Raw genomic sequence first — 70,348 nt, forward strand, 5'->3', positions numbered from 1 at the left:
AAACTCCGCCTCCTCTTCCTCCCCCCACCTGGTAGGAGATGGGCTCTGGACGTGCTGCTGCTGGCACTGGCTGATGAGAAGAGAGCATCTTAAAATGCAGGTTCTCTCCAGGGCCAGATTCCGGGGTGGCCCGGCCACGGGCCCCTTGGGACCCGCCAGGCCCTACGCGTTCGCCTAGGTTGCCTAGCGGTAAATCCGGCCCTGGTTGTGTCCCAATCTCTCGCATCCCACCCACTTCCTAGTGAAGTGGGCATGATGGGGAGATAATTTCCAGGCTTCTCCCGAAGAGGACAAATAAAAGTCAGCAAGTATGAACTTACGCCAATGAAAAAGGTCCAGCAGAGGTTAGGAGAATGCATCTCAAACTTTTGGAACTCAACAAATAAATTCCTAGATGGCAGCAGGATCAAAAGGGGAAGGGGGAGGTGATCCAGTGGGTGGGTATGGGATGCTGGTGCTCGGGATCCCGGCAGTCAGAATCCCGACGCCGGCATACCGACAGTGTTTGGATACCGACACCTGTCCCCCCTCTCCCTACCCCTAACCCTCCCTCTCCACTGCCTAAACTTAACTTCCCCCCTAGTGCCTAACCTGCCCCCTAGTGCCTAACCCTAACCCTTGAGCCTATTCTATCCCTCCCCCTAAACCCAGTACTTACCACCAAGATGCCGGCGGTTGGGATGCCGGTGCCGGGATTCTGAAAGATGTCGGGATTCCGACAACAGCATTCTAAGTGCCGGCATCCTGACTATTGGGCTTATAACTACATCCCATTCCAGTGCTTCTCCAACCTTTAGTCTCAAGATGTGTGGGTTATTTAATTACATCCCATTCCAGCGCTTCTCCAACCTTTAGTCTCAAGATGTGTGGGTTATTTTACAAAAAAAGAGGAAAACAAATATAGTGTACACTATGTGAGTCCAAAAACATACACTCTATATGATATATGCTCACCGATTCTTGAATGTAATCGAGTCTTGGGTAATATAGCACCACTACCTGACTGTGTTTGCAGATTGCACTGGAGGCCAGGGGCGCTGAGAAGGGGGGAACAGGTATTAATTACCCAGGCTTGCTGAAGGGGCCTGGGCAGTGGTGTAGCAACAATAGGTGCAAGGTGTGCAATTCACACGGGCTCCTGGGTCCAGCGAGGCTCCGCGCCACACACCCTACACCCATAACATAATCCGTGCTGTAGAACTCCATGTAAGTGCTCCTGATGGTACCATCTTCCCATAATGTGTTTCGGCACCCAGAGCCGGCCCGACCTATAGGCCTGGTATGCGGCTGCGTAGAGCGCCAGACTGAAGAGGGCGCCGCAGCAGTCACGGACAGTGAGTTACTCACTTGGTCCCGATGGGCGCCCTCACTGCCATTGATTTTAGTCAGAGGGCAGCTGGTAGAAAATGAAGGGTGTTTGTGGTGTTGTTGGGGTGCTTTGGGCCAGCGGCGGGTGGAGGGGATGTTGCATCCGGTAACATCTTCAGCGTCTCCAGTCATCATGCCCCCAACCAATCACTGAGACCGACAGCATTTCCTTATCCAATGGCCACCTGAAACCTCTGCCTCTTGGTCAGGTGATGCTGCCAGGCTAGCTTGGCCCTCTCCTCAGGATCTCTGGTTGGAGTATGGTCGGCCCCCACTGCCATGAGGAAGGCAGGGCTGCCATTTATCCCCGGGCCTGCAGACGGCCCCTGCTTCTCTCTCCCACACTTCCACCACTCCTCTGTGCTCCAAAGGGGAGGGTAGCGCTGCTGATACTATGAGGGGATCACACTGCCACCTTCTTCAATCGGGATGCCGCACACAACTCTGGCGCTGAGGAAGATGTAGATCTCGGTTAGTAGAAGACCCGGGTGTGAGCATGACAGAGAGGAGGGGGGAGGTGTTTGTGTGTGTTTCTGCAGGGGGTGAGGGGCACTGTGCAGCCCCTGGGTGTAGGGGCACTGTGCTGCTCCTGGGTTTAGGAGCACTGTGATGCTCAGTTACAGAGGCCCTGTCAGGGGGTGGAAAGTGCCCTAGTAGGCCTTAGGTCCACTGCACACATACTGTGACAGAGTTGGGATAGAGGTCCCCCTCCAGGGATAGATGGACTCCCTCTTTACACACAGCAGCCGTAGAAAGAGGAGACAAGTCTGGGAATCTTGTACAAACTGGCCGGCGCCAGTCTTTATTGTGCCACACACAAAAATATAAACAAAAGTATAAACATAAATCCTAGCCAGGCTGGGCACTAACTACACAGCAGATTCCCTTGCTATAACAATGGTAAAGCCTATTGCCCTCACCATCAACAAAACACGTGCACAGCACTTACAGGGTTTTAGTGTCTCTGAACAGGCTAGACTGCCAGCTCCCCCAGGTATGAGACCCTCAGCCACAAACAAACCCAGCTTAAATCAGCCAGTTCCAGGTGGAAGCCCTAATGAGCCTGCTACCAGGCTGAAAGGCCCAAAATCTGGAGTGGCCTGTGGATGGAGCCCTCCCTCACATCCACACTCCCAGGACCCAAACCGGCTTTTCCAAAAACCGACACTCTGGTCTGTTTACAAAACAGACTTCTCCTGGGGTTTTTTAGAACACATAGGCCAAAAACCTAGGACAAACGTACCTGCCATTAACCACTTTACCAGTGCTTCTATCACAATACATACTGAACACATACCCACTGCACACATACATACTGAACACATACCCACTGTACACATGCATACTGCAGATGCCCACTGCACACATACTGCCATCTACCCTTGCCCTCTCTCTACACTCTACCCCCAGCTCTGCCTGCCCTTACTCCCTTCTAACCCCAGATCTCCAACTTATTCCTGCCTTTATTCCCTGCTTTACCCCAACTGATGCTTGACCTTAACCCCCTTTACCCCAGCTGTTACCTGTCCCCAGCACTGTCCCAACTGATGCCAACCCTTACCCCCATAATATGTGATAATGTAAGAGGTGTGCAGTGCAGTGCCTGCTGCAGTGCAGGTGTAACCTTGTGGCTTACCTGGCATCGCACCCTCTCACCTTCCGGCCGTATGGTGATCAGACGGTCCTGGAATTCCAAACAGGACACGGACACGATGACCTAGGAGGAAGGAGATGACGTGAGAACCATCCTTCCTCAACGCTGACCGATACGCCCTACCAGACCGAGGACTAAGCAAAAAAACAGATTTGGGTTTTAAGTGAAGATCATCACTGGCACTTTTGGCCTCAAATCCCGAGTTTCACCTATATGTATTTGCGCACCAGGTGAAAACTCGACCTTGCACCGGGGTGCAAGGTCCGCTGTCCACCCAGAAGGAAGATAGAGAGAAAGGGACAAAAAGACAGTGAGAGACAGTACACACAGATATTGCTCACCGTGTCCACTCTTGTTCTTTGTCTGCTCACTCACCTACAGGTCCCTGTAAGGAGATAATCAAACACCACAGCCGTGCAGGGCCTAAATCTGTTTCACACTACTACACATACTATGACAACATAGCCCTCAACCTACAGTGGGTGTAGTGCAGCATGTACAACAATAAACCATTAAACTTTTGCCCTGCATGGAAAAACAATCACAGACGGTAATCACATAAGAGTAAAACATTGTGCTGTCCCTTTAAATGTTTGCTACCTGCCTAACTAGAGCTGGCCAACTCCTCTTCTAGTTGACTGGGAAAACACTACATTTTGGTGGGAGCCTGACAGCTCTCCATGGGGTACTTTGCGGGTTAAAGTTATTTTCGGTGGGAGCCTGACAGCTCTCCACTAGGTACTTTGAGGGTTAAAGTTATTACTGGTGGGAGCCTGAGAGCCCTCCACTGGGTACTTTGACGGGGGGGGGGGCTGCCTACTTACTATACCAGTGGTCTGGGCCTAGTACCCAGAGCCACTCTCAATGGGCTCAGCGCCCTGGGCCTAATGCCCAGGGTCTTACCAGTGTCTCAGGCTTCTAGCCTGCCTACTATAGGGCACAAAAAGGACTTGGGCCTAATGTCCAGTGTCCCTTTCTGTAATGTGGCCTCAGGCCTATGGCCTGCCTAATGGAGGGGCTTAGCTAGTGTCCTGGGCCTAATGTGCAGGGACATTTTTCACAGGGCTCAGGCCTATGGACCTGCCTAACAGTGGGGCTTAATCAATTGGGCCTGGTGCCCTCCTGTATGTGTACAGGCCTAAGGCCTGGCTGATGGCCACGGGCCTAAAGCCTGGCTGATGGCCACGGGCCTAAAGCCTGGCTGATGGCCACGGGCCTAGTGCCCGCCTACTTTCTTGATTAGTGACCTGGGTCTTGCACCTAATTGGGACAAGTAATCTCTATAGGGCCTAATGCCTGTTTACAGTGCTCGGGCCTAGCTCCTGCCTATATGCCCACAGGCCTAATGCCTGACTGTGTCCCACGGGCCTAGTGCCCGACAACCCTGGTGGTCTAGGGAGGGGTTAATGATAGGCCTCACAGAGGGCCTATCTGTTATGGTGGAAGAGGCTGCGGGGGGGGGGGCTTCGTTTGCTCTTTTACTTTCCACCCCCACAGTCCTCTCCGGTCCTCAGCCGCATTCTTCTGCCGGTGGCCCGTCTAGCGTTGTCTAATCTTAGATACCTCAAGTGGCTGGTCCTATTGTCTGCTGGACCGCAAACCGTGTTTGGCTCGCAGCCAGAGCCAAACACCCACCGCCGCTTCAAGGCTAACGGGCTTGACCGGCGCTGGGAACAGATACTCTGTCCAAGGGCCAGCTTCCATCTGCTTTTGCTTACCCGGTGCTAAGGATAAACACACTGTCCCAGCGCTGGCCACGGATGTGTCCCGCAGGGTACACATCTCCTTTACCTGCTCCTGCAGCTGTGCCGATGCTGGGATCAGACACTTGATCCCAGCACGGCTTTCCACAATGGGACCCAGAAATGGTGGACCCCAATTTTTTAAAGTGAGGAGTCCTTGGAATTCACAAATATAACAGTGCGATCACTGGTGCTGTCAAACTGGAGTGTTCAGTCCTAACACAGGCCCTGATTCAGACCCACTCGCGAGCGGCTGTCCGCTCGCAAGTGGGTCGATGTTCTGCACTGAGCATGCGCACGACGGAGGGAGCTCCGTCGTGCGCATGCGCCAGACGCGACGAGCGAAGGACTTTCCTTCGCTCGTTATGTCTGATCAAAGGGGGCGTGCTGTTGATGTTGATTGACAGCACGCCCCCTTTGGTGGGAGTGCCGGGGGCGTGCCTCCCTGCCGGGGGCGTTCCTAAGGGAACGCCTCCCGTCAGAAGCCGCCCACTGACATCACTAGTGATGTCAGTGGGAGTGATTTTGGCTCTGATAGAGCCAAAATCACTCCGGGCCTTGCGGTTGAAAACCTCAACTGCAGGCTCCGGCTCGCAGTTTCGATGGTCGCGATGGTCAAGACCATCGCGGCCATCAAACTGCACGCTCGTATAGGCTGTGGGTGGTGACCCACAGCTATACGAGCATCCAGGAGGACGCTCCATAGTTATGGAGGCCGGCCCTCATTCAGCGCGTGCGCTCTGCTCAGAGCGTACGGTTCTGAATGAGGGCCACAGTCACAACTCTACTGAGGTGCTGGCCAGAGAAAGCATGACTGGGAGGGAGATGATATCGCACTCTGGGCCTGATTCAGACCCACTCACTAGGCTGCGTTCCCACGCAGCCAGACGAGTTTTCCAATCTGCGCATGCATACACATCGCAGTGCACAAACTAGTCCATGTAATCGGGAAGCGTTCGCTCGCAGGACAAGCAGTTTGTGGGATGGTCCATGAAAACGGGGGAGTGGTGGTGCTAACACAAGTGTGCCTGACCATCCTAACGCCGTTTAAGAGGTGTGAATAATTAAGACGCAGCGTCAAAGTACACGTCATTTGGTTGTATTTCACACTGAAGCACTCGCAGGGCTTGCGGTAGGGTATGGTCAACCATAAGTGCTGTGATCGCATCTGATGGTACTCAATGCTACCGATGGTTGCATACACTTCCTGAACATGATGTGGGAAAGTGGGCGTCTTAAGACAGGCTGGTGGGCGTCTGTATACACATAGCGATAGCACGCTAAGACATAGTGGGCGTGCTAATACCTTGCCGTGCGATCGCCTGCCTTTGCCAGATTTACATAAGCTGGGTGCGTGTGAACGCATCTAGCGACCGGGTCTGAATCGAGCCCTCTGCACAAAGTAATCTGTCCCAATTAATGCCCGTATTCAATTTGAGGCAAAATGACGTCATTTTCGCCTATTTGAAATATCCCCGTATTCAACTACATTGACTTTTCACCGGTGCGAAAAGTCAATGTAAAAAAACGGGGATCATTTTTCGCCAGCCTTTAGCATGCGGAAAAAAAATACAGAATTGGGGTTTAGGGTTGTAGGCTTAAAAAAAGTAGCCTGCACCCTTGGGAATGCCCCCTTAAAATGAAATGTGCAAAAAAAAGTAACAAAAAATCGGGACATTCCAAAAAAATAATTTACAATTTTTGGGAGAAAAAAAAATGGGGCAACGGTGTTTAAAAATATCGAAATATGTTCAGGGGTACTCTGTAAGTATGCGGCAGGTGTATTCTAGAATAGATTATTAGCGGCAGGTGCATTTTAAAAATTAGTTTAGGGACTTAAAAATATGCTAGTACCCATTTTCATGTACCCCAAATTTGATGGCACCACTTTTAAAAATGATTAAAAAAAAGCTAAGTGCTCTGCTGCATCACTTCTTCAATGTCGGGAAAAAAAACACCTGCCGAGGCTGTTTAAAAACCCGACTTTTTTCTGCAAACAAAAACGGGGGTACCCATAGTGATCCCCCAGGTCTGCACATCTTTAGTGGTGTCCAACAATTATTTCCCGAAAATTCCCGTATTTTTTTGCCGATCAAAATTTTGCCGGTTCTCGAATTCGCATACTTTGGAATTGAATACGGGGAATAGCGGGCACGCGCGCGATACTTTTCCACCTGGAAAACAGGCGAAGGAGGCGAAAAGTCCAGTAGGCGAAAAGTTTGGACTTTTCGGCTCAAATTTAATACTGGCCTTAATGTGGTTCCGTGTGAACCCTGGGCCTGAATCAGACCCGCTCGCGAGCGCTATGCGCTCGCAAGCGGGTCGATGGTGGCCCAGTGCGCATGCGCGCAACGGAGCCGGCTCCATCGTGCGCATGCGCGAGACCCGGATAGCAACGGGCAATCCGTCGCTCCGGGTCTCATACCAAAGGGGGCGTGTTGTCGATGTTGAGTGGGAACGCCTACCGTCTGGGGCCGGCCCCACTGACATCACAAGTGATGTCAGTGGGCGTGCTTCCGGCTCTGTTAGAGCCGAAAGCACTCTGGGGCTTGTGGCAATGAGACCCTACCACAAGGGTCTCGTCGCAAGCCCGATGGTCGCGATGGTCTTGACCATCGCGACCATCCTCCTGGCCGCTAGCTATAGCTGTGGGTGGTCACCCACAGCTATGCGAGCGGCCAGGAGGCCACTTTGAAAAACAAGAAGGATGGCCGTGATGCAGAGCGAGTGCTCTGTCAGAGCGTCCGGCTCTGAATCAGGGCCCCTGTCCCTAATGCCTTCACTGCACTCCTATGCTCTTGTAATCTATACTTGCCCCCCTCGTTCACGGTGGTCATAATAAACCTATAACAGACTGTTAGATTAGTGTCTGTATGTGTATATACTGTACATATTAGACATAGAGTAATTATTTATACATTTGTGTGGATATGTAGTTGCATAGTTATATACATATGTGAACATGCTTTAGGTATGTGTACGGTTTTTCCCACAAGACCACGCCCCCTTAATTTTTTTTTGTTTCGGCGCATGCACCAGGACCTCTGTGGGCGCCAAAAGAAATATTACCTAAAAAATAGGGTTTGGGCACCATGGAGCATTCCAGGAAATGAGGGCTTGTCGGGCCTGTTTTCTGGGCAGACTAAAGCCAGGAGCTGCATTTATAGACGCAGTTTCACTGGTCCAGGCAGTGTGATTTTCCCAGACATACTGAGTAACCTGAGAGTTACTCAGATGTCCGATGTGCACGCAATTGAATCAATGGCTGCATCTTCAGACACAGCATCAGATCAGAGGAGCCGGCAGTGGGCGTCTTTTTATTTAAGATGCCTCCTGCTGCTTTTGCATATTTTATTTGCCTTGGATATTCAACTATAATCCTGACGTCCGTCTGTTTAATAGTAATGGAATAAAGGCCCTCATTCAGAGCCACTCGCTAGCGGCAGTACGCTCGTTCCAAGCGATGTTCGCACATCTGCGCATGCGTACGGTTTTTAGTACGCATGAGCGACCCAGTCAGTGCGGCCGAAAATCGTTTCTACGCAATATAGCGAGTGCCTGCTATTTTGAGTGACAGAATGAGGCGTATGTGGGTGGTAACAGGGGAAGGTGCTTGAAAACGGGGAGTGGAGATCAGAACGCAGGCATGCTTAAAGGTCAAAACGGGCGTTTTATGGGTGTGCATAATTAAAATAGCAGCGTCAATGACCACGTCATTTGGTTTTTTTAAACTCAGAACTGCTCGCAAAATAGCGGTTGAAAAAACCAACCACAAGAATAGCGAGCAGTTCATATCCTGTTCGATGTAATCGATTAATCTAATAAATAGCGGACATGACGTATGGTGCGAGCGGCCAGGGGGCGTTTTTAAGAAATAAAAGAGCGTATGTTTTGCTCGCTCGTTCAGACTTAGAGGTGTGAACAGACTGCAATGTGCGAACGGATCATTTGAATAGCCACCCCTTGTTTTTGAACGAACGAACGCAAATAGCGAACGGCTCTGAATGAGGGCCAAAGTCCTGATAATTCATTACAGAGAGGTATAAGGACTTAGGGGCTGATTGAGAGTTGTTGCGAACAACTCCGATGTTTGAAGATCTGCGCATGTGCAGGATCTGTACTGCACATGTGCAGATCTCTTACTGCCTGAAGGTTGACAGGCTTTAGCCTGGGGCAGTGTTGGGCAGCATCCCAGAAAACGGGGGTGGGTCAGCCTCATTTTCTGGGTGTGCTAAAGCCAGTGTCTGCATCCATGTACAGTATATGCAGCTTCACTGGCTTCAGCTGTGTGAAAACACCGGCCATCCTGAGTAACAGGCCTCAACACCTGTCACTGTACCTTCAGGTCCCAGTGCTTTGGCCACTCAGAGACAGGTGCACAGAGATAAATATAATATTGACCCTGTGGGCAAAAAAATAATTACAAAAATAAATAAAGGTTTTTCTATTTCATTTTCCATAGCTTACTATTTTCTTGTTGGAATTTGCACAATTTTGGATTGAAAATTAATAAAAAAAAAAAACAACAACAACAAATAAACAATTCATTTGTGAATAAAATTATTTATTTGGCAAACATTATTCTGCTTTGGTTCTTAACATAGAAATAGATGTACAGTATGTGCGTAATTTACCAGTTGTACACAGCTATGGGGGATTCTGCCAACTCTAGTGCTGTCTGGGTTTTACTGGTGATCTTCATGGGTTTCATTTACGTGAACCATACTTACCAACTGCAGTAGCGCACGCAGGGGGGGTTTCTGAGTACCTAGAAACCCCCCCTGCCAGGCCGAGCAATCGCAGCAGCACACCAATTATTATTATTATTTTTTTTTTGTAGTGAGATGGAGAGCTTGTCTCCATCTCATTAGGCCAGTCCTGGAGCTCCGAATGGGCTGCGATCAGAGCTGCCGGTCATGCGCGGCAGCCTCCTTGTAGCCATGGAGATGGGCGAGCGTTACAGGGAAGCTGCTGCGGTACGCAACTCCTCCCTGACAGCTCCTATGGGCCTTTGAGTGTCAGTGAATCCCTCACTGCACTCCTCCTCAGCTCAAGACAAGTCCAGACAGCAGGTAATTTACCACTGCTACAAATAACGGTCATCACAGGTACGTGCCTGCTCCTTTTGGGTGTGGGGGAGAAGGGTCTGCAGTCCGAGCGTGTGTGTGTGGCGGAGGGGGCAGTCTGCAATCTGTGTGTGGGGGGAAGGGGGGGGGAGTCTCAAATCCGAGTGTCTGTGTGTGTAATCTGCAGTCTGAGTGTCTGTGTGTGGGAGGGGGGCAGTCCAAATTGGGAATAGACCTATACTTACTCAATACAATGTAAAAATTTAATTTTTCAAAGTAAAAAAAACATGTGCGAGAGTCACGTGGGTGGTTTTATATATATATATATATATATATATATATACACACACACACATACATATGCAGAAACCCCCCCTTATAAATCCTGCGTTTGCCCTTGAACTACCTGACTGCCCCCTCTGGGATTGGGCAGCCAGTCGGCTAAGCAGGGGACGTGACGCAGGATAGTGGACAGGCCCATGTGCGTGACGTGATTGCGTGAAGAGCAGTATTGATAAATAAACCCTAATTTAGTTTTCATTTTGTGACTTTTCTATTTACAATCTGTTTGTGTAGCTAATAAATCTCTTAATTGTCTAGATTTTTTTTTTATATCACTACCTTTATGCTAATTATCCTGTTCATTTTATTGCAATATTTGCCTCCAGTGACCTCATCCTTAAAAAGATACATCCAGTCAGAGTGATGTGCTTATAACGCAGGTATGAGGTCCTGGGATTAAGGGCCTGATTCAGACCCACTCGCGAGCGGCTGTCCGCTCGCAAGTGGGTCGATGGTGTGCACTGAGCCTGCGCACGACGGAGGGAGCTCCGTCGTGCGCATGCGCGAGACCCAACAAGCGAAGGACTTTCCTTCGCTCGTTGTGTCTGATCAAAGGGGGCGTGCTGTCGATGTTGATTGACAGCACGTCCCCTTTGGTGGGCGTGCCGGGAGCGTGCCTCCCAGACGGGGGCGTTCCCAAGGGAACGCCTACCGTCAGAAGCCGGCCCACTGACATGTCAGTGGGAGTGATTTTGGCTCTGATAGAGCCAAAATCACTCCAGGGCTTGTGGTCGAAAACCCCGACCACAGGCTTCTGGTCGCACTGGCGATGGTCGCGATGGTCAAGACCATCGCGACCATCATCCTGCACGCTCGTATGTGCTGTGGGTGGTGACCCACAGCTATACGAGCGTCCAGGAGGACGCTCCATTTTTATGGAGGACGGCCCTCATTCAGAGCGAGCGCTCTGCTCAGAGCATCCGGCTCTGAATGAGGGCCTAAATTCATAATATCAGTATGTTCATTTACCAAGGTACTGTAAGGGTCTTTCACTGTTTTAATGGGAACCTGATTTGGGGGGAGATTTATCAGAGCTTGGAGAGAAACAATCAGCTTCTGTCATTTTAAAAACAGCCTGTAAAATGACAGAAGCTGATTGGTTAGTACAGTACTTTATCTCTCTCCAAGCTTTGATAACTCTCCACCAAAGTATACCCAGCTCTGTTATCGGTTTGTAACCTCATTACGTACTCATGCCTGTGTAAGTGTGTGTAGACTAGGTGAATTGCTAACAAGTATACTATATATATTAGGGATGGCCATCCACTATAGTTAACCACCGATAGTTGATGGTTTCGCCATCGATGGCAGAGATTCAGTTGTTCTGTTCTCCGCTATCGATGGCACAGAACTCCGCGATGTGGTTTTCTTTTTATTATTATTATTTAGGTCCCCCTGGCGCCGGGGCTCGGAGCCTAGCACAGTGGCATATTCTGCTCTGACGTCACTGGTCTCTCTCTCTCCTGCGCCAGGAACTCTATGGTGCTGTTGCCATGACTCCGCTCAGCTCCGTGGGAGAAAACCTGACGTCACAGTACTTCCGGTTTCTGAAGTTCAGGACGAAGCTGTGAGATGATATCACTGGGGACTTGTTGTCAGGTTTCTGGTGTGTGAGGAAAGTGCTGCTGGCTGGATCAGATGGTGGCTGAGGGACGAGCCTGCAGGTGAGGCCCGTTCCTAACCCAGGTCACATATAGTACTGGTGACACTGATATACCGGCGGCACTGCTCAGGAATTCACTGCACAAGTTTGTGTATGCTGTGATCCCTATAGTGCTCTGACACACATATAGGAAGCCCAGAGTGGTGTCATTGTATGTTAGGTGATGGGTTGTCCAATTACTTTGTATTCATGACTGGTACTGTAGTTTTGCTGGAAATGTCATTGGATTAGGCTCTAGTATTAATCAGTTGTGATGTATAATAAATGTAGACGAGAATGTAAATGTAAACGAGAGACCCTGCCTTCTGTAACTGGCCGCCACCACAAAAGTAGTAAACACTAACGGCAGAAGCCTAGAACATCACTGGCTATAAACATGCAATTATTAAGCTATTTGTATAGCTCAGACATATTTACACAACATTCATATAATCACATCGGTCCCTGCTGCAGTGGAGCTTACAATCTATATACAGTATCCCCTACTTCATGTCTCATGCACGCACCCACTAATAAATATATACACTACCAATTTCTTGTTAGAATCCAGTTGACCTACCATAATGTTTTTGAATTGTGGGAGGAAACCCACGCAAACATGAGGCTTACTTACAAACTCCACACAGATATTGCCTTGGTGAGAACCATACCCAAGACCTCAGTGTTGTGAGGAATTAATGCTAATCACTACGCCAACTGTGCCATCCAGTTAAAACCAAGAAACATGGAGTACTCATTTGGAGAGTTTCCTGTGTTCGGCTTGTACGTTTAAGGTGTGCTGACTGAGGTTTCACTGGTAAAATGCACCCTAAGGCTGGTTACCCATGGGTGCTGTGAAAAAATGCCAATGAGATCTCATTTAATATTAGGTGTTAATGGACATAAGCACTTATTATGTTTGGGAGTTTAGTCAATGGAGAACAAGTAAATTGATTGGCTAATATATCTGTGTGTACCCAGCATAAGCGTTCTTAACTGAAGTCTTCATACTCTGTTCAGTGTTTAGTGATCTTTTTCAGCAATATGTTTATTGATGACCAATACATAATACAAATGTTAAATCTGTCACAAATAGAGGGCCTGATTCAGACCCGATCGCTGAGCGCTCGCAAGCGGGTCGATGGTGCCCAAGTGCGCATGCGCACGACGGAGGCGGCTCCGTCGTGCGCATGCGCGAGACCCGAATAACGACGGCAAAGCCGTCGTTAAGGGTCTCGCACCAAAGGGGGCGTGCTGTCGATGGTGATTGACAGCACGCCCCCTTTGGTGGGCATGCCGGGGGCATGGCTGCCCAGACGGAGACGTTCCTATGGGAACGCCTACTGTCTGGGTCCGGCCCCACTGACATCACTAGTGATGTCAGTGGGTGTGCTTTTGGTTCTGATAGAGCCAAAAGCACTCCTGGGCTTGCGCAAGTGAGACCCTACCGCAGGGTCTCGTCACAAGCCCGATGGTCGCGATGGTCTTGACCATCGCGACCATTATTTTGGCTGCTCGCTATAGCTGTGGGTGGTCACCCACAGCTATGCGAGTGGCCAGGAGGCCGCTCCAAAAAGTAGCAGGGATGGCCCTGATTCAGAGCGAGCGCTCTGTCAGAGCGTCCGACTCTAAATCAGGGCCAGAATCCAATAAAGTATGGGACAATTGACTTCGCATTTTGGTGGAAGTAATACATAATAGGTCACATTTTATAAAAAGTCAAAGTATAACATTGGTAACAAAAGAAGTACAACAGCAGTGATCGCGCAAAACCCAATGTTTTGTGGGTCACTAAAAAATTGGGGTCCTACTCTACTGTTTTTGGGTCCCATCGCATATTGTGGGGGGTGAGAGCAGGCAGCAGTTGGGACAGTACTGGGGGTAGAGGGGATTAAGGGCAAGCAGCAATTGGGGTAAAGTCGGAGAAGTTGGGGAAGAACTTGGGGTAGAGGGGGGTAAGGGCAGGCAGAGCTGGGGTTAGGGAAGAGGTAAGTGCAGACAGCAGTTGTGACAGTACTGGAGGGCAAGGAGGAGGCTAGGGGCAGGCAGTGCTGGGGGTAGGGAGAGGGCAAGGGTAGATGGCAATATGTGTACATGTGCAGTATGTATGTGAACAGTGGGTAAGTGTGCAATATGTATGTCTGCAGTGGTTATGTGTTCAGTATGAAAGTGTGCTGTATGCATGTGTGCAGTACGTATGGAAGAGCTCTGACAGTGAGACTAGTACTGCAGCAGAGAGCACTCGCTGTCAGGGTGTCACAGGGGAAGAGATATGGTGCTGATACAGTCTATTTAGATGGCTCTACAGGCTTTCCGCAGACAGCAGGATAGTGGGCTTGGGACTTAGGCAAAGATGTTCTACAGGTGAGAGTTGGGAGTAAAGACTGTTACTGAGGTTAGGGGAGGGAGAAGTGTGTTAAGTAAAGGATCATTTGTGTTACAGAGGAGAGTGAGAGGGAAATGTGTTCTCAATGAAGAAGACCTAATGCGCTAAAGGGGTGGAGCATAACATGCCCATGTATGATCTGACCATATGCCCAACGTGACATGGCAACACTTCCTCGTCTGACTCCTTGGGGCAAATGCTTTTACGTGCACAGAACTTTAGCAATGTTGGGATATATGGTGTAACTGCAGAACTTCCCGTTTTCCTATAGTAAGCAACCAGTTTCAAGAATGTTAATGTGGGTCATCATCAAACAAGTACAATCTCAGTCACAGTGATGGGAGCAAATTAAACATAAACCAGCAGGTGTCCTGCCCATGTCACTAGACTTTTAGGGAGCAGACTTCTCTCACAAGACACTCACATGGACAGGAGTGGGAATTACACTTGCTATTTTCAATCCAATCAGTGCAGGAACAAAGATCCTCGAGGTCACCAATCTCCTGCTGAGTATGTGACTTCCTGTAATGCATTCCCTGGTAACAGTGTAGCTGCATCCCTGCCCTCCTTGATCCGGTGCTCAGAGGAGCAGCGGTAGCGTGGGAAGAGAGGGGCAGGCTTCAGGTACGGTATGGACACTCTGCAGCAGCGGACACCTTAGTCCCACCTCAGCTTCATGGGGCCAGACCACATCATCCGTCAATATGGATGGAGCTGAACACTCGATCTGTGAGGTGACAGGAGAGAGCCCGGCGGCATCATGTGATGGAGGTGGAGGAGGTCTCAGGCTGTGATTGGATGAGGGGACGCCGCCGCTCGCGTTGATTAGTTGGGGACTCGGAGATGCTGTGGAGGTTTTTGACCCAGCTGCTACACAGCGCCTTCCACAGGATCCGCTTTTAAAAAAAAAAAAAAAAAAAAAAGAAGTGAATCCCTCACTGCCTATAGCGGTTAAATATGCGTGTTAGTGCTTATTTTGCGATCACTGAATAGGTAGAGGGAAGAAGAGAAGAATAAGGAAAACTATAAAGGAAAAGGGAGCTTCGCTACCAAAAGACAAAGCTATACATCAGAGCAATCATCCCGAGAGATCAGTGGGATATCAGCCAAGTTCTGCTACTTCTATCCCTAGCCATGACAAGCGCCTTATAATGGTCTGATTCTTTGTAAAGTAACCATGGGTACCAGATCACTGTAAAATTCTGGCAATTATCTGAATGAGGTAACAGATCATCCACAGACCTATAATGATTAAGATGTGCACACCATTTAGTCATGGAGGGGGCAAAGGTAGATCTCCAGTGGACAGGGATGACTTCCTTGGAGGTATTTAGTATATGTCATAATAAAGTATTTTTTTAAATGTGCCTGAGGTTTCCGTACGAGATTCAATAGCCAGAGACCAGGGCTTGAAGGGAAGTCTTCTTGAAGGATGATACTAGCCGTCTAAATTACCTTATCCCAAAATGGTCTGGGGGAGAGAGCACTCCCACCAAATATCAATGTTTAGTGATCTATTTATCAAATGGGAGCAGATCCTTAAATAGGCTCTTCCCTATTTATCAAGCACCGCAGACATCACTGGGTCTCTTTTGCGACTGCATTGGAAAGCTAGTTATTGCATATTTAACAAAGTCGATCTTTGATTCAAGTACTGCAGCTGTTCTCCAGTAGCTTCTTTTTTTTAATAGATCTTGTAAAATCTGCAACTGGAAACCCAAGTCCATTGCAGTATGCATGTGCTGCCAGGTCACCCATGCACAAAAGCGTACTACACTGCCCTGGCTGGTGGCAAGAAATCTTAAAAATAGAATAGGCGTTTTCGGAAATGTGTTCGTATAACAAATTGGTGCTAAGTGTTACTTATGTGCACCGATTTTGGTCTCATCAGTGACTGCATTATCACCTGTTCTGCAATGTGTGTGTTAGTGATATGAGCAGCTGCATTTAAGTACACCAGTAGCATACCTGCCCCTTAACCGACAATTTTTTTACTAAAAACCGCTCAGAAATTGTCGGCTATTTTTTATGGGTGAATTAGGTGAAGTACATCTATTTCAACTTATCCAAAATGATTTCATTATAAAAAAAAAAAAAAAAAAACATCTGTCAGCAAATTATATTTGCCTGATAATTACATTTCTTCGAGATACTTCATGGCAGCCATTACTTGTGGGTTTAGATCCCATCCTCTTAATATTAGACAGGAAGTTTTTTTTCCCCCCCTTAAGACAGCTCACTCCTCCCCTTCCTCCTTAAGGTGCCCATCGACTTGTAGATGAGGGACGACGGCACGATTACGACACATCGTAATCGTGCCGTCGTCTCCTTGGGGGTGAAGTGCATACACCTGAACGTTCAGACATTCAGTGTATGCACATCAATCATCCCCGAACATGGGCAACCTGACAATAGTAGTCAGGTTGACCGTCATGTTCGGGCGATAATAGATGTCAGAAACGACCCGATGTGCAGCCGATGACTGAGTTATTGCACGATTACGATGTCGTAATCGTGCAATCGCTCAGTATTATCGGCAAGTGGATGGGCACCTTTTAGTCTTTTGAGTGTCTCCTCACATTCTGTACCTGGGGAAAAAACAAACTTACGGAGGGTATATTATAGGCTGCCATGAAGTATCTCGAAGAAACGAAATTATCAGCTAAATATAATTTACTGTTTTCTTCTTCCTACTTAATGGCAGCTATTACCAAAGCATAATATAAGGAGGCATAATAAAATAGTCCATCAAAAATTCTTATGCTTAATGAATATATTTATTTATGCCAATGCCCCCTTTAAGGACACGACTTCCAAAATGTGCATCTGAAACATCCAAAGCATAATGCTTAGAAAAAGTATGAACAGACGACCAAGTAGCTGATGCGCAAATGTCTTTCACAGACGCTTGAACCTTCCTAGCCCACAAAGTCACCATTGCCCTGGTTGTGTGCCTTCAGATTATCTGGAACTTTACGACCACTCTCCTCGTAAAATAAACGTGTTTTAGCTGTTTAATCCAATTTGCTATTGTCTGTTTCGTCGGTGCCCCACCTTTCCTTGCACCTAAATGTAGGATAAACAGAAATTGCTCACAATAAGTCCAACCTATTCAAACTTTCCTCCTTCTCATCCTTCATTTGTTGAAAAAAATGAAGGCAAAATAATTACTTGATTTAAATTGAATGTTGGTATTACGTTTGGCAAAAAGCTTGGGTTTGTTCTGTGAACGACTTTCTGCCAATATATTTAAATAGGCCTCTTCTGCCCATAACACTTGTATTTAACTAATTCGCGTTGCTGAACTAATAGCGTAGCGTTCCCACTGGGCTATTTTAGCGAGGCGCAGCACCCTGCCCTATTTCGAAAGGGCAAAAACCACCCTGCCCTCCAGCACGGTGGCCAGCTAAAATAGCATGCGGGTGCCGTCCCTATCCGCAGGTCGCAGTGTCTGCGGATGGGGAAAACTGCGGTGTAGAGGTCACTGCCGGAGAATGGATGACAGGCGCCTGCGCCCGGCATCTATTCACATGCACAGCAGCGCTGGGGGGCAGCCCGGCATGTTCGTAAGTGCCGGGCACGCCCCCAAGAGTGACGTAAAGGCATGCCGCCTTTCCGGGCTCACGCACAATAGGCACGCGCAGATGTGCCCCTTCTCTAGGTCTGGCGCCAGTCCTAGAGTAACACATTAGCAATTAAATTTAAAACCATCACACAGGAACTGCAAAACTTGTGGCGTGTCAGCCTTCATATTGTCAAATCTTGAACCTGCCCAGAGTGCAAAGATTTTCCAGATTCTGTAATAGATACCTGAAGATACTTTCTTGAGAAATTGTACCATTTGTTCAGATAGTCCTTTCTGCCTTAGTAGTTTCCGTTCAATTTCCACACCATCAAACAAAGGTTTTGGAGATTCGGATGGAACAATGGACCCTGATGCAACAGACATAGGGCCAAATGTAATAGGGGGAGAGTTTAGAAAATGTGAAAGTTTAGCTGTAAACTCTCACATTCGGTTGAGTTTTATCTTCAAAATGGGAAAACATCTGGATGAGATTTTATATCGTGAGTTTTCTGATTCTGAAAAACATGAAAATTTTCTCTGTTGCTTTATTCTTGGACTCCATTACATTGGCCGAGTTTAAAAAGTGTGAGAAAACTCAGATTTTCTAAACTCTCACCCTATTACAATTGGCCCCTGGTGTCCAATTCCCACTCTCCCAGTAGTGTCCTTCCCTGGTACCTGAAGGGCTGACAAGGAGTTGAGGTATTCTTCTGCACATTCCAAAATTCTTGATACTACCTCCATTAAAGGTTGACTGCTGGTGCCACCTTGATAGTTCAGATAGGCCACCACCGATATGTTATCTGAAAATATCTTTAAGTGTTTCCTCTTAACTGATCTTGGGAAAAATGTATCGCTTTCAAAACTGTGCTCATCTCTCTGGTTTGAGGACATCAACTTTTCTTGAATAGTTTGTTCTAACAGCTGCACTCCCCACCCTACTGAGCTTCCATTGGTGGTTAAGACTAAACCTGGAGTCTCTGATAATGGTGTTGTCCTTGAGTTAAGCTCTGTATTTTTCCACCAATATAGAGAATACCTTGTTTCTTGGTGTATGCTTACTTGATAGGACAGAGGAAGTACCATTTCCTCTGTATTGGAGTAGGTTCCACTGTAACCGTCTCATCCTGTCTTGCTCAAGGAATTCTGTCTATTGCGGAATACCTCATTCCCAGTAGGGGTGATCCAAGGTGTAACGGTATTGTGTCGCATACCTGAACAAAAGAGGCTAAGCTCTGAATCTTTTCGCATCTTTCTTCTTATAGTGTGATTTACATATTTTAGGGTATCTATCCATACGCCCAGAAATTGTATTTGCTGTCTTGGATTTAACTGGCTTTTCTCCCAGTTTTATAATCCAACCATGACCTTGAAGGAAATTTATCGTTCTGTCTACTGTGTATAGTACGATTTCTTTTGAACTTCCAGCAATTAACAGTGAACTATAAGAGTCACCAGGACCTTTGTAAATGTTCTCCGGGTAGTTGCCAGTCCAAACGAAAGATGGGTAAATTGTAGATGTTTTCCCAGAGCACAGAATCTTAGAAACTTTCGATGTCCACTGGAACATGGAAATAGGCATCGATCTATTGACACCAAGAAATCCTCTCGTCCTATACCAGTCAGAATGGATTTCAGTGTTTCCCTACGGATTTTGTTTAGTTTCACAAACTTGTTCAGTTGTCTGAGGTCCAGAGTATTGTTCTGAAACCCCCTGAAGGTTTTTCCACCAGACATATTGGGGAATAGAAACCTTTCTGTCTTAGAATCACAAATCAAACTTTTTGGCGCCTGAGCTGATCATTTTCTCCAAACTGTCTTCCTGACTTCCAAAGCCACTACCGGAACTCTTGACACTAAACAATTGTTCTTTTTTGGCATCTCTAAAAACCCTGGGCCTGATTCAGACCCGTTTGCAAGGCTGCATTTGCACGTAGCCTGCTGATGTTTGCAATCTGCGCATGCGTACAAGACGCAATTTCCGTGCGCGAAGTAGTCCATGCGATCTGGAAGCGTTTGTAGCCTGTACACAGATGCACCGCAAGCATGAGTGACAGGATGTGCTGTTTGTGGGTGGTGACGGGGGGTGGTCAATGGTAACAGGCGTGTCTGCGTTGGAACACCATTTTAGGGGTGTGCATAATTAATATGCATCATCAGCGTACATGTCACATGGTTGAATTACAGCACTCGCAGTGCTTGCGGTAAGGTATGGTCAGCCACTAGTGGTGCGTATAGGTCCGATGTTACCGATTGTTCAATACTTCCTGGAGATGACGTATGTTACTAAAAGAAAGTGGGCGTCTTGTGTCAGGCTGGTCGGCGTCTAAATACATATCGTGATCGCACGGCAAGACATAGTGGGCGTGTTAATGGCTTGCTAGCGATCGCGGGTTTTGCATACTTTGGCTGCCGATGGTTGCGTGTGAACGCAGCCTAGCAAACGAGTCTGAATTGGGCCCACAGTCCAATGGGCAGACGGAACGTGCTATTCAAACCTTGGATCAATATCTACGTTACTATGTCTCGAAGTGTAAGAACGATTGGGTGTCCCATCTGCCCATGGCTGAATTTGCGTTCAACAACTCCTGCCACTCAGCATCTTCAGTCTCCCCGTACTTTTGTGTGACTGGGCCCAGGCTCTATTCGATATCCCGAGAGGTTGGGTATGAAATACTAGATACTCGTAATGCCGGGTAAGTATACTAACCCTCCCCGTTAGTGCCTAAATCTAACTGCCCCCCCTTATTGCCTAACCCTGCCCTGGTGCCTAAACCTCCGTCCCCCACCCCTGTGGCTAACAGTTAAGACGCCCCGGTGTACCTTCGATCAGAATGGTGTCTATCGAGATACCGGTGTCGGGATATAGATAGGTGTTGGGATTTCCACGCCTATCTTTAGTGCCGGGTTGGACTTAGAAGTCTGCCCCCTCCTGACACCTGTGTCAGGGACCCTGGATAATCATTGTTTCTTCCATAGGACTGACGAAAGGACCTCCAAGTCATCCATGCAGAATATATGACACTATATTTTCACCCAGGCCTATAACTTCTTGCTTTTTTTAAACTGTTGTTTAGGAGATGGCAGAGGATACCTGCTCCTTCTATCCTGAGGTAACGTTACAGATTTATCTGCCGTCGACTTTAGTATGATTGGTGATAAATTGGAAACAAAGAGCAGTGAACCTTAATAAGGTAACAGAACTAGCCTATTTTTTGAATGTATATCTGCTGCCCAAGAATGCAACCATAGAGCCCTTCTTGCCATCACTCCTGCAGATATAGATTTTGCACAAAATTCCAACACCTTAAGTGAAGCTTCTTACAGGATCTATAGCTTTACTCATTATAAAGAGGCTTATTTGTAAATAATGCATGGAAATTTTCTCTTCCAAGTCTGTGTTGATAACATGCTCAAAGTTCTAGAGACCGAGGCAATCGCCACACCAGATTTCAACGAGACTCACTGCTGCAGAGCTATGCAATTTCTTAAAGGAGCTTTATATCCTCGTATCCATACTATCTCTGAAAACTGCTAAATTTTCCAGAGCAATGGTAGTTTGACACATGATGCAGCAGTTTTAGAAACCGCTGCATCAATTTTAGGCACCGCACACCAAGCTAAAAACTGTTATGGTGGGTACACACTACACGATATGCTCCCTGAGCGATATCGTGTAGTGTTGTCCCAGGCAGGCTGTGCTCAATGTCGTTACTGATATTGAGCACAGCCGCTGAACGATATCATTAACGATATTGTTCAGCGCCGGGCTCTCTCCCCCATTCCCTGACATGCAGCAACCTGACGAGATCGTCAGGTTGGCCTGCATGTCAGCCCGATGAACGATAATGACGAACGACCCGTGGGAACGCGCGTCGTCATCGTTCATCTTTTTGGGGTTAAAAATGGACGATAAAGTGGACGACTGAACGATAACTATATCGTTATCGTTCAGTCGTCCACTTTATCGCCCAGTGTGTACGCACCTTTAGTCATTAATAGTGTACATGCGATCAATTGTCTTGACATTACCCAGACGTTTATCAACATTTTGCCACTCTTGACGCATGATTTCCTTCATAATTTTATGCACTGAAAAATATCTGCTTTTCTTAGATCTGTCTTCAAAAGGTAAATCCTGCACATCTTCCACATTCTCTTTATAATTCATAGATTTACATATATTTTTTTAACAGACTATCCACAAGATCCAAGTTAAATATTCTAGCATCAATTCTGGTGGAAAAGCATCACCGTCAAAATCCAAACTAATTTGTGACCTAGACCTTTTAGATCCTTGTGACTCCATAAATTCTTCCTTTTATACCAATTTCAGACGAAAATCTTCAAAAAACCCGTCTTTTACCTGGCATTTGCTTGCCAGGTTGTTTTGCTGGTTCCTGCCTGCACCCCCCTTCAGACAGAAGTGCAAATTACCGTGTCATACATTTCTACCCGGTAATTTGCTGATTAATAATCCCTTTCAGACAGAAATCCAAATTACCAGGTTAAACAGTTCAACCTGTTAATTTGGTGATTTACATGGGACCTTTTTCTGCCTGAAAGGGTCATCCCGGGTCTAAATTCCCGGGACTTCGACCCTGGAATTTACCAGGGTCGGAGACCTGGGAATTTAGTCCCGGGTTGACCCTTTCAGACAGAAGAAATACACGTGTAAAACAGCAAATTACCAGGTTGAATTTTTTGACCCGGTAATTTGCTCTTCTGTCTGAAGTGGGGTTTAGACAGAGAATGGCAAAACAACCCGGTACGCAAAAGTCGGGAAAAATACATTTTTTTTGTTGTTGCCATTTTCTGTCTAAAAGTGGTATAACACAGGTATTTACTTATTTATTTTAACGTCACCACACTGCAACACTGTTTCCCCAGTATCCAAAATTAAACTAAGGGCCTGATTCAGCACGGATCGCAAATGCGACTATGCACACAGAAGGACGATTGTTGCGTTCTGCGCATGCGTATACTTTGCAATGTGCGTGCGCAAGGCATCACAATCGCAGTCACCACGCAGATCCATCGCAGTGTGATTGACAGGCAGTGACCGTTTGGGGGTGCTGGTCGGCGAAACACAGGCGTGCCAGTGCGTTTTAACGATACTGCCTTTGAACCTCTATACACCAGTGCCTATACCTTCTGATATCCTGCCTATAAACCTCTAAGGATGACGCTATTTTGCGTACGCAGTCATACCGTAAATAAAGACTCCAGACCTAGAACCTGTGGTTCCAAAGCACAAAGTATTATTCAAGTAAAAGTACAGTCAGTTACACACTATGATCTTAAATACAATTTTAGCGCAAAGGAATTATACAGACCCAAGTACAGTTATACATACGCAGCGCTTTCTGGACCAGATGTAGGCATCAGCAAGAAACCCCCGTCAATCAGCATTCAGCACGAAGACCAGAAACCCAGGGTCAGAGCACACATATTTATACCCCCCAGAAATAGACAACACAATAGAGAAGTTTGTTGCTAATACCATTGGTCCTAAAGGAGAGGGCATATGTTACAAGGCATCTAACAGGTTGGTTCAAATAGACACAGTCCAGCCTCTAACAACTGGTGGTCTCTGGTTTCCCACCTCATGCAAATCCTAACAGTTGGTCATATAATGTACATTTTGTTGCTTGAAGTCTCTGCGGTCCATAAGTTGAGAATGCCTGTTGCGATCTCTACATCGATGTTACCGGAATACTGTTGAGAGAGTACACATCAGTATAATACCAAACATGGCTTACTTATCACATGTAAAACCTTAGTTACAAAATAATCTTTATTTCATAGCAATTATAGTAACTGTGCATACTTGAATCTTATACCTTAAAGCTTATGGAACCTTGTATGTGAACATATAATGTGTGATTATGTGGGGGTTTGATGTAAAGACGCTAGTTAACTTGGGGCAGATGCGTGTGCATGAAGCTAATAATCAGCGTTTTCATACAGGATCTTATGCATTCACTAATATGCGACTAGTTAACAGTGCAATTGTGCGTATTAATGTGTGTATGAGAAATGGTGTAAGATGCAATCGCATGATGCTAATAGTAATATCGCTACATGTACTAAAGTGTCAGTTTATCTAAAATGGCGCTTGGGCGGCCATTCGCAAAATGGCATCTTGCGATCTCATTTTCAAGATGGCGTCTTGCGGCCAGTCGCAAGATGGCGTCACTGCGATCCATTTTTAAACTGATCTTGTCTCACCCAATTATCCAGCTTCGACAGTCCACCCTTTGATAGCAAACAACATGCTATCACAATCTGATGTTAAAATATAATTTAGGCTTACATTTATATACTATTTAGTGTTATTATGGGATGGCACAAGGTGGTTCTTAATCCATCAATAATGTGTCTCTCAGTGGGGACATAAAACTACTATTATACGCACACCGCAGATCTTGGAAGTTCATGTGAAATGTGTGGGGATACACCAGTCCTATAAATACAGTCTTGAAGGGGAAATTTGAGACTTACATTGTCTGAGGTGTTTTTAAAAATAATATTTCAATAATACACTCTATGCAGGTCTAAATATAATACATTAAATGATGGTATTTCCTAGTTCAGGGTTGTAATGCAGTTCTGTATTTACCTCGGTATTCATACTGACCACCATCATAATTTCGTTCTTTTGTTTTACTCTACTTTTACATTTTCCACACTTCAACACAATAGGAACACACCGGACACATATTCCAATTATTATGATGACAATCAGTATAAGGATTAAGAATTTGCCTATGCTGTCGATCACTTCCTGGACCCATTCCCCTAGACCTGAGAACCATTTCTCTGGGTTCAGCCATGAAACCCATCCTTCTATCTTCTCCCCTACTTCAGCCACTGAAGCATTATGGTTCTTACGAAATTCCCATTTTAGCTGCAGAATTTCATCCATCTTTCAGTCTATCACCTCCTTGGGGTCGCTGGTATCATTGGTGACATAGGCGTAACATTTTACTCCGAATTGGGTGGCCAACGTTACGCAATACCCTCCAGTAACAGCAGTTAAATAATTTAACACTAGCCTGTGTTGCACCAGTTCTTTCTTGTACGCTTGCAATTCTTTCCCTGTATACCTGAATGTGTCATCGTACATCTCGGTGATATTATCTATCAATTTAGCAAGTTCCTGAATATATCTGAAGTTTAATGTACCCCGTGCGATCCTGGTGGGATCCAATGCGACTAAAACTTGAAAGCCAGTTGTCTCACTAATTGAGTGGCTTTATGCACTTCACCAGGTATCATATTTTGTTTGCCTCTGTGTTCATATTGCGTGTGAAGATATGGTGATGGTGTGTTTTTATGTATACCAAGCATTTCAACATGTGAGGATCATAACTTCTGGGACTACTCTTCCCAGGTAACACAAACCTTCGGAACTCGGGGAGAGCCACTTATACGCTTTTCTTCCACATATAAAATATACATTATCAGGGAGAACATAAGGAATGGTATGCATCATTATAATTAAGCACATTTCCCTTGCAAACAATCCTATTTCTGGGTCTTCCATCTGGTACATGCAAGTCTCTGGCTGTATTATTTTAGCACAATAACCATCTGGCACCTTACCAATAATTTCTTTGGTGGAACTCAATGTATACCGGTACCTAAAATGTCTCCCACTGGATTTAATTGAGCGTAGCAGATCATGGTTTATGGACTCATTATCAACTCTTTGTGAGAAAGTCATCGTCTGATTATTCCCTGTCACTTCCAAACTCCCTGGTTTACCGGGTTTATTGGGGTTGGTTATGTTTAAACACAAAAGTGATCTATCTACTTGGAATTGATGGAGTTTGAAATGAGGAGGTTTGGATGAGAGGAATTTTCCATCCAATGTCTTCCCTTTCTGTAATTCTAAAATTTCCGTGATATTCAGCGGAAATGGCACCAACCCTACATTATGCTGTCCCTGTGGCACATGTGAACACACCCAGCAATCAGTTTGATTTAACACTTTGCCTACCATGCTATGATAATCCTCTAAAGGATACCCACCCCAGTACGTGTTATATTTAGGCTGGCACTGTTGGATACAATTCTCAACAACTAGGGACCCACAAAGCTCAAAAATACAGGAATCTTCAGACGATAAACCTCCACACTGTCCCTGAGTATCCAGAATATCAGCTCTCTTAACAATAACAGTACTAAGATTGGTCAGACACTCCCCCTGATTGGCATTGCACTCCTTCTGACTCCACTCCATCAGCACTGCCATCAACTCCCCTCTCCACAATCGGTCCCCCTTCACAGAAACCGGACATTCCCGAACCGACCAGGATGGTGAACACTCTAAAAGAGAACATGAAAATGAACACAGCAGGCCCGTCCATTGCTACAACAAGACCTGCAGATTTCTTTTAGTTCAGGTATCTCACTACGACCTTTTCAATCCTCCCGGAACAAGCTCACGAGTGACAGGTCCACGTTATCAGCCTTGTCTCCGACTCGTTTCTCCACCGGTTGGTTGACCTTTTTACAGTGAGTGGAATGGACCCAGGTATCTCTCTCAGCCACCTTCAAAGATGTAGCACTTGTCAGCAGTACCTGGTACGGACCTTCCCACTGATCAAACAACCTGAACGCAAGAAATTTCTGATCATAACATATTCTCCTGGTTCAACATCTTGACAGTTTGTTTCAGGCATATCATTGGACAACAATTTCAGTTTCTGCTGCTGTTGTATTAACTGCTTACTCATTGATATAAGATACTTTACAGTTACCTCGTTGTTACCCTTCAAGTCTTCCTGTGGACTTATAATCAAATGAGGTTGTCTACCGAAAAGTATTTCAAATGGGGACAGATTTAGAGGGGGGTCTAGGAGTGGTCCTTATGCTATGTAGGACCAAAGGTAACGCTTCTGGCCATCCTAGTCCAGTCTCTGCCATGATTTTACTTAGCTTATTTTTAATAGTCCCGTTCATCCTCTCTACCTTGGCACTGGCTTGCGGTCAGTAGGGGGTGTGAAGTCGACTATTAATACCAATCAGCTTACACATATTTTGAAAAACATCACCTGTGAAATGAGTACCCCTGTCACTCTCAATGATTTTAGGGATATCTTACCTGCATACAAATTCCTGAACTATTTTCTTGGCAGTAAACGCAGCAGTATTAGTGGCCGCTGGGTAGGCCTCAACCGAATTAGAAAATACGTCAGTGCACACCAATACATACGTATGATTCCTGCAGGGTGGTAATTGGATGAAATCAATTTGTATCACGTGGAAAGGTCCATCAGTCGGTGGAATGTGGGAGGTTCGGTAGGGTTCGCTTTCCCTATGTTCTTCCTCAAGCAGGTCAGACAGGACATTGCTATCTTTTCTGCTTGTGAAGAAAATCTGGTGCGCCACCAGTATGCTCTCACCAACTTGCACATACCTTGCTTTCCCAGATGAGTCAGACCGTGTTCTGCCTCAGCCAGGCTGGGGTAATATGCCTTGGGGGCTACTGGCTTACCTTGTCCATCCCTCCAGAGCCCGGAGGACTCTTGCCCACATCCCTTGGACTTCCAAATGGACTTTTCCTGGATTGAACACAAATTTTGCATCTCAATTAATTTCAGCATTTCAGTTGTTTGAAATGACATAATTTTTTCAGTTGGAGAAAACATTTTTAACCCTGCTGCCCATTTTGCAGCTTCATCGGCTCTGTTGTTGCCCAATGACACCGGATCATCCTCACATGTATGGGCTTCACACTTGATTACTGCCACCACTTTGGGCAGTTGGATTGCTTCTAAAAGGTGTTTTATGTGTCGGGAATGTGCAACTGGTGTGCCTGCTGCTGTCATAAAATTTCTCAGACGCCATAGAGCCCCGAAATCGTGCACCACCCCGAACACGTACCTCGAGTCAGTGTAAATGTTAGCAGATTTGCCTGCTGCCAGTTCACACGCTCTAGTTAGTGCTACTAACTCTGCCACCTGGGCTGAGTGAGGAGGACCAAGAGGTTTAGCTTCTATGATGTCTGTGTCATTTACAACAGCATAACCTGTACATAATTCACCTGTGTCTGTTTGTCTATGACATCTCCCATCCGTGTAAAAAGTCACATCTCCCTTCTATAAAGGTGTGTCGTGTATGTCAGGTCTAGCTGAACTCACCCCCCGCCAGCAACTAGTCTCCTTCCACCCTTTGTACATCATGTTGTACATATGGTAAATACAGCACGCTGAATCCAGCAATGTATTGTTTAACAGTGATGTTTGCAGGTGCGATTAGAGCTAGTTCCCATTTGGTGAACCTAGCTGAAGAGACGTGTCTGGTTTGAGCAGAATTCAGCAGAGCAGATACAGCGTGTGGAGTGTATACAATCATATCATGACCCAATACTACGTTCTCACTTTTACTCACCAATAGAGCGGTAGCTGCTACACTTCTCAAACAGGTGGGGAGTGATCTTGCCACAGTGTCCAATTGGGCACTCTAGTATGCTACGGGCCTACTGGCATCACCATGTTTTTGTGTAAGGACACCTGCAGCATAACCATTGGCTTCCGTACAATACAAATCACAAGGTTTTTCATAATCGGGTATTCCCAATGCAGGTGCTCTTGTCAGACTATCCTTAAGATTAAGGAAAGCCTGCTCTGATTCCTCTGTGTGTATGACACGATCGGGATTTGAGGAAGAGATTAATGGCCTGATTCAGAGCCGCTCGTAAGCGGCCGCTCGTTCGCTCCGAGCGATGTTTGCCCAACTGCGCATGCGTACGGATAGTTATACGCATGCGCGAACCAGTCAGTGCGGTCGAAATTCATGTGCTCGCAAAATAGCGAATGCCTGATAATTTGAGTGACAGAAAGAGGCGTATGTGGGTGGTAACAGGGGTAGGTGCTTGAAAACAGGGAGTGGAGATCCGATCGCAGGCGTGCTTAAAGGTCAAAACGGGCGTTTTATGGGTGTGCATAATTAAAACAACAGCGTCATTGACCACGTCACTGGGTTATTTTATAGCCAGAACTGCTCGCAAAATTGTGGTAGCAAAAACCAACCACAAGAATAGCGAGCAGCTCATACCCTGGTCGATGTACTCGATTAATCTAATAAATAGCGGACATATGACGTAGGATGCGAGCGGCCAGGGGGCATAGTTTCCCAAAAAATGACCGCAAGTTTTGTTCGCTCGTTCAGACCTAGAGGCGTGAACAGACCGCAAACAGCGAACGGTTCATTTGAATAGCCACCCCTATTTTCTGGACGAGCGAGCGCTAATTGCATCTGGCTCTGAATCAGGCCCTAATTCCTGTAAAGGCAAGGCCAAAATAGAAAAACCTGGGATCCACATTCTACAGTATCCACACATTCCCAAGGTACGAATTTGCTGTTGATTCTGCGGCAGTGTCATGTTCTGTATGGCCTAGATTCTATCATTTGTGAGATGTCGTAACCCCTGGGTTAGGCAGTGTCCCAAATATTTTACTCTGGATTGGCACGGCTGTAGTTTGTCCTTAACCACCTTGTGTCCTGTATGCGAGAGATGAAGCAACAAAAGTTTAGTATCATTCAAACATGACATAAATTAATCAGAACACAGCAATAAATCATCCACATATTGAATTAGAACAGATCCATTTGTAGGTTGAAAAGATTGTAAACAGTCGTGCATTGCCTGGGAAAAGATACTGGGGCTGTCTATGAAGCCTTGGGGAAACCGTGTCCATGTATATTGCACACCTCTGTATGTAAATGCGAATAGATACTGACAGTCAGGGTGGAGAGGCACATAGAAGAAAGCAGAACAGAGGTCAATGACAGTGAAATGGGTTGCATTTGGTGGGATCTGCATTAGGATGTCAGCTGGATTTGGCACTTCGGGGAATTGGCTCTCTACGACCTTATTAACACCTCTAAGGTCTTGTACCAGCCTATAACCCCTCCCACCACTCTTTTTCACCGGAAAGATGGGACTGTTGGCTAGACTAGCTGTACGGACTAAAATTCCCTGTTGCAATAGTTGCTCAATTATTGGAAAAACCCCTAATTCTACCTCCTGTTTTAGTGGGTACTGGGGAATTTTTGGAGCTTGCCTACCGCTTTTTAAATTTACCATTACGGGGCTTACGTTTGCCATTGATCCAGTGTCCTGTCCATCCTTAGTCCAAAGGGAAACTGGAATTTGGGACAACATTTGATCTACCTGGGACAGATTTTCATTTAAACTGGTAGAGTGATACATTATCCTTTGGGGAGTGTCCAACATATCCTGCACCTCGTGCGCAATTCTCTCAGGGATATCTAAAAATATACCATCAGGGGTGCAAAATATAACACACCCCATCTTACATAACAAGTCTCTGCCCAGCAGGTTAGTAGGAGCTGCAGCAGCCAAAATAAAAGAATGCCTGGTATGAAACGGCCCAATAGGAACCTCTGTGGACTTTGTTAAAGGATAATGTTCCACTTTACCTGTTACACCCATTGTTGGTACTGTCTCGTTGGTCACTTGTAAATTAACGGGAGATTTTATCACTGACCTGGTCGCCCCTGTGTCTACAAGAAAAGGATATTCAGTACCAGCTACATCAACCATCATGACCGGTTTCATTCCTAGTACTTCCCCTTAACCTGACTATCTGTAAACTACAGGTATGATCTGACCCCTAGCGTTGGCTACCATTCTCCAATAAAGCATTAACGGCCACAATTGGAGCTGGTGCCTGCTGGACATTTGCTGTTCTCTGTGCATATGCCTTATGGGGATATCCAGGTACTCTCTGGTTTGGGGGTCCTACACTTTTTACTCTGCAGGTTCTACTTAAATGTCCTGGCTGGTTCCAATTAAAACATATTCGTGGATCGGATGAAGAAACGGGTTGTTGTGAGGTTTGAGCAGGGGGAAAAGGTGATGGATATGGAGGATAAGGGTATTGTGGGGGATATGAAGTTTGTGAGTAGTGTGGGACCTGTGGTTGTGTAGGGTTAGTAGAATAGAGCTGTGTTTGCCGTTGTGTGGGATTAGTGATGGCATATAACTGTTTAAGTGTAGGTGTGTGTGTAGATGCAAGTGTGTCTGTTGGCTGTGATGTTACCGTCATTCCTTCCAGAGCTTGAATACTGACAGCTATTAGTTTTTCGCTCTGGATCTCTCTCTTCTTTGAGATGTTCTTATCATGTTCTATGGCAGATTCTATGAGTGTATCTATTGTGACTCCCCTCCAGCCAGGTTGTGAGGTCTGAACCCGAGTCTTTAAGTTTTCCTTAAGACCGTCCATGAGTACAGTGACTATCATTCCCCTGTGGTGAGTGCTATCTTTAATATCTTCTATCCCAGTGTACTGGGTGATAGCCTGCAGAGCCCGGTCGCAATACTCTTCTGCAGATTCACTCTCCTTTTGCTTTATGGTGAAAATTTTGTTCCAGTTAACTACTACCGGAAAGTATATACCCAATTGAGTTACAATGCGGGAAATGTTATCTTGGTTTACTTGCTCTGTTAAGCGAACGTCACCATCCAGTACACAATCCGTGATAAATTTTGTCACGTCAGTATTGCGTGGTAGACAGGCCCTTAACACCACCCGCCAATCTTTATTAGTTGTCTCATGAGAACTACCCAAGTTCCTCAAAAATCTTTGACATTTGGCTAGTTCCTTTTTGGGATCGGGGAAATCATTTATGATGGAATTTAGTTCTGCTCTTGTCCAAGGACAATGCATTACCACTTCCCTCGTGGGCACTACACCGTTCGCATCTGCATTTCCATTCGGAACAGTTATTGTCCGAATGGGATGCAGACTGGTAGCGCTGCTACCTTTGACCTTGTTACCTGGCTGGGGGTTTAATCTGTTGCTGCTACGTATGGTATTAACAACTTCCTCTACGGGTGCAGCGGGTGTTAGCACTTCCCTTGCTGTTACCGATGGAGATGGCGGCACCACTCGTGATTGTCGTGGTGTAGCATCTATCATTTGTACAGCATGGGAAATGGCAGACATTACAATAGGCTCATCATCATCCACATCATGAACATTTTATTTATAGTTGCTTAAGAGAGGGTACAAATTGCTTGTTACATTTTTATGGATATTTTTGATAATTGTACTTGCATCTCCATCCACATAAGGTAGGGGTGGTGCGCGTGAACTGCTGGCAATACCTTCCGCAACGCTGCACGGGCACGTAATTTTGCGGCTCGCCCGCATTGCAATTCAGCGTCGCAGATGTATTCTCTGGCAATGCGCTCGCAATGCTAGTTTGCGTCGCTTGGGCATTTTTAAGCCACGCATCCCCTTCATGCTGCCACAACTTTAAACATTCATAATATTTGACATTTTTCTCTCGGGAGCGCATCAGACTGATGTGATCTCGGACATTATCTAATACATCTTTATCAAAACTACCAATTCTGGGAAACGGTCTAACACTCTTCATCGTCATCTTAAACCATACATCACAATACCTTATTGCATAAGTACCGTACTTAGTATGCATAATACGACGGGCCGATCCAAGCGGCGCTTCTATTAGCAGCACATCATTGTCTAACATCTCTATTGTTTGCGTGGCTCCCATTCTGAGACAACTCCTACGTTTTTCAATAAAGATTTAAACTGGTGAAAGACAGTCAAGATACTTTCACTTACCTGCGAACGTCTTGGAAAAAAGGCGTATTCGCAAACCTTATGGAGGACCTCTAGACTCTTCCACTCACCTACGGAAGTAAAGGCCGCTTCCGCTCAGCAATCCCTTTTTAACTACTTCTCAACTGCTAGGGGGCAGCAAAGTACCCTTTGTGTTCCAGTTGATTTCGTCCACTCTCCCACCAGCTCACAATCACAATCTAGCCAAGATTATGTGGTTCAATTATAGTGTTCAAATAAGCCTAACAGATCACACACATTGATTACTGAACGCTATAATCACGCTGGGGGCCGAACCCGAACAAAAAAAACAAACCATACACCTGCTCTGTGTAAAAGTAAACGGCAAAGCTGCTACCGAGTCACTAGGCCAACTCCTGCGCCTAGCACTTAAGGGTCCTACGATACCCTTAACATTTAGGTCCCGTGTTACACCCTAAACAAACACTCACAGTTACACACTTTTTTCCTGCGCAGAAAAATACACGTTAACCCAGATATTTAGCAACAATTGATAATGTAAACTCAATGGCTTTGTTTAAACATGTGGCGGCACAACTGGAAGTACGTATACGCTATTGTGCGACCAGTCGCATACACAATAATGCGACTACCACACAACCGTATGACAACTTTAGCTGCGTACACAAAAGTGCGTCTTTACTGTGCACAAAACTGCGACTCAGCCGCGTGTTCAATACTGCGGCACCCCTTTAAATGTTAGGTTCTATCAACAAAGGAAAACAAACTTTTTCCTCTCTTGTCCCTAGATTCTAGTCAGCGTCCCTGGCTCACACGAAAACGGGTAGCGATTTCTCAGCACCGAGCGGTTGCAGGTAAACCCTGCATGTGGCCACTCCACCCTTTGGTGAGAGATCGATAACCGTATGTGCCGTGTGAGTGGGTAAGTGACTTCACTATGAGCCCCCAACGAACGATACTGCCTTTGAACCTCTATACACCCCTGCCTATACCTTCTGATATCCTGCCTATAAACCTCTAAGGATGACGCTATTTTGCGTACGCAGTCATACCGTAAATAAAGACTCCAGACCTAGAACCTGTGGTTCCAAAGCACAAAGTATTATTCAAGTAAAAGTACAGTCAGTTACACACTATGATCTTAAATACAATTTTAGCGCAAAGGAATTATACAGACCCAAGTACAGTTATACATACGCAGCGCTTTCTGGACCAGATGTAGGAATCAGCAAGTAACCCCCGTCAATCAGCATTCAGCACGAAGACTAGAAACCCAGGGTCAGAGCACACGTATTTTTATACCCCTTCCTGCTTCTAGATCTCACCCCCCATCTCCTGTCGGCGGTGGGTATACCCTGCACAGCTGCAATCCCACCCCTACCCCCCATCGGCGGTGGCTATACCCTGTACAGCTGCAATCCCCACCCCACCCCCCGTCTGCAGTGGCTATACCCACCCTGCACAGCTGTAATCCCCCCCCTCCTGTCGGCTGTGGCTATACCCTGCACAGCTGCAATCCACGAGCAGCGATTGCTTTGCAATTACTCTTGTACATAGGAAAGTGAGTGACAGGTAGTTTGCGTTTGGGGTTGGTAACGAGGGGGTGGTTAAAAAAAAATGCAGGGGGTTCTGACCGTTTAAACGCCGTTTAGTGAGCATGCATAAATTAGCCATTGCGTTCTCCAGCACAGCATAAGACCTCTCTTACACGCTGCTTGACTGCCTGCTGTGTGAATCTACTTTTAAATAATTAACAATTGAGGGTTAGTATGCATTCACAAAAGCAATGTAAGTTATCTTTAATGTGTTATAAGACAACAATTGTAAAGCTATATTTATAATAATGTACAGTAAGTAAAATATGCCTTTTTCTTTTTTTTTTCTTTTTTTTATAGGACCTCTACTGTCCAGAGCATGAGATTTTTGCCCTTTCGTTGACGAAGTTGGTCAGTTATACTTCAAGTTATTTTTTGAGATGTGAAGAATTCAGGAACATTGTTTTTTAAACATCTCAAGTGTAATTGAATAGGTGAGTCATCATTTAATTGAACATGGTCAGTAGGATGAGGTTTTAGGCTTCTCTCAATTTAAACAGACACTTTTTTTTAACAATGGTTTTCGTAGAATTCTCAGATTTTTCTACGATTCCAAGAGGGAAGACCACCAGTGAGTGTTTCCTAAGGCTTACAGTTATGTAATATTTATTTCCAATATACTGGTGAAGGAGAACATACCTAAATAGAGTGGGTAAAATATCTGTATGAATACATTTATTGGTGAGTAGTAATACAAAATAGTGGTTGCTCATATCAGCTAAATGGTTTTTCACAAGTGCTTGTAAAGGAAGGGGTTTACTCTAGACTACAGGAAAAAAGAAAAAAGTTTGCCTCCAGCACACTGCAAAAAAAAAAGCAGCAAAAAGGCTTGAAAACTACATGATAATAGAAATCCAGAGGTCTTTGTTGCATATATTTGCAAATATATGGTTAAGCGCCGGGCCGCGTCAAGGCTCCTCCTAACTGGTGTCCCTAACGCTACATAATAAAATGACCCATATTGGGTCATAATTGCATACATGATAACAGCGTGTGTGTGTGTATATGTGTGTGTGTGTGTGTGTGTGTGTGTGTGTGTGTATATATATATATATATATATATATATATATATATATATATTATTTTATTTTTTTTTAAGTTGAGATCCAACTCACTTAGGAGGTACCCCAGAAACCTCCAAATAGCACTACACGGACCAGCACACCCTTTATTGGTGAGTATGTTTCTTAATGTATTCAAGTCTTTGTTCAAGGGCAGTGTCAGGGTGAGTGATTTTCCAGCTATAGAAAGTGTTTATAGTTATCAAGTTGTTTAGTACTGACAGACTGACCTGAGTGTCGAACTCTCATCCTTTCATTCAGAAAACGTAGCATACAGCATCTTTAGAGCTTAATCACTCGTATGTGGCAGAAGAAGAGTCTACCTACTTCTGTGTTTCAGGATTTCAGTGATGAATGCTAGCACTTTTCTCTCTTGAAAAGCACCTGTCTGACCTCATCCTAAGTAAATTGGCTTAGGTATGTTCTAGAAAATGTATGTTATACTTCCCTCTCCTTATGACATCTCTGTGGATATGCGCCTCCCCTTGAAGCGCCCTTCCACCGATTTGCTGACCTATGTGCTTTCTTAGTACATAGTTCCCCTCTCCTTTGTCGGCACCCATGGCCTTGGCCTCTTGTGCCATTTGACCGACCTACCTCCCCTTTCCCTCACCGGTTTCCCTTCCCTCTCAAACAGGATAATACTCCCCACCTATATACCTGATAACGGGCTACTTTTGCTAACCTTTCCATCTTCAATTGTTTTCTTTCCAGCTTTCCTCTCAATCATTGTGCATGGGTCTTGGGGTACAAGGCTTCAATGTGAAGCAGGCGCTTTACCACCCTTAATATATATAAGGGAGATTACATGCAAATCCTGTCTTGCAGGCTTGACCCTTCAGGGTTCTATACAGGATGGTTTGTGTACTAATTGTTATAGATTTACTCACCAGTCCACATTACCAGCCCCGGTATATGAGCCACCCTGGGTGTCCTCCTTATCCCAAGTTATGCCGTAGCTAGTGGTTCGTTTATCAACTCCCATGCTGCCTCCTACCATGGGGTACCCACAGCTGTTACAACCTACAATGTCTCTACCCCCTATGCAGTCTCCTTGGATGGATGTTTATGCCCATCAGAATATGGCTCAAACATCTGCCGCCTCTCAGCAAAAGTTACAGGCGGGCAGTCCATTAACCACCAAAGCACATAGGCAGACTGTATTATCCTTTCAGTCCACCCTGCTTTTGGATTCGGACGCATCATCTGAGGAGGCAGTTGAGGCACAAGGTTTTCTCTCCGAGTTACAATTTGGTGAGGAGCATTGTCAATCAACAGTGGATGTTCCTGCTTTAGTGAAGGCGGTTAATACAATTCTGAATATAGAGGATGAATCCTGAATATTGTAGTATTCCTTCAAGAAATCCACATTTTGCAAAACCTGCACCCAGAACTCCGCTCTAAAGCCTATTGCACCACCTACCATGCCTGCGACTTCAGGCATAAAAAAACGAGGCGTAGCTATGCTCTTTGCCCACCACCTCACCTTTGACATGATCGACTCTTATGAAGATAAGGAGAGCCGTTTCCTTATCCTCATGGCCACTTTTAACAATACTATTATTAACGTATATGCCCCTAATCAAGCCCAGTCTGTCTAATGCCCTACTCTCTCGTAAATGGCAGAGCTCCTTTATTTTGTCTGGTGATTTAAATGCAGTCCTGAACCCTTCATTGGATAGATCTACCTTTGGGGACACTGACTCCAGCAGCGCGGACCTCCGCAATTCCAAAGCACTCCTTGGTCTCATGAAATCCCAGCTCCTCTATGACTCCTGGCGGGTAGTCTGTAGTCTGGCGGGTAGATGTAGTCTTACTTGGGACTACACCTTTTTCTTCTCTGTGTATTCTTCTATTCCCGTATTGACAGGATCCTGCTCAGCCACGACCTAGCCATCCGACTTGTGGATGTTCGGGTCCACCCTTTGATATGGTGTGACCATGCCCCTGTCTCAACTGGCATCTCCTATATCACCGAACGTCCTCATCCAATGACATGGCGTTTCTGGGCAGCGGAGACGCAGGTAAGTGGCAGTCCTTACCTCCGGCGGTGGAGACCTGCCGAGGTGCTGCTGCAGTGGGGTGACCGGTTTGTCCGTTCCCCCACTAGACTACCGGGGCAAGTTAGACTGGTGCTGGGGATTGTGGCGGCGGCCATTTTTTTTTTTTTTTTACGAGGCCAGCGCACCTGGGGGTTAATGCAGCACAGGGGAGGTAGGTTCTCCCCCAGCCCAGACGGCGTTCCCTCATTAAGAGCTTTCCCGCTTCTGGGCTGCTGCTCCTACCCTCCTCCATATATGAGACGCTCCGTAACCATTATTCAGTGCTCTGCTCAAGCTGCTGATCTCAGGAGGTTTGGGTCCAGTCTCCCTGTAATCCTCTAGCCAGGGGCCAGGTTATATAGTGCCCAAATCCTACCAACCTATGTGCTTGTGTAGCTGATTCAGAGCCCATTGTAATTCGATTTATATGCATTGTATGTGACTTGTGCTAGCTCTGCTGTGGTGATACACTTTAACTTTCTGACTGTCAGTTGTTCATATCACTGATGTTTCTCTTTAATCCTCAACGGGATCGGTATGAAAATCCTGATGGTTCAAATTCCGATATCTGAAGACCGGCAGCGAAGATGCTGACAGTTAAGTATTTAATCTATTACTAACCGAACACCGGGTCCCTAAACCTCCCTTAGGGGTGCCTAACCCCCCCCTTTCCTGCAGCCTAAACCTAAGTCTCCCGGGAGGGGGGGGTGCCTAACCCTAACCTCCCCCTGGGGGTGCCTAACCCTCAGTCCCCCCTGGGAGCCCCTAACCTAAACCCCAAAGCGGGTGTCCGCGCCTGGCTTACCTTTGATCGGTATGTTGGGCTCCCGACGTAGGTAAAATGACAGGCGTCGGAATTTCAACGCCTGTCATCAGACCCCTGACTGGATTTGACAGTCGAGAAGCCGGCGGTTGGCATTTCGACCGTCTGCTTCCTGACTGCACCACCCCTCAACTACCAGGTTTGTAGGGGTTTTTTAGTACTTCATATTTACTTGTAAAGGCTGTCACTTAGCATTGTTAGCTTTACACTTATTGTGTGCTATTACTGCCTATGTCTTCTATAGATAAGGAAAAACATGAGCAGAGGCCCCTGTGCTGATTACATGCAATCCTGTCTTGCAGGCTTGACCCTTCAGGATTCTATACAGGATGGTTTGTGTACTAATTGTTATAGATTTACTCACCAGTCCACATTACCAGCCCCGGTATATGAGCCACCCTGGGTGTCCTCCTTATCCCAGGTTATGCCGTAGCTAGTGGATCGTTTATCAACTCCCATGCTGCCTCCTCCTACCATGGGGTACCCACAGCTGTTACAACCTACAATGTCTGTACCCCTATGCAGTCTCCTTGGATGGATGTTTATGCCCATCAGAATATGGCTCAAACATCTGCCGCCTCTCAGCAAAAGTTACAGGCGGGCAGTCCATTAACCACCAAAGCACATAGGCAGACTGTATTATCCTCTCAGTCCACCCTGCTTTCGGATTCGGACGCATCATCTGAGGAGGCAGTTCAGGCACAAGGTTTTCTCTCCCGAGTTACACTTTGGTGAGGAGCATCGTCAATCAACAGTGGATGTTCCTGCTTTAGTGAAGGCGGTTAATACAATCCTGAATATAGAGGATGATGAACCGGCCCCTGATTTAAAACCTCGTTGTTTAAACGTCAGACGGTGGTTAAGGCTGAATTCCCTCAATCAGAACAGCCCACTGAGATCATGGGAGAAGCTTGGTAAGTGATTCCAGGTCCCAAAGTGTTCCCTACAAAGGAGTGTACCCTACAAAGGAGTGTACCAAGTTGGAAGTCCCTTCCTCTGTTGACTTGCATGTGCCACACTTAGTTAGAAACTCTACGCTGCCATTACCATCTACGTCCTCCCTTAAGGAAACCACGGATAGAAAGTTAGAAACTTGTCTAAAGTCAGTCTACTAGCTTTCTGGCGCTATCACTAGGCCAGCTATGGCTGCAGCCTGGGTGGCTAAGGCTATAGAAGGATGGGCAGGGGCACTGGAAGAGAGCCTTCCATCAGACGCTAGCCGGGAACAACTGACCTATATCTCCCATATTCAGGAAGATGCCTCTTATTTGGGAGAAGCTGCGTTGGATACTGGACTCCTTGCCTCTCAGGCATCTGCGGCTTCGTTAGTCGCACGCCGGGTCCATTGGCTACAGTCCTGGAAGGCGGACCTGGGATCCAAGAAGGCACTCAAATCCTTACCCTTCTCTGAAGACAAGCTGTTCGGTGAAGAATTGGACAAGATTGTGGCTACCGTGGCAGCCTCTAAATCTGCCTTTCTGCCATCAGCAACTGCCTCTAAACCTTGACTGCCCTCTTATCGGTCCTTTCGCCCCCAGGGTAAGGCAAGAGGGCAGTCTTTTCCCAGGCAGTCTAAGACCACCAAGAAAACGAGTCAAGCACCCTTGGTCGGCCACATGTCCAGCTTCTAAGCCTGACAACAGACTTTCCACCTGATTGGGTGGGCATCCTCCTGGGGGAGGCCGGCTTCTTCAATATGCCGACTTTTGGCGTCAAACAACAACAGACGCCTGGGTCCGAGAAGTGGTCTCTCAGGGTTATGCCCTCACTTTCTTGAGGCATCCTCCCCAGCAATTTTTTTGTACAGGTCCCCCATCAGACTCTATCAAGGCCCTGGCCCTCCAGGAGGCCATTCACTCCCTGTTGCTTCAGGGGTGATAATACCTGTTCCTTCGGCTCATACAGGAATAGGTTTTTATTCCACGCTCTATTTGATTCAGAAGTCGAATAGGTCTCATCGGCCTATTCTGAATCTCTGTTCCCTCAACAGGTTTATCAGAGTGCCCAAATTCCGTATAGAAACTTTACGATCTATTGTCCTGGCAATGGAACCTGGGGATTTCATGGTTTCTATGGACATTCAGGATGCATACCTGTACCTATTACTCCAACCCACCAGCGGTTCCTAAGATTTGCTGTCCTGCAGCAACATTACCAGTTTCGGCCACGTCCCTTTTGTCTGGCAACAGCCCCTCGGGTCTTTACCAAAATAATGGCGGTTATGGCGGAATACCACGAACAACAGGGAGTCAAAATTCTGACCTACCTAGATGATCTCTTAATCTTGACACTCTCACCGGTTGTGTTACAACGCCGTCTCCAGCTGACCGTGGACTGACTCTGCAAATGGCTAGATCATCGATTGGGAAAAGTCCTCCCTATCTGACACAGCGGATAATAAATCTGGAGGCACTCTTGGATTCTCAAATACAGAGGATCTTTCTGCCAGCAGACAAGATTTTGACACTACACTTGTGTGTGTGCAGCTTGCTCCACAGTATCCATTCACTCAGCCATGTAGGTCCTGGGGTCCATGGTGTCCACCTTTGATATGGTGGAATACGCCCAGTTCCACTCTAGGCCTCTGCAACACCTGATTTTCTCCCGGTGGAACGGACTGTATCATCTGATCCGGTCCCAGACGATCCTCCTCTCTCCAGAGGTCCGGTTTACCCTCTAATGGTGGCTACAGACATCCCATCTGGACAAGGGTCACCCCTTTTGGATTCCAGTTTTGGAGCTTCTTACGACAGATGCCAGCCTTCGTGGATGGGACATGGTAGTCTGTCATCATTCCTTTTCAGGGACGGTGGACAATTCAAGAAAGTCTCCTTCCCATAAACATTCTGGATCTTCGAGCAGTGTACAGAGCATTCACTCAGGTGCAGGATCTCCTCCACGAAAGACCGGTCCAGATCCAGTATGACAACGCAACTGCGGTAGCGTACCTCAACCATTAGGGAGGCTCGCGAAGTCGGGCAACTTTGTGGGAAGTGACAAACATTTTGGTCTGTGCCTACGGTTATCTCCCAGAAATCTCAGCAGCGTTCATTCCAGGAGTCCTCAACTGGGAAGCTGACTTCCTAAGCAGTCAGGACATACACGTCGGAGAATGGGCACTCCACCCGGAGGTCTTTCAACTCCTGCTGGATAAATGGGACCTGCAAGACGGAGACCTCATGGCCTCACATTACAACCAAAAGGTCTCCATAGGCATTCCGTTTCCACTTCCTCTACTGCAGGACCTGTTGACGCAGGGCCCTTGCCTGCACCTGGACCTACTTCGTAGGTCTTTGACGGCATGGCTCTTGAGTCTTCCCTCTTAAGAGCCAAGGGTTTCTCTCACTCTGTGGTCCAGACGATGCTCAGGATGCATAAACCTGCATCAGCCCGCATCTATTACAGCGTTTGCCACTCTTACTTCCAATGGTGCTCCCCCAGAGGCTAAGACCCTACAGTTTTTAGGGTCTCCGGGTGTTTGCCTTTCTCCAGGCTGGGTTAGACCTTGGTCTCTGCCTGGCCTCCCTTAGAGTTCAGGTTCCAGCAAAGTATTGCTCCCCTGTTGTCAGAACATTCTTTCAGGGTGTCCTCCGCATTCAACCTCCTTTTGTCCTCTGGTGGCTCCTTGAGACTTGTCCTTGGTTCTCAGGGCTCTACAAGCTCCTCCGTTTGAACCTCTGGACTCAGTGGACCTCAAGTGGTTGACAGCGAAGAGACACTTTCTCCTCGCTATTTCCTCTACCTGCAGGGTATCGAATTTAGCAGCTCTCTCTCTTGTCGCTCCCCATTTTTGATCTTTCATCCGGACAGAGCTGTCCATACCAGAGCTGGGTACCTCCCTATAGTGGTATTCCGGTTCCATTTGACTTAAGAGATTGTGGTTCCGGCCCTCCAGTCCTCGGATCTTTCTGCAGGTGAAGTTTCCTTGGATGTGGTTTGTGCTCTTCGGATCTACGTGGATTGTACTAATTCCTTGAGGAAATCGGATTCTCTTTTATTTGTGTTGTATGGCTTTCACAAGCAAGGCTGGCCAGCTAACAAACAGACTCTGGCTCGATTGCTTTGCATGACAATCTCTCAGGCCTACACGCCAGGTGATCTTCCTGTTTCAAACAGGGTTACAGCTCATTCTACTCGGTCTGTGGGACCTTCATGGGCGGTTCGTCGTGACGCTTCTGCTGAACAATTGTGCAAGTCGGCCACGTTGTCTTCCGTTTACACCCTTAGGGAAACTGCTATGGGACATCCCCATGGTATCCCTGTGGATTCTCCTATGGACCCTGAAGACGAACTATGGACCCTGAAGACGAAATTAATAGCTATGGTAGACTTTTTGTTAACGCCATTTCTTTGAACTCCATAGGATCCACAGAGTGCCCACCCTGACGCACCTGGCCTCAATGGGTATTTTTATTTCTTAATCACTGATTCCTTCATCTTTTGGGAGAGTGTTTCTTGAGAGTAATGTTCTTCCTTCTCCTCTTTCCTGCTCCTGCCTTGGGCTTGTTTACAAAACTATCTGCCTTTGGCCGGGGTATATGTGGAGGAGGACCGATGCATCCTGGGAGCTAAAGCTTAACTGTTTGGTGCCTGGATCACTCCAACCACACACACCCCATGGTATACCTGTGGATCATATGGACTATAAAGATAAGTCTACCATAACTCTTAATTTCTCTCGATTCTGAAAAAGCATTCGATAGGATCTCCTGGATTTTTTCACAAACTCTACGATCATTTGGGATATCGGGAGATTTCCTGACTGGTATCATGGCCCTTTATTCCAGCCCTCCTTTCACAGTCTCCATCAACTGCATCCCATCCGAACGTTTCTCTATTTCAAGTGGCACCAAGCAGGGCTGCCCTTTTGTCCACTTTGATCTTCGCCCTGGTGATAGAACCTCGAGCCTCCCTCACCCGGCTGAACCCTAGCATCCACGGAGTGCAGGTTGGAAATACCTCTTTTAAAATTGGCCTTTTGCTGACGTTCACTCAACCTCAGATCTCTTTGCCCAACCTTTATAATCTACTGGACCGTTATGGTGTACTCTCCGGATATAAAATCAAACACTCTAAATGCTTCTCCACATTCCCCACTGGGGACTAAGTGGCTAACATTATAAAAATCAAATATCTTGGGATCTATCTGACTATCCCGATATGATTTATTGTACCAGGAGAATTTTCCACAGCTGCTTACGAAGCTTCAAGCGCATCTGGCCTCCTGGAAATGATTTATAATCTTGTGGCTAAGGAGGATCATCACGGTCAAGATTAATATTATCCCTAAATTGCTCTACCTCTTTCAGACCCTCACAGTAGCAGTTCCCCTTCCCTCCTCCATAACCTTCAGAAACTGTTTTATTTTGAATGACAAACACCCCCGTCTACACCCGACTATCCTTTAAAAGTATAGCTCCAGATGAGGTAGAGAACTCCCTGATTTTAAGCTCTACTACCTGGCCTCAATTGTTTCCTCCTACTCCCCCCATGAAACGACTTCCTGGCTTGACATTGACTCAACTATATCAACTCCCCATACCTCTCTTCCCTGTGGGGCCTACAAAGGTAACACCGTCCTCCTCCCTCCAACCATTAAATTCCTCTTACACATATGGACTTTATACTCATTTAAATTTGCTATTACCTCCCATACATCTCCTCTTACCAACATAATCCCAATTTCCCCCCAGGTTTGCATGCGGCTCGCGTGAAGTCGTGGATAGCAGCGTCCCTTAAATTTCTTGCTGATTTTAGCTCGCAGGTGCTCTGGCTTTCTCTCTCAGACCTACAATTGCAATCTCCAGCCCAACCCTTAAATCCCTTTGAATTCTTCCAAATACTGCACTTGTTAAGCTCCTTACCACAGGCCCCACTCCTCCACGTCCATACCCCCTTACCACTCTGTAATATTGCCCCATGTCCAAAGGAATGATCTCTCAAATCTACAGCATTCTCATCGATGCTACTCTCCCTAATAATAATCCCCATGAATCCTCCTGGGAGATAGACCTCGGCCCCCAACCTGACGAGGAGGCTTGGGGTGACATGAGACTGGCAATTGCTATCTCCACTCGTCTTAAAGAAACTTCTTACAAATTATACTACTGCTGGCATACAAAATAGCTAATTTGTAATGCTCATTATACTTGTGTCTTCTCATGTTTGTCTTTGTGAGCTTTCTAAATAAAGAATAATAATAATAAAAAAAATATGTTACAGTATAGACCAGTGTTGGCTAAGCTGGCTTCTAAAAGATCACTAACAGTTCATGTTGCCAGAACTCCTAGCATACACATTTTTGAACTATCATGGATTCTTGAGGGCCAAGATCTGTCTTTAGTGTTCCCGCTAGACTGTGGGCAGGGCAGGGCACTAAGGGGACAGGCAGGGAGTCTATGCACGTGCTGAAGGCGCACACACTCCTGAAATTGTGACATGCCCCCAATTCATCACACTTGGGGGTGTGCGGAGGTGCTGGGCTTCCCCCGAGCACTCCCCTCATAATGAATCAATGCCATCCCGGGGGTGATCGGTCACAGCAACTCTTCCCACCAGAGGGTGGGGAAATCATGGGGCAGCTTGTTTTAGTGGAGCGCCGCTAAAAGGGCAGGACGCCTTTTGCCCTTTTGAAATCGGGCAGAGGGCTGCGCCCTGCTAAAACAGCCTAGCGGGAACACTACCCCTTTTTTAAACTATATTAATCAAAAATCACACAATATTATGGTCGGGGACTTTTTATTTGATTTTATTGTGTGCAGAGTTTATAATTTTGGCTTTCATGTTGATCTCTAGAAGCATTGGGACATTTTTACCTCTTGCCAGTGTTTCCTTGACCATTACTGATATAGATGCATACATATTTTTTCCTATACCACTTGCAAATGAGTTATGAGATTTGTTCAGTTAAAATTTATTTTAGACAAATGAAATGAATTTATTCTTACTGATATTTCTATTTCTTCTTAGTATTCCATGGCAGCCATACTATGCTTATACCACTTTCAGACAGAAAATGTAAAAAAAATTTCTCTTACCTGGCATTTGCGTGCCGGGATGTTTTTTCCTGTCCCTGCCTGTACCCCCCTTCATACAGAAGTGCAAATTACTGGGTCATGCATTTCTACCCGTTAATTTGCTGATTAACACTGGTATTTCCTCTATCTGAAAGGGTCAACCCGGGTTAAAATTCCTGGGTCTCCGACCCTGGTAGATTCCTGGGTCGAAGTCTCGGGAATTTCGACCCGTGTTGACCCTTTCAGACAGAAAAGAAACCTGTGTTGATCAGCAAATTACCGGGTAGAAATGTATGACCCGGTGTTTTGGATTTCTGTCTGAAAGGGGTATAAGTAACCCATTCCCAGAATAGATACAGGACCACCCACTCACTGCATATAGTCTAGCTCCTCCTTGGTCTTTTGAGTGTCTCTCCTTATTAGATCTCTGAAAAAACTCATCTTGTTGGGTGGGTAATTTGTAGGCTGTAATGGAGTACTTTGCAGATATAGAATTATCGATAAGAATAATCCTCTTTTTTTTCTTATTCATTCCTCCATGGCAGCCTTACTATGGGATGTACCCAAGCAGAATACAGGGAATGCTATAATAACCAGCAAGAGAATTCAAGATATATGCTTACAGCGGTGTCCAGATACACCTTTCCTCAAATCGCTCTAAATAGCTCTGTTTAATGCTTCGGGAACTTTGCTACTTAGCCGGAACAAAAACACTAATCGTTAGTACGTTATACACTACGTATAAGCGAACTAAAATGCAAAATTGATGAAAAAAGTACACAATCTAGGATAAAGAGGCAAGGATAGGTCTGATACAAGTAACCCTCAGTGTCCATCATTATGCTCAATGTGCAACTTTATACCCAATTACTTTGTGACAAAAAAAACTCATCCTAAATACCCAGTACACCGTTTGTGAACTAAGGGGGTGATTCAGCTTAGGACGGAATATACACAGAAGGTGTACACATGATTTATGCTGGTAAATTATATTTCATGCTTGACAGACTTTTATGATTAAATCTTCTGAAGACCGTTTTCTAACCGCCAGTACACACAGCACGATGCCCCGATATATCTCCAAAAATATTGAGCATCGGCTGTGCAGCAGAGCCAGCGCGATATGACTGTGAACGACCGTTCAGACATATCGCTGGTACATTGGCCGATGGGCACCTGATATATTAGCCGATCACTTGATAGGCCAATATTTCTGCCAGTGTGTACCCAGCTTTAGATTCACATTTCACCAGACAAGGAAGACTTTTTTGCGGACTTTTCCAGCTATATATAATTCAGAGGCAAATATTTGCGACTATCTGAATACATTCTTTTCTAAGGTTCTCATATGCCTTCCTAACCTTGGAACTACTTTTATAGTCAAGGAAAACATCCCCAATAGATAAAGTCCTGTCTGGAGTTGGATTTTGGCAACTTGACTGGACTAACACTGACAATTCTTGAACTTTCTTGCATCTTTCCTCTGAGAGCGTAATTCTGTTGTGTCTATCTGTACACCTAAGTATTTTATTTGTTGAATTGACCGTTTTCCCAATTTATGACCCAAACCTGGTCGAAAAAACAGACTGTCTTGCACAATCTTGATTTCCCTGCAATCAGGATATAGAGACATGGCCAAAGTGGTATCTTTAATTTTCCTAATTTGAGCGATAAGGATCACAAGAATTTTTGTGAATATCCTTGGCGATGTTGCCAGGCTGAATTGTAGGCATGTAAACTGATAACTGTTGCCTAGGACACAATATGTGAGATACCTTTGATGAAAATTGGCAGCAGGAATATGGAAATAGGAATCTTTTAGATCTATAGAGGCCAAAAATTATCCCCTTTTTATCCCAGTTAGGATTTAATTAAATGTGTTCATGCAAAATTGTTCTGTCAAGTCTAGTATACTCCTGAAATGCCCTTAGGGCTTTTTTAGTAGAAAAAGACAGGGGTAAAATCCTTTTCACATCTGTGCAGAAGTGTCACTGCTTGTATGTTGAGCATTTTTGTTAAACTCTACTTTAAAGCAGAGCTTTCTATATCTGCTGTAGGGGTGCTTGACACTACAAATATCTGGTACCCATGAGACACTACATACATAGCCAATCTGTCCTGAATAGACCGGTTCAATTAGTCAGTAAATTTTAGGAACTTGTCTTCTACGAGGATCGGCAACAAACAAGGTCATTGTGACTTTGGGTCAGATCTCTTGTTGAACAGCCAAAGGACTGTCTTGATGTCCCAGAATAATATTGTTTGTCATACTGATGGCCTTGTCTGTAACTTCTGGCTACCTTATGTTGCTGTTTTGATGTAGTATCAGATATTTAATCCTCTTATGTTATGGTAGTTTATTAAATTTTCCACTAGTAACTTCCTGTATCTTAGAGCCTTCAAATGGCAAGGTAGTCAACGTAGTTTTGGAGTGTGCACCTGCAGCCCAGGAACTTGGCAAAAGAGCTCTTCCAGTCTCCACACCAGAGGCCATTGATCTTGCTGAAAAAGTTACTAGATCAATAGAAGCTTCACACAAATATTCCATAGCATTCTGCAGAATTTCCAAACTTTTAAGCAGATATTGTCAAGAGATTTTCTCTTCCAGATCTACATGCAGCGAAGAACTCCACAACCTTAAGGCCCTGGAGACTGAAGCCATTGCCATACCTGACTTGAATGATAGAGATGAAGAAATATGTATTCTTTTGAAACAGCACTCTATCTTTTTATCCATTGAATCTTTACCGTCCTCTAATGAAATGGTAGTTCTAGAGATTAATTCCACTACTGCAAGCATCCACTCTAGGTACGGTAGTGTACACCAGTTAAAAAAAATCTTCATTTTTAACTGGACACATACATACTAGTTCCATTCTAAAGGCTCTTGAATCCTCCTGAATTTCCCCTGATTCTTCACATGAAAATGTCTCAATATCTTCTCCAAAATCACATTCTAAGGAAGTTGCAACATATACTTAATCAAGACTTGTCCGTGACCTAGACCTCTGTGACCCTTGCAAGGCCATAAATTCCTCTTTAGAAAAAAAAGTAATTTTTTAACCACTCCATGAGTTCTTGTAAATGAGTAGGGGGCTGAATCGGAGCAACTACAGACTGTGCGCAGTTTTCATAAAATAGAATAGATTTGTTACAAGCTGCACACATTTTTAAATGCTTTTTCTTTGCAAGCTTTTTTTCTTACTTCAACTTTAGCAGACATACTGTTAAACACGGTACCCATATGAAGAAGGATATGCAGCACACCTAGAAGGACCCTACCTTGTGAGGGTGCTGACTGGCTGTTAAGGAGAAGATTCAGGGTTAATTTCTAATTCTGCTACAAGCAGTACACAGCAGGGAAGTCAGGTAATGGAGCAGCTCCATTACCCATTGTGTGGTGCCATTTTTTAAGACCTCCAGACATCAATAACTGACGTGTTTACAGTCTGCCTGGACCACTGCCAATGACGGAAGCATGCTCATTCGCAGGGTCCGGTGACGTACAACCCCAATACGTAAGTATCTTCTACTTTGTCGCATTTGCACTACAGCGTGCAACTAGCGATATGCCGGGGAGCCACCCCGCTTGTGGATCCAAAAAGTCCCTTTTGAAGTCTTCCTGTCTCTATCCTAGGAATGGGTTACTAACCCTATAGTAAGGCTGCCATGGAAGGATGAAAATGTGTTCTAATCCACTAGGACATAAACTATATCACAGTTATAAATTATAATAGTTATGTCTCAAGTTTTACTATTGCGAGCATGTAAAATATATGTAAGATGAAATACTTACAAATATTCAGACTAATTTAAAGGTACTGTAATACGATGAGTGTAAAGGAGTAATGCTTTCCCACCTACAGATGTGTCCTCATACGTCTTACATCCGTGTGCTACAAGTCACGTTAAACATAACACGTGAGCACCTTGCAACTCTGTAGCGATGAGCGTCTTTTTGTGCGACTTTTTACCTTCAAATTAATTTTATTTGCAAAGCGTTGCGAATAGGACTCATAAGCGGCTTCTGCTGATCAAAAAAATGTGGTTTGTCTATATGCTGTGTGCAAGTGTATCTGCATGCGAAATACTAAGTTAGTGTCAGCAGCCGTGACACTGCAACATAGCATTTTGCATGCAAATACACCCGCAGTTGCACACAGTATAGACATACCACAAATCATTTTAATTAGCAGAAGCTGCTTGTTCATACTATGTGCATCACTTTCTGAAAAGATGCATTTGAAAGTAAAAAGTTGCACAAAAACACGCTTGGTGCTACCGAGTCATACCACGGTATGGCGCGACTAGAAGGGCTGCTTAACGCGCAAGGAAGTAAGATGTATGTGAACACATCTGTATGTTCAACCTTGATATTTTAACTTTACACACAGTCCTTACAATTAATTATAATTATTTTTACATTTCTGTGGACACGGACACTGAGTTTCATTAATTTATTTTCCAGGTCCAGTCGAAGAACGTACAGACACCTCTGTTTATCGTTTTCTGAAAACACAATGCCACATGGAAGACTGAATGTTTCCCATGATGGGCTGTGGGACAAGCAAAGTTCTCCCAGAGCCTCCAAAGAACATCCAGTTGGACCTAGTAAAAAAAGTGGAACCTTATCTAACCTCAAAAAACGACCAGTATAAGCACTTTATTACAGATCATGGGCGAACAGACACAAAAGGGGCTTCTCCAACTCCCCCTTTCTCCAATGGCTACCCACACGGTCACACAGAAACTGCTGATCCTCGCAGACATAAAGTAGCTAAGTACAGAGCTAAATTTGATCCACGAGTAACAGCTAAATATGACATTAAGGCCCTTATTGGTAGAGGAAGCTTCAGCCGTGTTGTAAGAGTGGAGCACAAGGCCTCCAAGCAGCCATATGCTATTAAAATGATTGAAACTAAATATAGAGAGGGGCGGGAGGTGTGCGAGTCAGAACTTAGTGTTCTGAGGCGAGTCCGGCATACCAATATCATCCAGCTGATTGAAGTATTTGAAACGCAGGAGAGGGTGTATATGGTGATGGAGTTAGCAACAGGTGGAGAACTTTTTGACCGAATAATCGCTAAGGGCTCCTTCACGGAGAGAGATGCCACTCATGTATTACAGATGGTTTTGGAGGGAGTAAAGTATTTGCACACTCTCGGGATCACACACAGAGACTTAAAGCCTGAGAATCTCCTGTATTACCACCCAGGGACAGACTCCAAAATAATGATCACAGACTTTGGGCTTGCAAGTGCTAGAAAAAAAGGGGACGACTGTTTGATGAAAACCACCTGCGGAACGCCAGAGTATATTGCACCTGAAATTCTCGTAAGGAAGCCTTACACCAACTCTGTAGACATGTGGGCATTAGGAGTCATATCTTATATTCTTCTGAGTGGTACTATGCCGTTTGAAGATGATAACAGAACACGTCTGTACCGACAAATTTTAAAGGGAAAATACAGCTACTCTGGTGAGGTAAGTGGTTATTTTGCTGCCATACGCAAACCTTTAAAAAAAATCTTCCATAATACAATAAAAAACCCACACCCTTAAAACTAAGGTACTATTATGTGGAGAACAATTAGCTAAATTGTAATTTGAAGTAAAACGTATCTGATATAGGATGCTTGCTGGTTCTTCTGTATTTATTATGGTCCCATGTCTGCTATGCTATTACTAGAAAGTGTGTAGAAGTGGCCTTCTCTGTACTGTAACTATTTATTTTTTCTTTCTGTCTATTATAACTATCACTGTTATTGCTACTTAACATTCATTGAGATTTTGTAAAGGCTGTCACATAACTTTGCGATTTTACCTTTTACTTTGAATATGTCAAAAGATAAAGGGAAACAGGAGAGGGAGCCACCTGTGCTGGTTTCATGTAAATCATGTATGACTTATATGTCCTCACGGACATAAAGGAGGGTTTGTGTGTTGTCTGTTATAAAGAGCCACCTCACCAGTCCGGTTTACCTGTTGTTGGACAAGAGCCATCTTGGGTTGCCTCTTTGTCCCAGGTTATGATGCAGGTGGTGGATTTGGCTACTCCGACGATGCCTCCTTGGGTGGGGTGTCCACATATGTTTACACCTCCATATGCATTCCTCAATAAAGGATGTTGATGGCCATTCTAGTCAGAGTATGGCACCATCTAATGTTGATAACAGACCGGTAGTGACTAAAGTGCATAAACGCAAGTTGTCTTCATCTCAGTCTGCCCAACATATGGATTCAGACGCATCATCAGAGGAATCTGATGATGCACAGGTTTCCTCTCCAAGATCTACTTATGAGGAGGAGGATCATCCATCTACTGTAGATGTTACTACTTTGGCGAAGGCGGTTAAATCATTCCTAGATATTCAGGATGATGAACCAGCTCATAGTAAAAAGACTCCAATATTTAATCACCACCGAAAAGTGGTCAAACAGAGTTTCCTGTGTCTGAACAGCTCACTGAGCTTATTGAGGAGGCATGGGGTAACCCTGATAAGCGATTTTATGTAGATAAGAGAATAAAATCATTGTATCCGTTCCCACCTTGTGTATGTGCTAAATGGGAGATGTAGATGCTCATGTAACGCATTTAATCAGAAATGCTGTATTGCCTATTACATTAGCATCTTCTCTGAGGGATTCCACAGATAAAAAGATTGAAGCCTGTCTTAAGGCAATATTTTCATCATCTGGAGCTGTTACCCGTCCAGCTATAGCTGGAGCCTGGGTAGCCAAAGCTGTTGAAGAATGGATTGAGGCATTGGTAAACTCTCTACCAAATGCTACCAGAGATCAGTTGATAAATATCTCCCACATACGGGAAGCAGAGGGGCTGCAGTGGATGCTGGAATGCTAGCTTCTAAGGCATCAGCAGCATCCACAATAGCATGCAGAGCCCTTTGGTTCAGATCTTGGCAAGCTGATACAGGATCAAAGAGGGCGCTGGAAGTCTTGCCTTTTCATGGAAAGGTGCTCTTTGGAGCAGAGTTGGATAACATAATTACTACTCTGGCGGATTCAAAGTCAGCAGGTCTGCCATCTACGTCAAAGAATAGAGCTAGGCAGGTTTCTTTTCAGTTCTTCCGTCCTCAGGAAAGAGCTAAAGGACAGACTTTCTCTAGGCTGACTAGTATTCCTAAGTCAAAGTAACAAACGAAGAGGTCTGGTCAGGCAAGACGTTCAGCTTCTAAGCCGGACAACAAGCACTCGGCCTGATGGAGCGGGCCTTCTGGGGGATCCCAGGGTGGGGGGGCCAACTTCTTCAGTTTGTGGATTATTGGCATCAAACAACTACAGATGCCTGGGTCCGAGAAGTGGTCTCTCAGGCGTATGCCCTCACTTTCAGGACACATCTCCACTAGAAGTTTTTTGCCACAAAGCCTCCATCAGATGTGGACAAGGTCTTTGATTTTCAGGAAGCCATTCACTCCCTGCTACAGTAATAGTCCCTGTTCCTGTGTCCCAACAAGGAAGGGGTTATTACCCAAATCTATTTCTGGTCCAGAAGCCGAATGGGGCATATCGCCCTATACTGAATCTAAAAAACCCTCAACAGGTTTATCCATATTCCCAAATTCCGCATGGAAACTCTCCGGTCAATTATTTTGGCTATGGAGCCGGAAGATTACATGGTTTTCCTGGATATTCAGGATGCATGTCTGCATAGTCCAATTATCCTATTTCACCAGCAATTTTTACAGTTTGCTGTCCTTCATCAACATTACCAATTTCAGGCTCTACCCTTTGGACTTTCTATGGCTCCCCTGGTACTTGCCAAGATAATGTCAGTCATGACTGCTTATCTCAGGCATCAGGGAGTCAGAATACTGCCATATCTGGACGGCCTTCTGATATTGGCACAGACTCCGATAGTTTTGCAACACCGTGTTCAGCTGAATATAGCCTGCCTACAAAGGCACGGCTGGATCCATCAATTGGAAGAAATCATCACTTTCTCCAACACAGCAGATGGTACATTTGGAAGCATTTCTAGATTCTCAGGCACAAAGGGTGTTTCTGCCAGAGGACAAGATTGTGGTCTTATCAAATTGGCTGCTTCTCACCACGCATGCCAGTCTTTGCGGATGGGGGGCAGTGACAGGTCATCACACCTTCCAGGAGAGATGGACACATCAAGAAAGTCGTCTGCCAATAAACATACTGGAAATGCGAGCAGTATACAAAGCACTTGTCAGTACACAGGACCTCCAGGGCAGGCCTGTCCAGATCTAGTCCGACAATGCGACTACAGTGGCCTACCTCAATCATCAGGGAGGCAAAAGAAGTTATGCAGCCATGAAGGAAGTGACAAAGGTTCTCATTTGGGCAGAACGTCCTCTTCCGGCCATTTCTGCAATATTCATTCCGGGAATACTCAATTGGGAAGCAGACTTACTAAGTTGCCAGGACATACATGCTGGAGAGTGGTCTTTCCATCAGGGAGTGTTTCAGCTTCTGGTAAACAAATGGGGTCTACCAGAAATAGATCTCATGACATCACGTCACAACTAAAAGGTCCCCAGGTACAGATCCAGGTCCAGAGACCCATCAGCACTCGTTGTGGACGCACTGGCAGTAAGATGGGACTTCAAGCTGACGTATGTCTTTCCTTCCTTTCCTTCCTTGCTTCATTACCAGATGTTAGAATTTTTTTTCCAAGGAGTTCTGCCTCCTTTTGTTCCACCGTTGGCACCGTGGGATTTGTCTTTTCGTTCTTAAGGGATTACAAGCTTTCCCATTTGAACCTTTAGAAACAATGTGAAGTTGTGAGGCACCTCTGGGTGCTAATAATAAACAATGATGATATAATGAAAAGAGAATGATACTATATTTGTTAAGTAGAAAAACGTTTTCTGACGTCCACGGTACATATGTAATAAAAGATAGAAAAAAGGGGCACAATAGTGCAATAAAACTTTAGGTAATTTTTGGTAATTTATTCAATTATCTTAGAAGCCATAAACATTTTGATAATAAGCTCTAATCATGAGCACAACATCAAATGAACATAAAAACAGTAAAGAAATATATAGCAAGTCTTTATAAATAAGTCCTTATGGATGGGCCCGTACCAAATAGAAAATGTAAAGCAGCATTATATTGCAAACGGGATTTCCGGATTTCCCATGTGTGACTCACTGTTCAGATGTTTCCAGGTAGGGTCCTCCAACAGCATTGCAGCAGGCTGAAGCGTTTCGAGCACTGGGGCTCTTTGTCAAAGGTGATGCATGCTGTGTCTTCTGAGGAGATATTTATACTGAAGTATTTGGCACGATTTTCGGGGACTTCTGGTTTTGCGGGACCTCTACTTCCGGTTTGACCGAAAATCGGAAGTAGGAACAGGGGCTTCTGGGAGCCAAAACTTTAACTGTTTGGTGCCTGGTCTTCCAACCATAATATCCCCATGGTAACCCTGTGGACCTAGAAGAAAAGGCGTTATATCGGCAAGTCTACCATTACTCTATATTTTGTAGTTATAGCTTGTGTTATTAATTGGAAAAATACTGCTTCTCCCCCTGTACTGCACTGCAGACTCCTTGTGGTGCTTTATAAGTAATAATAATACTTTTTACTTTTAATTGTTATATAAATGTTCAGCAAAACATAATGCCAGACTGCACTCTCTATGGAAAGGGAACTTAGTGGCACAGTTTGTGTAACAGCATATAGCTGGGTAGCCCAAGTCTCTCTTTAATATAGAGACAGAAATTGAAAAGGAAAATAGAGTACCTCTAGTTGATTTCTAAATGAATGGCTTTAATTAATAACAGCCTGCTTTTGAGTCAACCTGCGCTGAGAAGTGGTATATTTTCTCTGGTGCCTCCTGATTTTGGGAGCGGCTACTTGTAACAGGCAGATTGCAGTTTAGCGTAAAGTATCTCCTTGGAGCCCGTCGGTAAGTATCTCGTTTGGCTGTGTATGTGTGCCGTCTGCCGGGGCACTGGTTTCTATATCGGACTTCCAGATTCTCCGGCCAGGTAATGGATCAGTCTGCACTCTCCTTACTAACTACATATTCTGTTGTGGTTAAGAGCTGGCATTGCTTTTTGCCCGGTATATATGTGAGATTTGCTGTTTATAAGACTGCTGAAGTAGTTTGGAGTTTAACTGCAGTGTCACCTTACTAGAGTTTTCTCAAACTTTTATAATTTTTTTTTCAATATTTTAATCTTGCAGCCTTGGCCAAGTGTTTCCAACCTGGCAAAGGACTTTATTGACCGTCTGCTCATGGTGGAGCCATCAGACAGGATGACAGCAACTCAGGCCCTTAAGCACCCTTGGGTAGTAAGCATGGCTGCATCTTCATCTATGAAAAATCTGCACAGATCTATTTCCCAGAACTTACTGAAGAGAGCTTCCTCTCGCTGCCAGAGTACAAAGTCTGCACAGTCTGTTCGCTCCAGTCGCTCTACCAAGTCCACCAAGTTACGGCGAGTGAGAGAGCGTGAACTTCGTGAACTCAATTTGCGCTACCAACAGCACTACTACGGATGAGGACATTGTACAAGACCTTTAAGAAACATATAGTAACAAGTGCCTTATCTCTTCTGCAACAGTAGAAAGTGCTTTATTTAGTTGTTCATCACATTTACTTCCATGTGTGAAATGATTGCTTGGAGTCATACGTGTCTTACACTAATGAAAATGTTTGGGAACAGCCAGGTTAGCTATGGACCAAATCAAACTTGTAATTGTCAGACCAAGGGCTATCAAAACAATGTACAAGTCATAGGCAAGCCAGTCACATTCAGCAGATTGGTTCTTTTTCAGAAACATTCAATAAACTCAAACTCAGCGCTTGTTCTAGATTAGTAACCAGTGTCAATCTATATTCACACCTGCCGCAGATAATTAGAGGAATTGTCAACCTCTTAAATGGAAAAACCTTAAATAGAATACACACTGCGCTGATGTGATATAATTCCAAATATATTGAAATTCTATATATATTAAAAACATACACACGTGACAACAAGTTTCAAACATTTATATATCACTAATTTTCCTATTACCTCTTATCTAGCAGTAAAAATGTTTATAGCAACAGATCATAAATCGGCATTCAATTAGCTACAAAAACATACAATAGCAATCGATTAGAGATAAATCTAAACTAAACCTATATCCTAATTTGTATCTTATGTTGGTTAAAGAGAAACTGACAATACAATAAAAATATATAAAAAAATAAAAGGGCCTCCTATTTAGAAGCAATGATGTTATTTTCTCTTCATTCATAGTCCCACAGCTTAACTGCGTCACTACTGGTAGCAAATGGTTGAATGTAGGTAAACCATCAGTGGTAATAACTGTCAACAGCCTTAAACTCCAATAGACATGAATAGAAGTATTGCTCTCTATTTATAAAAATTAGCCTAATGTGACAGGCTGAATATATTAATAAGCGGTTACCATCCTTATACACAGTCGAGTCACATTATTATGACCACCTCCTACATTTGACGTCGGCAGCGCCGTAGCCCATGAAGTACGTCACATGTCGTTGGCTGGCTTGGTGGGTATAGAAGGTGTACGATAGGCCGTTTGCACACATATTGCTAGTTTCTGTCATGGGTAAAAGGGGCGATTTATTAGAGTTGCAAAAATAGGATAATTGGCTTTCGGGCCAAGGATGGCAGTGTTTCTGGAACAGCGTAGTTTCTGAACTGTTCGTGTGGTGACTGTGTATTGTGCCTGGACAAATGGCACCATTGCAAATAACCGACGTGGAAACTGTGGAGCACCAGGTGCCATTGTTATGAGAGTTGAACATCGGCTACGAAGGTGCATGAGGGCCGACCGACACGCTACAGTGCTGCAGCTCTGCTGCGTATGGGGCTCCGAAGCAAGCGCATGGTAACTGTACCTATGGTAACGAAGTTGCATTGGCGGAAAAGGCTTCAATTTACACACCTCTATCGGAATTGGACCTCTGCTGATTGGCGAAGGGTTGCCTTCTCCAATGAGTTACGTTTTCTGCTTCATTGAACAGATGGCCGTTGGTGTGTCAGGCACCCATACTTGCTGATTGTCTTTTCTGAGGCGGATGGGATCTTCCAGCAAGACAATGCGACCTGTCACACGACTAGAAATGTCATACAGTGGTTGGACGAGCATGACCAAGACTACCAAGTACTTCCCTGGTCCCATTATGCCCCGGACTTGAACCCAATTGAGCATTTGTGGGGCCACCTCGAACGCTGTGTTCGAGGTGGCCCCACACACCCTCCAGCAGCTGTGGAATGCACTGCAGCATGGCTCCAGATACTTGTGCCAACCTACCAGCACCTTTGAGTCACTCCCAGCCTGTCTAGTTCTCCTTTTTTAGGGCTGTTAACTGTCACCCTCTTAATCTCTAATAACTGCTCTGTATGAATTCAAGGCAGCTGGTTACAAGATCCACCTTTACTTATGCTCTGTGCTCTCTCACCGTGTTCTGGGTGTTAGCTGGCTCTGTGTTACTGGTAGTTGCCGGCACTGGCAAGCATAACTCGTCCCTCCACAGCTGAGATTATTAGGTGGAAGGATATTTAGGGTACACTTAGTATCTGCACTCCAATATCGGAGGTTCACAGATGGAAATTGCGTAGGTTGGTAACCATCAATGATATGCAGTAGGGAGAACAGCTACACGTTTCAGCCACTGCTGTGGCCTCTATCAAGCTGAGAGCGCAGAGCATAAGTAAAGCTGCCGCTTGTAACCGGCTGCCTTGAATTCATACAGACCCGTTATTGGAGATAAAGGAGGTAATTTGAAACGGTATGCAATTGGGAAGCCGACTGCCTAAATACCGGCAGCCGGCTTCCCGACTGTCATATCCCGGCATGGGTGAAATGCCGGGCGTCTAGATGTAGACGCCCGGTATTTCCCCGACGCCGGGAGACTGGCGCCCGGCATCCCGATCGTAGTGATGCCGGGCGCCGCGAGCGGACAGCCGCTGGGGGGGAGGGTAAGGTTTAGGGCTCCCGGGGAGGACTTAGGTTTAGGCACCCCCCCTGGGAGGGTTAGGCTAGGGGGAGGGAGGGTTAGGGTTAGGCACCCCGGGGTGGGACTTAGGGTTAGGCACCCCCCCCTGGGGACTTAGGTTTAGGCAGGGGGGAAGGGGGTGGTTAGGGTTAGGCACTTAGAGGGGGGATTAGGGTTAGGCACTTGGGGGGGGAGGTTAGGGTTAGGCACACCTAAGGAGGGTTAGGGGGGTTAGGTTAGGTTAGACAATACTTACCTATCCACGATCGGGATTTCCAGCGCTGTCGGGCTTCCGCTGCCGGGATCTCTGCTGATGTCGGGCTGCCGCTGCCGGGAATCGAACGGCCGGCGGTATTTCATACCAATTCCATTTGTAACACCCCCAGGGTGACTTTTTGTACAGCCCTAAATAGGAGATCCCCAAGGAGTATTAGAGACTGCGGGTAACTATAAGGATGGTAACTGCTTATTAATATATTCAGCCTGTCACGTTGGGCTAATTTTTATAAATAGTGAGAGATACTTATATTCATGTCTATTGCAGTTGAAAGCTGTTGCCTATTATTACCACTGATAGTTTACTTATATTCACCCATTTGCTACCAGTAAGTGACACCAGTAAGCTGTGGGACTTTGAATAAAGTGAAAATTCATCATCACTTCTAAATAGGAGGCGCTTTTATTTTTTATATTTTTTTATATATATATTTTTATTGAATTGTCCGTTTCTCTTTAACCAACATTAGATACAATATAAACTAAACCAGTATCCTAATTTGTATCTCTAATAGATTGCTATTGTATGCTTTTGTATCTAATTGAATGCTGATTTATGATCTATTGCTATATACATTTTTACTGCTAGATAAGGTTATAAGAAAATTAGTGATATATAAGTGTTTGAAACTTGTTGCCACATTTCTGTGTGTTTTTAATAAATATTGAATGTTGATATATTTGGAATTAAGTGTCACTTATATCACATTAGCACAGTGTGTATTATAGTATAGGCTTTTTCTTTTCAGAAACAGTCAAGATGTCTGTAATAGAAATCACCCTGAGCACTTGAGCTGTGAAGCAATATTGCAGTTTTTCCTTTCTGTGATGCGCCAAGTAGATAATGATTTTAAGACTTGGAAAAATAATGTTCTTGTTAAATGAAAAGCTTAGTAAATGAAAGGAATTGTCCATGCTCATATTACACATCAGTCGAACAGGTGAGTGGAGAAATAATATTTGAGTGAGGATTATTGCAAGTGGGACACTTTTTAGGAAGGGGGCATTTATTAAAATATTTTTCATTTAGGTCTACTGGCTAGTTTATCTGACCAAAAAGCAACTTTTTACAGACTATGCAAACAAAGTCACAAATTACAATGTATTTATATACATTAAGATTTTTCTTTAAGTGATCGTTCCATATGCTGAATTCTTGTATATCTTCTTTAGAAGATGACTAATATCAAATTATTTTTGTTTATTTGTATTTGATCCAGGATAATTATTGTTAAAATCCTTTTTTTGCAAATGAAACCGGCATCGCCTCAGCAATAGTGTTGGAAGTTTGACAGTGCATACCTACTGTGCCTTGAGCTGTGTCAGGAGTACAGTAAGCACAGTCGGTAATTTCACAAGTATTGCAGTGTGCTTTCATGGCCAGGATCAATTCAAGGCAGGTATGCGGGGCTCTCGCACGTTATTATACTTATTTTTGGTTCCTTGCATGCCTGCTTTCAGCTGCGGCTGCGGAAAGGTAATCCCAGACAATAAGTACAGAGCTTTATTGTAATATGCGGTGGTGCAACAGCTGCACGCACTTTGGGTCGCTCCAATTCAGTACTATCTGCAGCTGCACAGTTTTCTAGCTAATGTGGTACAGAAATCTCACTTGTTTTTTTGCTTGTTCCTCTATGGGGTCTGAGCTCGCCTGAATATTCAGCAATTGTGTGAGACCAAGAGCTTACAACGGAAACGTCTAGATGCGATGGATGATGCAGATCCTGCATATAATGCATGGTAATTTTGATAAGTGATGAAAAAATGTTAAACAAATTATAATAAATATAAGCACTTAAAATTCACAAAAAAAATTAAAAGTTCTAGTAATAAAATATGTTCAGTTCACAAGATGTAGTTACAAAGATTACAGCTGATTAACCATCCTGTGAGCTATGTTCCAGATCCCAATTAATTAATCGCTAAGCACAAGAAGATGCAAGTTTTTTATACATGACTTGCAAAATTATGACATGCAAATGAACTCACATCCATCTCTATATTGGGCCCATTGCCTCCATGACAAATGTGTGTTTTTATAGTTCATTTTGCTAAACAAAAATTATCTTGCACAAATACAAATAAACTGTTTGGAGGTTGGTGTTCTTTTAAACTGTACGACTCGTGGTAAAATGTGAAAGTAGGAAACTAAAAATCATGCCACTTTTTATTGTTTTTATTTAACTGTTTTACTTTTAATTATCTTTATTTGCAAATGGCAACAAACCCGAGTAATATGAATCATGATCTAAAATATTTAGTTTAAACAGAAAATAAATTCTGTATAGAAGTATACTGTATTACATGCATTAGAAAACACAATTTATATTTATTTCTTTTTCACAGAATTCCAATTATTGTTTATTATTTACTGACTGTCAATTTTCATTGCTGAATTCAAACTACAATGTAGCACCTAAAAAATAATGTTTACTTAATATCCAGTTGGGTAAAATATGATAGGAATACAATATACAATCACTAGGCAATGTACTGTATATTTTAATGGATGCAATATTATGGGTATAGGAAATATTTTTCTGTTGACTTAAGTATTAAGTTTTCGCAGAAACATTCCAGCTTTTTTCTCTTCTATTTAGTGCATTAGACTACTAATTATAACCTGAATGACTTGCTTTGTAAACTACGACTGGCAAGTTGTGGTTGTTGAAACCAAGCTGTGCATTTATATAATTAAACTTCAGTAATGGTTCTTCTTTAGTGATCTAACTGTACTTTGTGCTCCTTGCTTATGTCTGGGATGAGCAAATATTACATTCTTAAGCATTGGTGGCACATCCATCTGCCTAATACCCTGCAAGATAAAACAAACCAACAAACCCAAAATAGAAGTTGGTCTATATATAAGAGCAACTATTTTGCATTTATAAAGATATTTAAAATAATGGTATTGTACTGGATAATATTTTTTTTTTTTATTAATACAGGCTTTGGGCCTGATTCAGACTTGCACACAAGTTGACTGCATTGCGAGCTTAGAAATAAATGAAGATTTTCACCTACGTTCAGAGTCTGCAACATCTTCTATATACAGCCGTGTCACCTTTATTCATCCACTTGTGAAAGTGACATCATCACCATCAGTGTGCAATTGCACCAGACCTTTGGTTGGTGCAAGAGATAAATCTCTGCGTACACTCATCTCTGCATAGCACATAATTTCTGGCTACACGCCCACAACTCAGCACACATTCCACATGTGAACACCCAGTTGCAGTCCAGTTACACTCACTCAGCTGTGCACACAAATCTAAATCGCCCATAGTTGCTCAAGATTGTGTATATTTGTTCGCAGAACGGACTTGCCTGCATCTCTGAATCAGCCTGGTGGTAAATTCATTGGAGGACACTGAAGTCAGACTCTTTGTCCCAAATGACTGTAGAATGAAAAAAAGGAACTTACACGGCTAATGCATTATTTAACATATGTTCTGTCAAGAAATTGGATCTTAATATATATTCATAATGTACTACATGGCCATAATTAAGGTTTCCCTATGCAGAGCTGTCTGTAGCTCCAACTACAGGTTGAGTCTCCCATATCCAAATATTCCGAAATACGGAATATTCTGAAATAAGGAATTTTTTTTAGCATGACTGAGAAAGTGAAACCTTTGCTTTTCGGTGGTTCAATGTACATAAACCTTGTTTATAGCACAAATTATTAAAAATATTGTATACAATTACCTTTAGGCTTTGTGTATAAGGGATATATGGAACATAAATGAATTTCATGTATGTACATAAACTTTGTTTGAGCCACAGAATTATTGAAAATATTGTATAAAATGACCTGCAGGCTGTGTGTATAAGGTGTATATACAACATAAAAGCATACTATGCTTAGATTTGGGTCCCTTTCCCAAGATATTTCATTAAATTATGCAAATATTCCAAAATACGGAATATTCCGATATCCAAAATATCCCTGGTCCCAAGCATTTTGGATATGGGAGACTCAAACTGTAATAAGTGCAGTGCTTTTAAGTAAATATACTATTCCAAAATAAAAAAGGTATGTATTTTAGATATTTTGCTCTCAAGTACAGTGTGCACTTTTTTTGATTTTGGAATAAAAAATTCAGATTTTAGAAGAAGGAAAAATGATTAAAATTTATTTTTAGGTTTCTCTTATTTATTTGTTGGTACATTTTCGTGCAATTTACCTTGTACAGCACCATATATTTCCCCCTATCCACAGATTTTTTTTGTTTTGCCTTTTAGAGCTGCAGGCTGTTTTAAATCGGGAAACATTAATTACGGCTAGATTGTATATTATATGTAAATTTCTCAGTAGCTATCTTACATAAGATAACTTGTGACTATGTAACTGAATCTGGCAATTTATTTAATTATTTTTAATAATTAACATTTTTTAGTGTATCCACTGCTGTTCATGAACAAATTGAGCCTATAACTTAAAGCTTTCCAAAAATAGCAGAATAATTAAAAAGGAGTATTCTAAAAAACACTATCCAAAAGTTATTGTTTAATTAAATAAATTGCCATTTTAATTGTAGTTTATTTTGGTAATACAGGTTGAGTCTCCCATATTCCAAAATACGGAATATTTTTAGCATGACTGAGATAGTGAAACCTGTGCTTTCTGATGGTTCAATGTACACAATCTTTGTTTAAGGCACGCAATTATCAAAAATATAGTGTATAATAACCTTCAGGCTGTGTGTATAAGGTGTTTATGAAACACAAATGAATTTCATGTATGTGCACAAACGTTTTTTTGATGCACAAAATTATTAACGATATTGTATAAAATTACCTGCAGGCTGTGTGTATAAGGTGTATATGAAACATAAATGCATTCTGTGTTTAGATTTGGGTCCCATTCCCAAAATATTTTATTATGGTATGCAAATATTCCAAAATACGGAATATTCAGATATCCAAAATACCCCTGGTCCCAAGCATTTTGGATATGGGAGACTCAACCTGTAATACTCTTAAATAGATTAAGTATTATTAAATTTCAATAATGAATTGCAGTATATAAATCATTGCATCCTTTTTTTTTCTTTTTAAATAGGTTAACCATTTCCATCCACTGTCCCTGTACTATAAATATTTCCGTCCCTCCCTCCATATTTTACAGCTCAGTGAGAGGCCCTCCGTGATTTAACATTGTTACTTCATATATGTTTGTCACCATCTGGTCTGTACTTGGAATACATCTGTCATTTTAAACTCTTCTGGTTTCCATCAAAAGATGGCATGCAATGTAGTGGTTGTTGTTCCCGTCACTCCCCTTTTAGTCCGAAGACAGGAACAGGTAGTCAGTCTGACAAGCCTAGCATGCACTGCCCAAACAAGCTGTGCTTCCGGTCACTATGGGGTAAAAATTGCTACCACAACAGAGCTCGTCACTGATGTCCTTTATGATTGTGGGGTGTGGGGTGAGGCACATGAAGTTTGTGTGGGATTGCTAAAAACACAATATGCAGGATTTTACTGTTCATTAAAGTAGACTACAGGTATAGATAGTTCCTTCAAGCTATCTATATCGTTTCTATTAAATTCGATGAAGCCCTTGCAGAGAGCAATAGCAATAATTTCCACACTGCATAAAAGTCATTATAGATAATATAAATAAATATAAATTAGCAAAGAATAACATTTATAGATTTAAAAAAAAATCAGGAAGTTCAATTACATTTATTTTGTTATTTTATAGCAATAATCCCAGAGGAAATAAAAATGGTTAATGGAGACAATTGAATTGCCACTGTGTAGGTAAAAACAACTTTCCTAAACCTTGTTAAGGACATTCAAATGTACTGAATAGTTAAAAGTTTTAAAACTTTAGTTCTATACTTTCATATTTAAACTTTTTTTTTTTATATATATATATTTTACTTTGTTACTTGCCATAGATTAAATAAAGTCTATACATCTGATTGGTGCATTTGTGTTGGTTTATACTTGTATTCAGGCTAGCAGTTATGATGTAACCTGTTTTATGCGAGTCAGGCAAGTGAAGAGAAATATAGCTGTTAATGCACTTCTGAGCAACATGTTATCCAGTGGAGGATACTATCCTAGCTTAACCAAATAGTTAGCTAAGATAATGCTCCAATCCCTTTTTGAATTATATGACAAAGATTTACTTGCATTTTTTTACATATTATTGTAAATTAATATTGATATAATATTAACAAACCTGTATAAAGTGTAATACATGTTCTTCATATGTAAACTACATTTCTAAAGTTCTGTGCCTTATTTTACAGGCATGAATAAAAATGAATATTGTCTCAATCATTTCAAAGCAATCTGGGACTTTGTTTCTCCATCATCATAAGTGCTCTAGTGCAATATGAAGGGTTAAACTTTTTTCATTACATCACCAAAATAAAGCTAAGCTATTTTATTTGTTTGTGAAAACTGACATAAATGTGAATAAAGTTGTAAGAAAAGTATGAGGGTAGGAAAACTGATGGTAAATGCTCAAATACACAGAATATTTTCTAAAGCTGTTGTATTTTTCTAAATGGAAATAAATATTAAATAAAAGCAACAGGATAGATTGTCTATTTTCAAAGAATAGGCACTATTAAAACTCTGTTAGACATAAAGCTTCATTAAAACTTTAGCAGAAATACTTCCAGGTATGTTGTTTTTTTGTTTGTTTGTTTTTGATGAGCCTGAAATGGCTAGCTCTGTTAGCAAAAATTGAGACACAAAGGGCTTTCCTTATGATTGATTATCATGAAACTAAGAGAAACATTTCAATAACTTAACATCCTAGAGAAATTGTGAAGGAATTTTGAGACTTTTACCACTCCTCAAAACGCCTCCCTCTCTTTAAATAGGACCTGATGGTTTGCGCTTACATCTAGAATTTTCTCCTCCGATTCTCGTAGGCTCTGCTCTCTATACTAAATGATGAAATAACCCCAGAAGAAAATAGATCAGCCATTAAATCTCTCAAATCTTTCTCTGCTCCCCAGCCCCGATTGCTTTTAGTATAATATTTTTAGAAGTTTGGCACAATCCTCATGCCTCACATTACAAATTTCTTTAACAAAATACTTGAGGGGGATTCTTTTGCCCATGCACTAATTTAGCAAATAAGGCGATCCTAAAACAAGGAATAGACATCATACACTCCTTAAATTACAGGTCGATATCCCTGCCCAATGTAGACTCAAAAACATTTGGGTTTATCTTGCGTCGTCAAGCGCTGGATAATACTAGGTGAAACATGGACCTTTTCCACTCCATCCATGAATAGTAACTCCCCTCCCTTATTTTTATCCCTTGATACTGAAAAACATTTGACCACATTTTGTGGTCATTTGCTTTAATCAGTGTGTTTATCTGTGTTGACGACAAATTGGCCTTATACCGACCTCCTTCAATAACTGTCTCTGTGATCAGAATTTACCTCACCCCCTTTCAGTATTGCCAATGGCACGTGACTATGCTGCCAATAGAATAGGTACCATTTGGAGGATTGTTTGTGTCCAAGTAGGGAAAATTCCCCTGTATGTGGAGGATGTGCATTTGACTGCTGTGCCTTTCCATTCCATACCACATCTTTGTAAGGAGATTGATCTTTAATGGACGATTTTCGGGTTACAAGATAAATACTCAACTGAGGTTTTAGATTTCTATATACCCTGGTGCTAAGGGTTTTTTATTTAAACCTATTGAAATAGACTTCGTGTTTCAGTGTCTAAATTGCAGTTTTACTAAGTCGGTTTTGAATTCAATTTGAAAATCGACATCAATGTGCAGTCGGGTTTGATCTTTTTGTTCAAAACCAATGGCAAACCCCTCCAAAAAAGGACTGCACACACAGATCACATTGGGCCAAATTCAATTCAAGATGAATAGCTGCGGAGGGAGCTCCCGCAGCTATTCAATACATTGCGCTGTGTGCCTGGTCGTGAATAGGTTAAGTCAGAGAATGCCGGTTATCGCCACTTAACCTGGGTGTTTAGGCGCAAGAACCGGCATTCTCAAACTAAAGTGCTAGCTGCGCAACCTGCACTTTTGTCTGACTTCTCGCACCCCCCTGGGGATGAGAGAGAAAGTATTGTTTATCCAGCCCAAACATCGTGTTGAATTGAATAGCTGTGGGAGCTCCCTCCCGTGGCTTTTCATTTTCACATTGAATTGGATTCGGCCCTATGATCTTTAGACTTCTTAGGGTTAAAAGTAAATTAAGTGTTAAGGTTCCTTTTAAAATAAAGGAGTGGGGACCCTCCCCAGATCCAGCCCTGGACCTTTCAGCCTGAACTTGTACAGGAAAATAGGGGAAAAATCATTGTGGGGTTCCCCCTATTTTCCACTAACCAGTACTGGGCTGAACAAGCCGGAGTAGTAATGCCATAGCAGAGGGGACATACAGTGTGGGTCCCCATGCCATCACATTAACTAGCCCTAAACTGGTCAGCCCGGGGCTGGAAATCCTCAGTCTGGACCACAAAATTAAATTAGGGTCACCACTACCGAATATCTAACAGTAGCCCAGTGCTTTTCCCCACATCCCTGGTGGCTTTGGATGTGGGAATAATGTGTAAAAGATTTAATATTGTGTTTACAGTGGAACTACAGGTTCTAGCAAGCCTGCCCCAACATGGTGGCACTTGAAAAACCACAAGTGCCATTATGCCTGGACATTCTAGGCCTGCTGGCACCTATAAAGAAAATATTACAAAAACAGGACACATGCAAGAATTGTTTTAACCCTTTATTAAACACACTTACAAATAATTTTTTTACCTATTCCTTGGATGTGCTCTGTCCCCTTGTTCATGTAGTAGCCCAGGATCTTGGTAAAACAAAAAAACATAGTCACCAGAGCCCACAGACATACTGTATACTATGTATAGCGCTAACCAGGATATGACCGTTCCCAGGTGGGACACTGCACTACACAATGGTGAAGCGCTGATTGGCTAAGAGTCAGACACTCTCAGCCAAATAGCAGATGGTTTCTATGGCGTTATGAAAAGAATCCTTATTTATCACAAAAAAACTGCAGGGACCTAAGGAAGTTTTCCCATCATCACTGCAGGATCTTGAAACTCCACCCCAGTCCATACTTTTGAAAACTAGTTTCAGGGAGCTTACAATTGGTAGTAGAATGTGGAACGTAGCGTGCCTTTCAGGGGGTGTGCCATGCTCTGCCCAAAGGGGTGTCAAGCTCGACCTGTGGGTGTATCTATTGTCACTCGGGTGAATCCTGCACTGAACCGGGAGACTCCCGCAGGATGCCTGAGGATAGGCAAGTATGCCCCTTACCTATACAGTGTCCAGCATGCACCCCTCATACCCAGACAGTGCCCAGAATATGCACAACACCCATACAGTGCTCAGCATGCACCCTCCCATACTCACACAGTGCTCAGCCTACACCCCCTCCATACCCACACACAGTGCTCAGCATATACCAATACAGTGCCAGGCATACACCCCCCCATGCCGACACTAACAGTGCCAAGCATATACCCCCATACAGTGACCAACATGCACCCCTATACCCACACACTGACAGTGCCCAGCATACATCACAGCCATACCCAAACAGTACCCAGTAAACCATACCCAAACAGTGCCCCTATACCCATACATTACCCACCATGCACCAAATAGTGCCAGACATACAAACATAACAGTACAGTAATACTATACCTGTAGCACAGCCACACAGCATCCACCATAGCCTTGTATCAAGCAGTAGAGATATTTATAGGAGAGGGTAAGTACTGTGCTCACTGCAGAATGGCGGCGGCCATGTTGCCGGAGTTCTATAGTACCGGACACCACCTTTCTCCTCCTGGTGGCCACCGGCAGCAGCTGCAGGCAGCTAGAGGGTGCTCTACAGCAGGTTACTCCCGGCCGCCACTACAGTGGGGCAGGGGAGTGCGGGGGTTTTAATTAATTTTCCGGGGCATCGGGAGACTCTACCTTGATCTGGGAGTGTAAGCAAGCATCCCCCAGTTTACTTCCCTGCAGTGTGGCGACCAGCAAGTGTATGTCCAGCTTCAGCCTCCCAAAAGTGTCTAAATGTATTAAAATGTGTGCATAGGCTTTATATTAGTCTATATACATTTATATTTTGTATTTATGACTCATGAGTATTGCATGAGAGAGCTGAATATCAGTGCAGTAGTACCTACATACCCAGTAGAATATTTAGCACAGCAGGTAGGTTCAGGACCTAGTACCAGGACCAGCAGCAAGTACATAAACACACAGGAACTAAAGTGGGAGGGAGTGAGACAGTGAGTAAGCCTAATGGCTCTGAACTAAAGCCAGAGCTCTGAACTAAATTAACTAGTTCATTTTGATTATTAGTCCATTTTGAACTGACCATTTGTGAACTACCCATCACTAGGTCTTGCTACTCCCCTGCTTCTGACATGAAACAAAGAAGGTGAATACACATTTTAAAATGGGCTGTGTTAAAATCTTTTCCTATTGCATTGCATTGTATTGTGTAGTAAGGACTACTTAACAACCAGTGCATTATCTCACTGACTAATTATTACTTTGGGAAATATTCCCATAAACATGCCATTAATAGGGATGGCCATCGGTGATGTTGCCCTTGATGGTGATTGTGGCATGAACCTTTAAATGGTAAACTATTTGCTTCTGTACCATCGATAGTTTAGACAATTGAAGATTTGCGCTTGCACAGAAGAGACTGCCCTTGTAGGTGGGCAAATTTCCTCTGCGCAATCGCGGCAGCCGGGCAACTTCTGACTCGGGCAGGGCCGGGGAAGGAGTCTCGATCTGCATCTCGATTCCTGGCACACTGTGTTTAAGAGCAGGCGCTAAGGGCTGCTGACTGACAGCTGAGCCTGTCATTTCAGCTATAGAGCGAGACGGGCCATCGGTATCCTGAGTCCCCAATACACTGAATGTGTGTAACGCACATACAGTGTGTTGGGATGCCGATCGCCCACCTTGCTCTATATGGACTGGTCACACTCGCTCTAAAATCAAGCATTTGGAAACCCCCTCTAGAAATCCTGCATTTTCCCCTGTACTGAGGACCATAGTTTGCGGAATATAACCTGTTTTGGTCTGACTAATACAGAAACTCAAATACTAGAAAATAATACACGTGCCTTTTTGCAATGCTTGAAGGTGCCCATACACCGTGTGATGCACCCTGTAGGGCGACTGCCGATCCGTCAGCAGACGGATCGTGCTGTCACCGCTGGCAATCGTGCAGTTCCCGCAGATTGCACGATATGCCGGCTCCCCCCTCCTTCATCTGAATGGGATCGTACATCGATTTTTAAGCGTTGTGACATCAGTAACTTGAATTTTGAGTTTTCACTGTGAAGTTTAAATGATTGTTTTTGCCTTTTTTAATTTTTTTTACTTTATGGACTATAAATTGGATTTCTAACTTTTGTCATGTACGGATTATATGTACATACATTGCTGAATTGCTTTGTAATCTATATAAAACTATAGAACATATTAAGGTTGATGAAAGGAAGGGTGATATTCTCAAACAAACAAATATCTAAACGTGAAACCTACTGGATATATACTTTAAATATGTTTGTGTCAGCTGGTTTGAATGAGGGCTGTGACCTCGTCCCTTTTTTGCACAATTAATGTAGTCCGTGGGGTACCTTTGTGACACAGCTGTTGTTGGACTGTGTCCCGGCTGTGATGCTTATAAGGCACATCTAGGGCTGCACAGTGTGCAATAACTGATGCCTATAGTCTGGTTCTACCTGTCAAATAAATCTTACTAGGTATGGACCTTTTAGTATTGTATATCTTAAATTACATCCTGTTTTGTCTACCTATCTGTATTATAAACTATTCATAAATAACAAGAACCTCTTGCACAGTATATACCAATATATATTTATGTTAAAGTTTTTAATTATGAATTATATCTGTATTGTTATAATAATATCATCCACAGAATGCATTGTATCAATCTCCATTTTAAAGGTGTCATTTGATGAATGAACTATATAATTTGCAATTTTAAATCAAATGTTTCTTAGGGTCCAACCAAAAATGGCTACCTCCGTTACTAGGAATAGAACTTGTTTCTTGATATACCATGTAATGTTATAATTAATGTGGAAGGACGTTTGCCCTCTAGTAATAATTTGTCTTCATTTGGTGTAATAAACCACAAGAAAATGGCCACGGCCAT

General features: G+C 44.1%; 1 protein-coding gene across 1 annotated transcript; it reads left to right on the forward strand.

Moving 5' to 3' along the window:
- Positions 1-11,732: 11,732 nt before the first annotated feature.
- Positions 11,733-55,883, forward strand: PSKH1 (protein serine kinase H1). Its single transcript, XM_088471833.1, has 4 exons — positions 11,733-11,836; positions 34,273-34,406; positions 49,384-50,399; positions 55,098-55,883. Exons 3-4 carry the CDS (start codon positions 49,455-49,457, stop codon positions 55,413-55,415), a joined length of 1,263 nt encoding a protein of 420 aa, XP_088327959.1. The 5' UTR covers positions 11,733-11,836; positions 34,273-34,406; positions 49,384-49,454; the 3' UTR covers positions 55,416-55,883.
- The last annotated feature ends 14,465 nt before the right edge of the window (positions 55,884-70,348 follow it).

This window comes from Taudactylus pleione, unplaced genomic scaffold, assembly GCF_031769625.1.
Source record: "Taudactylus pleione unplaced genomic scaffold, aTauple2 ptg000117l, whole genome shotgun sequence".
NCBI classification, from domain to species: Eukaryota; Metazoa; Chordata; class Amphibia; order Anura; family Myobatrachidae; genus Taudactylus; species Taudactylus pleione.

What these genes read in the sequence shown, in the direction of transcription:
- PSKH1 (XM_088471833.1), top strand. Translation starts at nt 49,455, where the DNA reads ATGTTTCCCATGATGGGCTGTGGGACAAGCAAAGTTCTCCCAGAGCCT. An exon ending in AATACAGCTACTCTGGTGAG is followed by an intron (nt 50,400 to 55,097) that starts GTAAGTGGTTAT and finishes TTAATCTTGCAG; the next exon opens with CCTTGGCCAAGTGTTTCCAA.